The 72,089-nt window shown below is 41.3% G+C and overlaps 1 protein-coding gene across 2 annotated transcripts; it reads left to right on the forward strand.

The window, feature by feature from the left end:
• The first annotated feature begins 18,131 nt into the window (after window positions 1–18,131).
• sdc4 (syndecan 4) lies at window positions 18,132–30,003 on the forward strand. Of its 2 annotated transcripts, none has more exons than XM_014165901.2 (5): window positions 18,132–18,429; window positions 27,050–27,230; window positions 27,321–27,361; window positions 27,460–27,658; window positions 27,864–30,003. In XM_014165901.2, exons 1-5 carry the CDS (start codon window positions 18,376–18,378, stop codon window positions 28,013–28,015), a joined length of 627 nt encoding a protein of 208 aa, XP_014021376.1. In that variant the 5' UTR covers window positions 18,132–18,375; the 3' UTR covers window positions 28,016–30,003. The 2 variants fall into 2 exon arrangements, with proteins under 2 accessions (XP_014021376.1, XP_045561104.1); XM_045705148.1 differs by having other exon boundaries at window positions 18,177–18,429; window positions 27,047–27,230.
• Window positions 30,004–72,089: the final 42,086 nt, after the last annotated feature.

Consider the following 72,089-nt stretch of genomic DNA (forward strand, 5'->3'; position numbering starts at 1 on the left):
AACTAACTAGCTAATTTTACCTCGGAAGAACAGAAGTTATACCTGAGTACCTGAGACTTGGGCGGAGTCCAAAGGACCTTTATGCAAATGTGATCACCAGTGACAAAATCTTTGACTCATAACATACGTATCGGTGAATCGTTGTGACATATGAAATACGAGTGAGAGTGTAATCAATGTGTAATAACTACGTACAAAATTAATTAACGTGTTAAATTATTATGTAACGTGGAGTCATATTCAGGTCCTGATTGGTAAAGTGTATCTTTTTGACACGCAAAGACCCAAACGGCGTTCCATAGTTGACCGGGGTAGGGGTAGCCAGGTGGAAAGCATGGCCAGCCGTAGAAAAATGCTTATTGAAATTCTCAGTTATCGTGGATTTATCGGTGGTGACAGTGTTTCCTAGCCTCAGTGTACTGGGCAGCTGGGAGGAGAGGAGGTGCTCTTAATCTCCATGGACTTTTTGGAGTTTGTGCTACAGGATGCAAATTTCTGTTTGAAAAAGCTAACCTTTGCTTTCCTAACTGCCTGTGTAAGTGTGGAAGAGGTGAAAAAATGATTATTGTTTACTAACAATGACAAGCCACCTGAGTCTGACATCTTGGATGGAAAATTACTGAGGATAACAGTGGACAATATTGCCATTCCTATTTGCCATATCTTCAGTTAAGCCTACTAGAAAGTGTGTGCCCTCAGGTCTGGAGGGAAGCAAAAGTAATTCCATTGCAGACTGCATTGTATAAACCATTGGTTATGTGAAACATTATTGACTGCAAAGTCAGGGATCAGATTGCTACAACATGCAATGTGGTTAGTTGATTTGTTCAACACCTACCCAAGACCTGGCAGCAAAATAAAAAAAAGTGAGCCATCCCCTTACTGACCTGCTAAGAAACCAGCTAGGAAAGGAGGAATGGGAGCTATCAATGAAAATTAGGAAAGCTAAGAAGGAAATAGAGATTTCCCATGTAGGGATTCAACACGGCCAGTAGATGGAAATAGTATTGGTCAAAAGAACGTGTCAAATGTTCAACGGAGGGAGGGCTGAGTGTCTGCGGGTTTTCGCTCCACCTGTACTTGATTGATGATTTAAGGTCACTAATTAGTAAGGAACTCCCCTCACCTGTTTGTCTAGGTCTTAATTGAAAGGAAAAAACAAAAACCCGCAGACACTCTGCCCTCCGTGGAACGAGTTTGACACCCCTGGACTCTAAAGGGAGCGAGGAAAGGAAAGGAGGAAAATAAAATATGTAAGGAAAGGAGGAAAGGAAAGGAAGCTAGGAAAGGAAATTAGATATGTGAGATAGGAAAGCAGAAAAGGAAGCCAGGAAATGAAAGGGATTAGGAAATGAAAGGATGAAAAGGGAATATGAAGAAAGGAAAGGAAAGGAGAAAGGGAAGCCAGACACGTTAGGCATTTATTTGTTTTTACTTTTAGCAGGTTTTGTTACCTCTTTAATAATCATATTTGGTCATCCACAAAAACAGGAACATCTACGTGAAAACAGACATAACAGCCAGCATCTCTCTCTTTTGAAAACACCTGGCTGCAATATCATTATTTGAACAGTATGAGGCATCAGATCATGGAAATAGCAAGTATCACCCATTCATTCTCAACATACTGCTGTCTGAATCCAACACCTTTATTACACATGTAAATGAGAAATCCATTTCTCCAATAGTTCCTCCATCCCAAGGAAATTATTTCCTCCTTTTTGTTTCAGTCATTATGACCGCTATCAGCCTCCTATGCAAATATGATGACGGTGACTCTGTTTCTGGACGTCATAGATGGGTCCAGTCTAGTACTCAACATGTACTTCCTCCACATTTCATATTCACCTCCAGCATCTCTTTGGTTCCTTATTCCATCCCTGTGGGCGAAACTGCAAATAACCCAGAGGAACTTTCTAAATGTCAAAGTGTATCGGACTGCCCCAGTTTTACCTTAACAAAAAGGGGAATTCACCCGTCATTTACTTCACTTCCCTTTCTATAAACTCTGGAGTTATCATTCACTGAACGTGAATAGATTTTTGGAAATCCCCTTCCCCAAAGTAATGTTTCACACAACTGTTCATATCTTGCTTTCTAAGTGTAGATATTATACATGTTGTTTACCCAGGTATGACAGGGTCATTTTCCTGACATTTCCCTGACAAATCATAGGAGGCAAATTCTCTAGACTTATACAGTTGACCATATCCATTCATGACGAGTATTTGTTATCTTGTCATTATTCTACACATTAGAACAACATTCAGTTGCATAGCATTTAGACAATTCTGAGAACTGTTATTGGTCAATAATGTCAAAAATGTCTGTCTCTGTTATATCTCATTCATTTGTTGATCCAAACAAATCTTACATATTGTAGGCAACTGTAGCCTATTCAAAATGATAAATGTCATTTTATAATGCCATTTACAGTGCCTTCAGAAAGTTTTCATATTCTACATTTTGTTGTGTTACAATCTGAATTCAAAATTGATTAAATATATATTTTTCAAACCCAAAATACTCCTTAATAACAAAGTGAAAACATGTTTTTAGAAATTGTCAAAACATTTATTGAAAATGAAATACAAAAATTTCATTTACATAAGCATTCACACCACTGAGTCAATACCTTGTAGAAGCACCTTTGGTGGTTTTATTAAAAAATATATATATATTTCACCTTTATTTAACCAGGTAGGCAAGTTGAGAACAAGTTCTCATTTGCAACTGCGACCTGGCCAAGATGAAGCAAAGCAGTTCGACACATACAACAACACAGAGTTACACATGGAATTGTCACGCCTTGACCTGAGAGAGAGGGTTTGTTTCTCTATGTGGTTAGGTCAGGGTGTGGGGTGGGCATTCTATGTTTTGTATTTCTTTGTGTTGGGCTGAGTATGGTTCCTAACCAGAGGCAGCTGTCTATCATTGTTTCTGATTAGGAACCATACTTAGGCAGCCTTTTTTCCACCTATGTTTGTGGGATCTTATTTTTTGTATTGCTTTGTGTGCCTACAGAATGTGACGGTCATATTTTCTTTGTTCATTACTTTTTATTGTGTTCTGAATAAATAAATCACAAGATGAACATATTCCACGCTGCACCTTGGTCGAATAAACAAACATACAGTCAATAATAAAGTAGAAAAAGTCTATATACAGTATGTGCAAATAAAGTAGGATAAGGGAGATAAGGCAATAAATAGGCCAATGGCCAAGGCCATTACAATATAGCAATTAAACACTGGAGTGGTAGATGTGCAGAATATATATAAATATATGTATGTATATAAATGAATGTGCAAGTAGAGATACTGGGGTGCAAAGGAGCAAGATTAATAAATAAAAACAGTATGGGGATGAGGTAGTTGGATGGGCTATTTTCAGATGGGCTATGTACAGGTGCAGTGATCTGTAAGCTGCTCTGACAGCTGGTGCTTAAAGCTTGTGAGGGAGATATGAGTCTCCAGCTTCAGTGATTTTTGCAGTTCGTACCAGTCATTGGCAGCAGAGAACTGTAAGGAAAGGCGGGCAAAGAAAGAATTGGCTTTGGGGGTGACCAGTGAGATATAACTGCTGGAGCGCGTGCTACAGGTGGGTGCTGCTATGGTGACCAGTGAGCTGAGATAAGGTGGGGCTTTACCTAGCAGAGACTTGTAGATGACCTGGAGCCAGTGGATTTGGCATTGAGTATGAAGCGAGGGCCAGCCAACGAGATCATACAAGTCGCAGTGGTGTATATGGGGCTTTGGTGACAAAACGGATGGCACTGTGATAGACTGCATCCAATTTGTTGAGTAGAGTGTTGAAGGCAATTTTGTAAATGACGTCGCCGAAGTTGAGGATTGGTAGGATGGTCAGTTTTACGAGGGTATGTTTGGCAGCATGAGTGAAGGATGCTTTGTTGCGAAATAGGAAGCCGATTCTAGATTTAATTTTGGATTGGAGATGCTTAATGTGAGTCTGGAAGGAGAGTTTACAGTCTAACCATACACCTAGGTATTTGTAGTTGTCCACGTATTCTAAGTCAGAACCATCCAGAGTAGTGATGCTGGACGGGCGGGCGGGTGCGGTCAGCGATCGGTTGAAGAGCATGCATTTAGTTTTACTTGTATTTAAGAGCAGTTGGAAGCCACGGAAGGAGAGTTGTATGGCATTGAAGATCGTCTGGAGGTTAGTTAACACAGTGTCCAAAGAAGGGCCAGAGGTATACAGAATGGTGTTGTATGCGTAGAGGTGGATCAGAGAATCACCAGCAGCAAGAACTACATCATTGATGTATACAGAGAAGAGAGTCGGCCCGAGAATTGAACCCTGTGGCATCCCCATAGAGACTACCAGAGGTCCGGACAACAGGCCCTCCGATTTGACACACTGAACTCTATCAGAGAAGTAGTTGGTGAATCAGGCAAGGCAATCATTTGAGAAACCAAGGCTGTTGAGTCTGCCGATAAGAATGTGGTGATTGACAGAGTCGAAAGTCTTGGCCAGGTTGATGAATACGGCTGCACAGTAATGTCTCTTATCGATGGCGGTTATGATATCGTTATATCGTGGTGAGCTGTGAGTTACAGCTTTGTCTTTTTGGATAAATCTCTAAGAGCTTTGCACCGCTGGATTACACAATATTTGCCAACTATTATTTTTTTGAATTCTTCACGCTCTGTCAAGTTGATTGTTGATCATTGCTAGACAGACGTTTTGAAGTATTGCCATAGATTTTCAAGCTAATTTAAGTCAAAACTATAACTAGGCCACTCAAGAACATTCAATGTCGTCTTGGTAAGCAATTCCAGTGTAGATTTGGCCTTGTGTTTTAGGTTATTATAGTGCTTAAAGGTGAATTCATCTCCAGTGTCTATTGGAAAGCACACTGAACCAGATTTTCCTCTTGGAATTTGCCTGTGCCTATAGCTGTATTCCGTTTCTTTTTATCCTGAAAAACTTCCTAGTCCTTGCCGATAAAAAGCATACCCATAACATGATGCAGCCGCCACAATGCTTGGACATATGAAGAGTGGTAGTCAGTGATGTGTTGTGTTGGATTTGCCACAAACTTAACGCTTTGTATTCAGGACAAAAAGTAAAAAAATTGCCACAATTTTTGCAGTATTAATTAAGTGCCTTGTTGAAAATAGGATGCATATGTTGTAATATTTTTTTTCTGTACAGGCTTCCTTCTTTTCACTCTGTCATTTAGGTTAGTATTATGGAGTAACTACAATGTTGTTGCTCCATCCTCAGTATTCTTACATCACAACCATTAAACTCTGTCTCTTCTGAGTATCACAAAATTGTACCAAGCGGATCAGTTCGTAGCTGGATTCTTCACCAATCTTCCATACCTTCTCCAGAACACACATGTCGCTCGGTTCTCCAATTCTATGAGTTGGAAGAATTTCCTTTGTCTCTCTATGAAACATGTGGTAGGAGATTCTCCTCTTAGGGTTTTTACAACCCTTTCACACAGGGCCTGGGTTGGGGGGAAGGTAGGTTGGGTGGTGGTACAAAGGGGAGGGGGTCAACTGTCCTTCCTGTACCCAAAGAGGCCAACGTCATGACACCGTGTAAAACGGCTAAATTGAGAACGGTCAAACCAGATAATTAAACAAATCTGAAGTTGTTGCCTCCAAACTAGTTTTATGATGTAAATAAATTATGCTGATGATGAGATGAAAGAACTCATGCAGCAGCCAGGGAAATATTTTATTTAATATAAGTAGGCAGGCATGTAGTTAACTCATGATCATTTCACCAAATCAGTTCGATTTAAAGCTGCAAGCAGTGTTTCGGGGTCCTAGAACAAGGCCATAGCCCAACAATCTTCAGTTAACAGTCCTGCATAGCACTGCAAAAGACGACTGTTCATATTTACATCATGTATACCAAATTGCATGACTCTAAGTTCAACAGATCAAAAGTTATAGGCCCAAGTGTGCTATAGTGCCATCAATTGGTCTGGTGTGGCTAAAAACTCCAAACTTGATTTGTGTCTTCAGAGTTGGTGTCATCGAACCCTATGACAAGTTGAAAGTTGAAAGAACAAATTAGCAAGGATGCGTTTCAATGGGAAAACAGTTTCACATTTATTGATTGGCTTCGCAAATTCATTAGAGACATATACCATAAGCATACATACCAAGTTTTGAGTCAATCGGATTTACAGTTCATAAGAAGAAGATTTTAGGTTTTAATTTTTAGCGAAAAATACAAGACAGCAGAAAATCCATAATGGCAGACTTTCTGGATTCTTTAGTCAAATATTTTCCTGTGATGAGAGAGGTCTATATACCGAATCTTGTAACTCTACGTCAGATGAGGCACCAATGAGATTTTTTGGAATGTGTGACTTTGACCATTAACTGTAGCTCCACATATGAGTAAATCACTGCCAATGTTTGAATGCTTGGTGGGTTCTACAATACTGCAATGTTTCATCAAATTTGACCAATCAGCAATGTCCGTCATATCCCTAAGCGTGCAAAAGCGCCATCCACTATCCTGGAGCGGCCATCTTGGTATGAAACAACTATTCCTTAGCAAACTGTCTAGAGGCTAGGGTAGAGACCAGTGGAGGCTCCTCAGAGAAGGAAGGGGAGAACCATCCTCCTCTGTGAAATTTCAAAAAAATTAAAATAGTGGAACATGAAAAAAGTTAAAACTGTATTAAATATATTCATATGTCACCAAATCATTTATTAAAATACACTGTTTTGCAATGAAGGTCTACAGTAACTTCAACAGTACTGTCTGGGATAGCACCATGTTGTAGCCGTAGGACAGCTAGCTTCCGTCCTCCTCTGGCTATATTGACAAAACCTAGGATGCTCGTTGGCCTCACCCCCTTCCATAGACATACATGGTTATTATGACCACTTCCAGAGGATGTACTTTTGCAGTATGAACTGACATGTTGTCCATCCAATCATAGAATTAGGATCAGAAAATGAACCTAGTGAGTTGTATTGGGATTGTGCCAAAGAGCATTATGGGGGTTCTACGAATGTGTTGAGAAGCTTGGTGACATTGTTGGATAGAGATTAAGAGTGAAATGTGATAGTTGAGCATTTTTTTTATATTTTTCAATTCAAATTCGTTTTTTCAATTTACAGGAGACGGAGGAAGTATATTGTAAATTATTTTCTTGGTTTTAGAACTTCATTTTTGGTTCCAGTTAGTGCAATTTATTAAAATGTTCCTTGCTGACTTCAGTAGCTAGCTCGCTACCTGCGTGAATGTGCAGTTTTCTCCGCCAGAATGGTAGAATGGCCAACGCTGCTGAAAATGTTGTGGACTTTTTGTTGAAGGACCCCTTTCATTCTCTTGGTTACACGGTGCGAATTGAAAGTGAGGGTCAACCTCTGCCTGATATCAGTTTCATGAAGAAGGATGAAAAGGTGAGGGCGTTCAATACCATCTGATATCAAAAGTATAGCTAGTTAACAAGGAGCTTTTCATCAAGCCGTCTGTATTGCTGGCCTTGCCTGCTTTTTGGAAAGTCAGCCTTGGTCTAAAGGTGACCCGAAGAACATCTCGTTCAGCAGGCAGCATATAAATTCCCACATCAGATTCAAGCTTCTGGGAAAAAGCTGCATCAATCATGACGAAGGTCTGCGTATTCAAACTAAGCGACACAACGAGAAAGTTAGAAGAAACAGGGGTGCTCTCAAACGGCTTATCAACACCACTGCGTTTTTGGACATACAAGAATTTGCTTTTAGAGGACACTACGAGAGAATAAGTTCCACCGACAAGGGAAACTACAATGAGCTTGCAGAGGTAATTGCGCGTAACAATGCTTTACTTGCTGAATATATCAAACTTTCATTTAGGAAGTGGTGGCAGGTCGTAGTGATCCGTGGGTTATATGGGTCATTAAATATTGTTTGGATATCGGGCCGGTGGGTGGCGGGTGGATTGAGTAAAGATAAAACCAACAGGCCTACCTTAACTAAATCCATAAATGGATCATTCTTGTGCAATTTACAGTGCATTCGGAAAGTATTCAGACCCCTTGACTTTTTCAACATTTTGATATGTTACAGCCATATTTAAAAATTGATTAAATTGTTTTCCCCCATCAATCTGCACACAATAACCCATAATGACAAAGTAAAAACTGTTTTTTGGGGGTTTTTTTGCAAATGGATTAAAAGTTAAAAACTGAAATATCACATTTACATAAGTATTTAGACCCTTTACTCAGTACTTTGTTGAAGCACCTTTGGTAGCGAGTAGAGTCTTCTTGGGTATGATGCTACAAGCTTGGCACACCTGTATTTTGGTATTTTCTCCCATTCTTCTCTGCAGATTCTCTCAAGCTCTGTCAGGTTGGGTGGGGAGTGTCGCTGCACAGCAATTTTCAGGTCTCTCCAGAGATGTTCGATCGGGTTCAAGTCCGGACTCTGGCTTGGCCACCCAAGGACAATCAGAGACTTGTCCAGGAGCAACTCCTGCGTTGTCTTGCTGTGTGCTTAGGGTCATTGTCCTGTTGGAAGGTGAACCTTCGCCACAATCTGAGGTCCTGAGGGCTCTGGAGTAGGTTTTCATCAAGGATCTCTCTGTACTTTGTTCCGTTCATCTTTACCCTCGATCCTGAATAGTCTCCCAGTCCCTGCTGCTGAAAAGCATCCCCACAGCGTGATGCTGCCACCACCATGCTTCACCTTAGGGATGGTGCCAGGTTATTCAGGCCAAAGAGATACATCTTTGTTTCATCAGCCCAGAGAATCTTGTTTCTCATGGTCTGGGAGTCTTTAGGTGCCTTTTGGCAAACTGCAAGCTGCCTGTCATGTGCCTTTTACTGAGTAGTGGCTTCCGTCTAGCCCCTCTTCCATGAAGGCCTGATTGATGGAGTGCTGCAGAGAGGGTTGTCCTTCTGGAAGTTTCTCCCTTCTCCACAGAGGAACTCTGAAGCTTTGTCAGAGTGACCATTGGGTTCTTGGTCACATCCCTGACCAAAACCCATCTCCCCCGGTTGCTCAGTTTGGCCGGGCGGCCAGCTCTAGGAAGAGTCTTGGTGGTTCCAAACGTCTTCCATTTAAGAATGATGGAGGTCACTGTGTTCTTGGGGACCTTCAATGCTGCAGAACGTTTTTGGTACCCTTCCCCAGATCTGTGTCTTGACACAGTCCTGTCTCAGAGCTCTGCAGACAATTCCTTCGACCTCATGGCTTGGTTTTTCCTCTGACATGCACTGTCAACTGTGGGACCTTATATTGACAGGTGTGTGCCTTTACAAATCATCTCCAATCAATTGAATTTACCACAGGTGGACTCCAGTCAAGTTGTAGAACATCTCAAGAATGACCAATGGAAACAGGATGGACCTGAGCTCAATTTCGAGTCTCACATCATCCGAATACTAAATTCAAATAAATAAGGTATTTCTGTTTTTATTTATAATGCATTTGCTAAAATGTCTAAAACCTGTTTTCACTTTGTAATTATAGGGTATTGTGTGTAGATTGATGATTTCATATATATTTTTAATCCGTTTTAGAATAAGGGTGCAACATAACAAAATGTGGAAAAATAATTGGGTTCTGAATACATTCCAAATGCATTGTATATCTATAGGCTACATTGATTAGATTTATTTAGGTGTCGCCCATTATCCCCGGTGCATTTAGTCCTGCGTTCTCTGTTTGTCTGTTGCCAGTTTGTCTTGTCAGGTTTTACCAGCGTGCTTTCCCGTCTTCCCTTTTCTCAAGTTCTGTTTCCTGGTTTTCCCGGTTCTGACTATTCCGCCTGCCCTGACCCGAGCCTGCCTGCCATCCTGTATATGCCTGACTCTGACCTAATTACAAACCTCTACCTGCTCTGACCCCAAGCCTGCCTGGTGTCCTGTACCCGCCTGACTCTGATCACGAACCCCTGCCTGTCCTCTACCTGTCCTTTGCCTGCCCTGTGTATACAATAAATTGTCTGAGAACTGTATTATCCACCTCCTGTGTCTGCATCTGGGTCATATCCTGAGTCGTGATAGTACGAACTGGCCATGACTGACTCAGCAGATTCAGACCAGCTCCACAATGCTGTTTCCCAGCAAGGAGCTACCATTGGAAGACACGAGGAGTTACTGCAATGCCTTATGGAGGGGCTCCATACCCTGGCAGAACACAATGACCATGCGTTCGAGACATTGCTGGAGCAATTCCGCAATGATTCCCTACTAGGCAGAGGGCCACACCAGTAATCCCCCAGACTCTCAGCAACCGCCACCAACGGCGTTTCTTCCCAGCCTACCCCAGTGTCCCGAGAATCCCGCTTACCTCCTCCGAAGTGCTAAGCTGGAGATACTGGAAACTGCCGGGCCTTTCTCTCCCTGTGCTCCCTCATCTTCGAGCTGCAGCCTTCTTCGTTCCCATCAGACCGCTCAAAGATAGCGTACCTCATAATGCTGATGTCCGGGAGGGCACCCGCCTGGGCTACGACGGTGTGGGAATTACAGTCCGCCTCAGTCTGGAGGAGTTTGTGGCAGAAGTACGGAAGGTGTTTGATTCTCTGTTGTCTGGGACAGAGGCTGCTCGTAAGCTGGTCCAGCTACGTCAAGACTCCCGTAGTGTGAAGACTCTACATGTCCGAGTGAACCCGATGTCACCTGAGTTCTCTCGGGAATCACAGAAGGCTGCCGACTCGCCTCCTTCGGAGCCCATGCAACTGGGCATGGCTAGATTGTCTCTGGCTGAGCGCTTACGCAGGACTTAACACACAGAGCTGTCTATATTGTGGAGCTACAGAACATTTCTTAGCTACCTGCCCATTAAAAACCCATGCTCATCAAGTAGGTACGAGAGCGCTGGTGAGTCGTACGGGGAGTTTCCCATCCTCCAATGCCCGTACCCCTCTCCATGCTACCCTGTTGTTTGGTGACCGTTCCAAATCTGTTTTGTGTAACACTTTTTTGGTTGCTACATGATTCCATATGTATTATATCATATTTTTGATGTCTTAACTATTATTCTACAATGTAGAAAATAGTCAAAATAAAGAAAAACCCTTGAATGAGTAGGTGTGTCCAAACTTTTGACTGGTACTGTATCTAACTATAGACACTTGACTAACAAATAGCCTCACAAATTATTAGCAGAAGCATTTTCTATATTAGCGGGTTAAGGTCGGACGATGGCCTCAGATTATCACATGTAGTCAGGCAGTTGCAGATGTGTTATTAGCAATTGCGGGCAGGTGCACAAACAGCTGACAAACTTGCACCACTAGCAGGTAGCCTAGCGGTTAAGAGCGTTGGTCCTGTAACAAAAAGGTTGCTGGTTTGAATCCCTGAGCCAACTAGGTGAAAAATCTGTCTATGTGCCCTTGAGCAAGGCACTTAACTCTAATTACTCCTTTAACCTCCATGGGCAAGGTGGGACGTTTGTCATAATTTCATGGAGTCTGTGAAGGAAGAAATCACATAGAAATAGTGGTAAGCAAGTTAAGTTAAAAAAATTAAACCCTAAACATTTATTGTGTCATAGGTTTCATGATGCTTTGACCTAAAACAAAGTAGATTGCTTTATACATCAGTTGGGATCTCTATAAGCTACAATACGAGGTCCTAAACCTAGAATGAAAGGGCACCCTTGTAGCTGTGTGGGCTAATATAGTCAAAATGTTTGACGTGACGTAAATTGAGCCAATTTCCATGGGGTATGTTCAGCCAATGGTCACCATACCCCATGCAAATTATAATTATATTTAGTCCGTTTTATGCATAATATGCATAGTATTTTTGCAATGTGTCATGCAAATGAACTCAAGGTAGTGCATTTGTATTGCTAGGGAGCAGACATCATCATGCCCTGTGTATTTAAACAATCAGGGGTCTAGCACCCCTTGAGGTTCTTGAGAAAGCAGCAAAGGAAGTGAAAGAAAGGAAGAAGACCATTCGAGCAGCAGCAAGAGATGAAAAAAATAGACTGAAGGACACTGAAGAGGTACATTGACAAAAAATAACCAGTGCGAAAGAGGCTATAGTAGAGTAGCAGAGGCACACAATATCTGATGACATGGAGTCTGAGCTTGCTAAACATATAAAGAATCTCGTGGACCAGTTTCATGGGCATAGTATCCTCAAATCCCAGACAACTGGTCAAGACATAGAATGATAAGTGATATTGAACAGAGAGATTTATATCTGAATGTGGACATACATTTAAGATATACAATATACCACACCCCCATTCAATGAATTACGTTTTGACTAACCAACACCATTATCCACTGTCACAGGACACCATCATCCACTAGCCCCAAGGCGGCTCAACTTACCCCATACCCGGTGACCATCTTGGAACAGTGACGATCTTGGAGAGCAACAACTATTCCTTCACAAACGGTCTTTAGACTAGTACAAAGACTATACAGTCGTGGCCAAAAGGTTTGAGAATGACACAAGTATTAATTTTCTGCTGCCTCAGTTTGTATGATGGCAATTTGTATATACTCCAGAATGCTATGAAGAGTGATCAGATGAATTGCAATTAATTGCAAAGTCCCTCTTTGCCATGCAAATGAACTGAATCCCCCAAAAAAATTTCCACTGCATTTCAGCTCTGCCACAAAAGGACCAGCTGACATCATGTCAGTGATTCTCTCGTTAACACAGGTGTGAGTGTTGACGAGGACAAGGCTGGGGATCACTCTGTCATGCTGATTGAGTTCGAATAACAGACTGGAAGCTTCAAAAGGAGGGTGGTGCTTGGAATCATTGTTCTTCCTCTGTCAGCTATGGTTACCTGCAAGGAAACACATGCCATCATCATTGCTTTGCACAAAAAGGGCTTCACAGGCAAGGATATTGCTGCCAGTAAGATTGCACCTAAATCAACCATTCATCGGATCATCAACAACTTCAACGAGAGCGGTTCAATTGTTGTGAAGAAGGCTTCAGGGCGCCCAAGAAAGTCCAGCAAGCTCCAAGACCATCTCCTAAAGTTGATTCAGTTGCGGTATCGGGGCACCACCAGCACAGAGCTTGCTCAGGAATGGCAGCAGGCAGGTGTGAGTGCATCTGCACGCACAGTGAGGCGAAGACTTTTGGAGAATGGCCTGGTGTCAAGAAGGGCAGCAAAGAAGCCACTTCTCTCCAGGAAAAACATCAGGGACAGACTGATATTCTGCAAAAAGTACAGGGATTGGACTGCTGAGGACTGGGGTAAAGTCATTTTCGCTGATGAATCCCCTTTGCGATTGTTTGGGGCATCCGGAAAAAAGCTTGTCCAGAGAAGACAAGTTGAGCGTTACCATCAGTCCTGTGTCATGCCAACAGTAAAGCATCTTGAGACCATTCATGTGTGGGGTTGCTTCTCAGCCAAGGGGAGTGGGCTCACTCACAATTTTGCCTAAGAACACAGCATGAATAAAGAATGGTACCAACACATCCTCCGAGAGCAACTTCTCCCAACCATCTAGGAACAGTTTGGTGACAAACAATGCCTTTTCCAGCATGATGGAGCACCTTGCCATAAGGCAAAAGTGATAACTAAGTGAACAAAACATTGATATTTTGGGTCCATGGCCAGGAAACTCCCCAGACCTTAATCCCATTGAGAACTTGTGGTCAATCCTCAAGATGCGGGTGGACAAACAAAAACCCACAAATTCTGACAAACTCCAAGCATTGATTATGCAAGAATGGGCTGCCATCAGTCAGGATGTGGCCCAGAAGTTAATTGACAGCATGCCAGGGCAGATTGCAGAGGTCTTCAAAAAGAAGGGTCAACACTGCAAATATTGACTCTTTGCATCAACTTCATGTAATTGTCAATAAAAGCCTTTGACACTTATGAAATGCTTGTAATTATACTTCAGTATTCCATAGTAACATCTGACAAAACTATCTAAAGACAATGAAGCAGAAAACTTTGTGGAAATTAATATTTGTGTCATTCTCAAAACTTTTGGCCACGACTGTACACGTTATATCAAATCTGAAGTGAATCTGAGTTGCGGTTATGAGATAGCATTAGCATAATGCTAGCAATTTCGATGCCCTCTTGCATCAGGTTTTTTTTAGATATCAACAGAAAACTTGTTAACTGCCTGTCAAAGACCCCATGCGTTTCATTTTTTTGGTAAGAATGTATTTTTATTTTTACAATACCCAACATACACAAACATCCACAACATGACCCCTGTCCAGACCCACCTGCTCACATCCCCATCTCAAGCACCGACATCACTCTCCGCCACATGTCCTCAAACTGCACCATTGTGTTTCTCTCAATCATTCATGCACTTTCAACATTTATATAATCATTAATTTGACCTTTCCATTGTGTTAACATTGGAGGATTGTTGATTTCCAGCTTTTAAGTATACGTTTTTGTCAAGAAGATTCATGACAAAAATATCGTCCAACCTCATACTGTATGCCATGTCTTGAAATATGAAAACAGACGGATTAAAAGTAAATTTACATGCTAATACTTCTGACAGCCAACTTTATAACTCTGCCCATAACTTTGGGATTTTATAGCATTCCCAGAATATATGGACTATTGAGTTATTGTTAGTTTTACACTTAAGACATGACTGCCTTCATGCTGTAGAGTTTGTGAATTTTGTCTTGTGTAATAAATTCTATACATTAGTTTATAGTGGATTAAGCGTACATTTTTGTTAACTGTAATTTCATTAGTTATCTTCCAAAATTCCCTCCATCTTGTGCCAATATCAGTTATTTTTAAGTCTTGGCTCCAATGGTTTATATTTTTTTTCTATGAGATTGTCATTTGGATAGGCTCTCTGCAAGGTTTTGTATATCTTACCTATCATATGAATATCCTTTTCTGACTCAAATAGGATTCCCTCAAGATTGCTCTGATGTCCAAAATATTTCAAATCAACATTTACAGTTGTAGTCGGAAGTTTACATATACCTTAGCCAATTACATTTAAACTCAGTTTTTCACAATTCCTGACATTTAATCCTAGTAAAAACTTTATTTTAAGGTGAAATGTCAGAATAAAGGTAGAGAGAATTATTTATTTCAGCTATTATTTCTTTCATCACATTCCCAGTGGGTCAGAAGTTTAAATACACTCAATTAGTATTTGGTAGCATTGCCTTTAAATTGTTTAACTTGGGTCAAATGTTTCCACAAGCTTTCCACAATAACTTGGGTGAGTTTTGGCCCTTCCTCCTGACAGAGCTTGTGCAACTGAGTCCGGTTTGTAGGCCTCCTTGCTCGCACACGCTTTTTCAGTTCTGCCCACACATTTTCTATGGGATTTAGGTCAGGGCTTTGTGATGGCCACTCCAATACCTTGACTCTGTTGTCCTTAAGCCATTTTGCCACAACTTTGGAAGTATGCTTGGGGTCATTGTCCATTTGGAAGACCCATTGCGACCAAGCTTTAACTTCCTGACTGATGTCTTGAGATGTTGCTTCAATATATCAACATCATTTTCCTCCCTCATTACGCCATCTATTTTGTGAAGTGCACCAGTCCCTCATGCAGCAAAGCATCCTCACAACATGATGCTCCCACCCCCGTGCTTCACAGTTGGGATGGTGATCTTCGGCTTGCAAGCCTCCCCCTTTTTCCTCCAAACATAGCGATGGTCATTATGGCCAAACAGTTATATTGTTGTTTCATCAGACCAGAGGACATTTCTCCAAAAAGCACAATCTTTGTCCCCATATGCAGTTGCAAACCGTAGTCTGGCTTTTTTATGGTGGGTTTGGAGCAGTGGCTTCTTCCTTGCTGAGCGGCCTTTCAGGTTATGTCGAAATAGGACTCGTTTTACTGTGGGTATAGATACTTTTGTACCTGTTTCCTCCAGCATCTTCACAAGGTCCTTTGCTGTTGTTCTGGGATTGATTTGTGCTTTTCGCACCAAAGTACATTCATCTCTAGGAGACAGAACGCGTCTCTTTCCTGAGCGGTATGACGGCTGCGTGGTCCCTTGGTGTTTATACTTGGGTACTATTGTTTGTACAGATGGACGTGGTATGTGAAAAACTAGTTTTAATGACTCCAACTTAAGTGTATGTAAACTTCCGACTTCAACTGTACATGATGAGTCGTAAAAGTTAGCGCAAAAAGACCCAATGCAAATAGTTAAGGTAGCTATTTGGTTAAAGCTACAATATGTAACTTTTTGGGCGACCTGACCAAATGCACATAGAAATGTGAGTTCTAGATCTGTCATTCACATTGAAAGCAAATCTAAGAAGTAGTAGATCTGTTCTATGTGTGCTATATCTATGCTTCCCATTTTGAAGGTTTGTTTTTGCATTTTTTACTTTCGGTTTTGTACACCAATTTCAAACAGCTGAAAATACAATATTATATTTCACAGTGATTCTCTACACTATACATTGCTTGTTTTGTCACATAAACTGTAATTAGCCAAACTATTAGAATTTTTGCAACCAGGAAATGACAGAGAGATTTCTGCATATTGCTCCTTTCACTATTTAGCAGTCTTATGGCTTGGGGGTAGAAGCTGTTCAGGGTTCTGTTGGTTTCAGACTTGGTGCATCGGCACCACTTGCCGTGCGGTAGCAGAGAGAACAGTCTATGACTTGGGTGGCTGGAATCTTTAACAATTTTTAGGGCTTTCCTCTGATATCACCTGGTATAGAGGTCCTGGATGGCATGGAGCTCGGACCTATAGTGATGTTCTGGGCCCCATTTCATAAAAGCATCTTAAAGCTAAGTTCATCATTAAGACTTTGGAAGTGGCATCGTTAAATCTCTGAGCGGTTTCCCAAAACCATCGTTACTAAAGTTGTTCTTAAAAACACTTGTTATTTAACGACTGCTTCAGACCACTCGGAGAACAGTTAAGTGCAACGTTAGATGCTTTTTTGCCCATCCGCCTCCCTTTATACAAAGAAGATCTCCGAAAAACATAAAATCCAGATGTTTATCTGTCTTTCTATGACCTCCAATAACTTCACAACGAATGTGTTTCAACAAATACAAAGTTGCCAATTTCTTTGCAATTGTTACTAACAAGCAAAGGATAAACATATGCTGAAATGAAAACTGAGATAACTGTATTAGAAATATGAATACAGTATAGGCTACAATTATATTAAAATATATTTCATGTTATGCTGAACAAATATATAAACGCAACAGATAAAGTATTGGTCCCATGTTCCATGAGCTAAGATCCCAGTAAAAGCTTATATCTCTCAAATTTTGTGAGCAAATTTGTTACATCCCTGTTAGTAAGCATTTCTCATTTGCCAAGACAATTTTTTTTTAACGAATTTTAATTTAAAAATATATATACTTTTTTAGAAGGCCCTCAGGGTTCCCCACTGGATGGCAGTCACAGACTTAATGCAACTCATAAATGTAATTCAAGTGACAAATATGTAAAATGCTGGTTACAATTGTAATCTGTGGAGTCACAAATGTTGTCACATTCACAAAAACATATTTGACCACATTTGGTTGCATTGTATATTTGCACAACAACACATATTTTGTTTGTGACTAGCTACTTATATATTTTAAACATGTTGATGGAAATCTGACCCCATACTGTTACCACTGGATAGGTCAACAATCCTGCAAAGTTTCATCAAACTCCTACAATAACAATTGAGTCGATATGATAACTTAAGAACTGTTGTGGTGGACATGAAATGTTAATAGGTCTACGGGTTTCCGTTTCTACACAAACATTTATGACGCGCGAGGGGAGGGTTTACCGGAAGATTACGTAAGTAAAAAAAATCCTTGAACGGACTTTCCATGAGGAGTGGCACATATATTACAGTAAATCAAAGATACTGGCTTCGTCTCTTCCTCTCTAAATAAATGTAATTTGTGTTTTCTTTATGTCATCATGGAGATAAACAAGTGAGGGGACGATAGGTAAAACAATGCATGACAATTTCAATTGAGTATCGAGTCTAAAGTGCCACAAATTAATAATGATAATATTATAGCAATTCTCGCTATGAGCCACATTACAATTCCCACCAAGAACACGAATGATATTGTAGCTACAATATTCTACATTCAAGAAGTTTGCTAATCGACTACTTAATAAGTAAAGATGTTCTAATAAATAACGTGTTGCGTCTAGGGAGGGGTTCTGAGCACGAGTTTACGGTAAATTATGACGAAGGGAGAGTAGGACCTTTGCGTAGCTCTTATTGGTTGCTGTTACAGGGGGTGGAGTGTAAAGTGCGATACAAAATATATCAATCTGAAGTAGCTTGTAAATTGAATCAGTGACTGAATTGGAAGATACAAGTTGTTCAATAGCAAGGCGATAAAGTTGGCAACGTGAACTTTCGATTGTTTATAGGACTTTTAAAAAAAAACATTATTTCATTCCACGCTTTTCCCAAGTTTACAACACTTTTTGTTGAAGAAACGGCCAAGAGAAACATGCACAAAGTGTTCCTCGTGTTGTTTTTATTTGCCTCCGTCTACTCTGAGTCGGTAAGTAATGTTCGCTAGCTAACAGAACACCGGGTAACGTTAACTCAGCTACCGATAGCTATAGCTAGTTTAACGTTACTCACTTTTACATTATTTTGTGTTCGTTTCAGTTTACTTAGGCGAACTAACTTTACCACATTTGTTTTAGTGTAGCTAACCTTACTACTTCATCTGGCTAAAGCCAAGACAATGCTAACGTTAGCGACTGTAGCTGTTATTGCTGCTAATCGGCTAGTTAGCTATCTACTTAATTTGCTAAGTTAACGTTAGCCATCAACACAATCTTTTTCATGGTTATTTTAGTGTTTTCGACCAGGTTAATGTAATGGTAATTAAGGTAACTACTGTTTTAGTTAGCTGTTAAACTTTGTTTACACCATTTACAGATTGTTTACCAAAACACAGCAGTCTAACTTTAACTAGCTAATTGTGCTTAGTCAGCTAGCTGGATAACTAGCTACAGTACAGCTACCTAGCAGAGTCAGCTAAATGGCCAAAATAATCTAAAGTGTAAGGCATATGGTTTGTGGCCCCTGGCCTCTCCATCATAAGAGAAAGCAGTGGTGTTTCAATTGTGGTAGATCTAGCTAGCCAGACAAACGTAGCTAAATTCATTTGTCTGGTGTGTGAGTGAGGTGGAATGATAATCATGCAAGTGACTATCCATCACATGTAGCTCAGAAAGAGGGTAAGCTAGGTTTAAGCAATAAGGCCCGGGGGGGTGTGGTATATAGCCAATATACCTTGGCTAATGGCTGTTCTTCTGCGCAACGTGGAGTGCCTGGATACAGCCCTTAGCCGTGGTATATTGGCCATATACCACAACCCCCCGAGGTGCCTTATTGCTGTTATAAACTGGTTACCAACGTAATTAGCGCAGTAAAAATAAATTGTCATACACGTGGTATACGGTCTGATATACCACGCTCTCAGCCAATCAGCATTCACCCATATTTAGCTGGGCTCTTGTAATTTGAACATTACTGTTGACCTATTTCCATTTCACTATATTAAATTACAGCACTGACTAAATGTTTAATTGCTGACCAGTTGCCAAATAAAAACTGCAATAATTTATCAAATTAAACACTTCATGTAACGTGGCTCAACACTATCATTGTTAAGTCCTCTGGATAAGAGCGTCTGCTAAATGACAAATGTAATTGTTTAGACTCAATTCAGTATGCCTGATGCAGTGTGGTTTTCATTTTTGGACAGTTGGTTTGATAGCTTTTGGAAGTGGATTATTATTTGTTTCAACCTTTATTTTAACTAGGCAAGTCAGTTAAGAACAAAGTCTTATTTACAATGACTGCCTACCCCGGGCAAACCCTAACCCGGAGACGCTGGGCCAATAATGCGCTGCCCTATGGGACTCCCAATCACGGGCAGTTGTAATGCAGCCTGGAATCAAACCAGGGTCTGTAGTGACTCCTCTAGCACTGAGATGCAGTGCCTTAGACCGCTGCGCCACTTGGGAGCCCAAATTAAGCAATCGTGCACATACCAGGATGTAGGTGTACTTCCTTGTTCTGTTTTATGTAATCTGACAAAACATCAGAGAGTTGAGTGACGGCGTCCAGTCCTGTCGGCTTAATTGGAAAGAATTGCCATTGTCAGATGTCGGGAAGGGGGCTAAAACAGAATGGTTATAGGCTAACTAGACACCATCCAGTGAGACTGACTGGGCTACACGGGGGCAATATGCTAATGCAGCCCTAAGGATAGGTGCTTATTGTCGATCCTAGTCTTCTGAATACATAGATACAGAACTGTAAAGGGCTAATGTGATTCTCCATTACCCTTTACAGGATAGGTACTGTTTGGGGTAAGCAAAAATAATCCTGGACCAGTCTTAACTTGGCAATAATATATTCATTCTCGATTCAGTCGAATATGTCTTCAAAAATGTCCAGTTGCAGGTGATTCATTTACATTTTTGGAAATGCTGCACTATTAAAATAAATATTTTTCTCCATGAAGTAATCCCGACATGTGTACGCCACCATTTTGTCTATTTAAAATCTTCTCTCATTGATTGACACAGGAGGGTCCACCCCAAAGTACTGCATGTCATGAAGTTACATTTATAAATGAATATATGACTGTTTTTTTTTTTTTTTTAATTTTTTATTATACTTAATGGGTCTTAGGTGTTGGGCGTTGCAGTGGGTGTAGCCAATGGCAAGGTTGTTGACCAACATTTTGAAAGGCCCTCCTGTTGGCGGGAGTGACAGCATTTAGCAGTTCAAGCTAATTTCCTGCAATTCTACACATTTTGCCTATGCTGTCTGAGTGACTCAAACGGAAGTTAGCCACAATAGTGGACTTTGCGGTTAGCCTTCAAAATAAAAGTATGGCATAATTCTACTATTTGTATTAATTTGCATTACTGTCAAATGACACTTATTTTGAAGGCAAACTGCAAATTCCACTATTGTGGATAACTTCCATTTGAGTCACTCAGACAGCATAGGCAAAATGTGTACAAATACCACTATTGTGGCTAGCCTCACAACACATAACCCAGTACGGTCGAGCCTCACTAGCCAGAGGAAGCTAGCTGGCTGCTTATAATGTTAGCTTTGGGCAACAGGGTTAAGTTGCTGACCAGCTATTTTCATGAACTGAAGTTCAATTTCAACAGGCGAACAAGTGGCAACCTAGCTAATACTTACTCACAAGGATTCCTAAATCATTGCTAAGAATAATGAAAATGACTGCAGGTTCTACTGGTCATTGTTTTCAGGCTGGTTGTATTGGTGCTAGCTAGGTACCAAGCTAAAGCTAGCTACCGCAGAAGTTGCGGTCGTACCAATGATGCTTTATTAACAGTGTGGTATTGTAAACGCATCGTTCATGGCCGGTGTTTGCAGACTTTGTACAGCTCTGACAGTGCTACTGTATCTTTTTTGACACGCAAAGACCCAAATGGCGTTCCATAGTATGTATGTCGTGAAGCTAATAGCAGTGACACTATTACTGTGTAAATCCGGTAGGGCAACATCTGAAAAATAGCGCACTTGGTAGTGTACCGGTGCTCGGCCAGTCAGCGAAAGCCAACATCACCCGCGACAGAGAACGGTTGATTGTCAAGGGCAATGAATAAAATGTATCTTGGCTTTAATGGATTTTGCGTTGTCTCACTGGAATTTTGTTACTCTTTCAAATGACTGCTCGACTCATTGACTGCTAGATCCACACAGCAGACATTGTGGGCTAGTTTAAGAGTGCTGTGTTGCACATATAGCGCAACATTTTACGTGGGGCCATTACGTCATGTGCCTATGTTATATAGGTATGTACGTCAGTTTTGACATCAGTTTTGCACATCGGGGCGTTAAACTAGACATCGGCTGATATTGGCATTTTTAGCTAATATCGGCTGACTCCGATATGTTCACCGAATTTTTTTATATTTTTTATATCGTGCGTCCCTAATTATTAAAGATGTGAATGATCTGATGGGTGAAAATATGATCACTTGATAGGACAGCCTGAGACAAGGATCAGTGCAAGCTTTTTTTGTTGTTGCTACATGCAGCCCATATGTTTTGATTTAAGACATTCTAAGGTTTGTTTCATTCACAACTAAAGTTGTCAAATAACTCTACATCTAGAATATGGGACCTGTTTCAAATGATCACTTTTACACTTAATTTCATAATCGCACTCGCTTCGTAATGCAAAACATTTCCTTTCTATTTTATTCAGTTATATTTTTCGTACTATAAAATAATGGCTTATAAGGATATCTTGTCAGCTAAATGAACAAGCCTACAGCCTATGACATGGAGCATAGCCAGATAACTAACAGAGTAGACCAACTCATTCTGTTCTTCTGAAATACATTTTCCCCAAGGACTGCCCATACCTGACTTAAGTCATGTACTTCAGGTAGAGATACCTCAAGACGCAACTACTCCATCGCACTTCTCTGTCTGCCCCACACAGATCGGACAAATAGACAGGCAGTGGATTATGGTCATTATAGTTAATTACCAGGTTTTCTACCCTAGACTGTAGAATATTGGACTGTTAGAAACTACAATTCCCTACTACAACGCACAGTTTTGGCTTGATCTGATTTATCTCTAGAAAAACTGCACATTGAGCTCACAGGGGGAAAAACAGAATGAAATGGAAATGATTGAACCTTTTTGTTTAAAAAAGCGAAGAATAACTGAAACATTGGTTATTTGCACAGCACCATTGAAGCGTAATGGAGAACAAAACAGTAAAAGCCCCCTCTATTGACATGTGCCTTTTTGTTAAGTAAATTGGGTGTTAAATGAGGTGAAAAGGAGCCTGAAGGAGGATTAAGGCTGCATTTTAATAAATAATTTTCCAGTTTAACAACAACAGGGCTCTGTTACAAGTTTTTCCAGTTGGGCCATTGTTTTGATAGCCTAGCCTACCCCTCTGGGGAGATGTTTCTAAATGTGGTAGCACACATTAAACAAGCTGGTCTCCACAATGAGGTTCCTAGCAGACTTGTGCAGCCTAAGTTGAATCTGTTACATTCCTCAAAACCATGCAGAGGCTGCCCCTCTCATTTTCCCTTTTGTGTTTTCCTGTGGAATTTGACCTCTGTGGACCTTGAACGGCCCTCTTCAGGATTTGGACAGATCTAAATGGCCAGGGTACTTTCATTAGCCAAGCTTCCCAGCTAGTGGACCAGAAGCTTGCTTCTGCTTTCTCACCAAAAAAGTCCTCTGATCACTTGTGTGCCTGCCTTTTTGTTATTACTTTGATGGCTACTAAGCCTAACTATGTCAAGCCTCATTCCTTTCATCCATCTTAAGTTTATGGGCGAATGTCTGTTTTTAGTCTTAAGCTCATCAGGACTTCGAGCCGAAGAATAGAACAATGGGCCTATACCATTATGCACAGTACTTTGATGCATTTTCATTGTGTATTTTAATCAGTGCCATGTGTCATACCAATTGACCTCTATTTACATCAGTCTTTTCTTGTCAGATTAATGAGCATTCTGTAGTTAGCCTACCATATTGTTTTTCTAAGACACTAAAATTACTCTCTGGAGCTGACTTAGACGAAACGTCTTATTTTACATTTGTAAAATGTGTTATGTGAGTACAAACGTCAACAATGTTCTGTTTCTTGTTATCCATTCTGACTTGGGCCTACACACTGTATTTTCAGGCCTTTATCTGCTATCAAAATTATTCCTTTTGGCATTATTGGGCACATGGCTATTTTTGTTGGAATGCATGTTTTTAATTAAGCATGAGATCATTTTCACTAGAAGGAGCCTTTTTTTCTTTCTTGGTGGGCTGAATTGAGTGCCCAGTGAAAGGCTGTGGCGAGAACATAATACTTTCACCAGGATGTAGGCTAATAATGGTTTCTGCATTGCTGTCCATTGGGCTATAAAATCCCTTTAGAGGATGGAATGTTGGAACTGAAAGAAGGGGTTTTGTCTAGTGCTTGTGTGTGAAATTCCCCCTCTATCCCAACTCTGGCAGTTGAATGTCATTTAGCATACGTTGGGCTCAAGTAGTGCATTTCTGGGTTGTTCTACTTGGGAAAATCTGGCGGTTTGTGGTCAAATACTGTATATAAATTAGGTATTCACCAAACAACATTGAATTTGAACCATGTTTTGGTTTCTTTGGGAAATGTACCATATAAGCCTCAGGGATTGCTTTTGAACCAAACAACGAATTTGAACCATGTTTTGTTTCCATTGGGAAATGCACCAGGATCCGACGAAGCTTCACTTGCGTAGCTCTCTACGTAGTTCTATGTACGGCCAGATTTTTTTAACATGGCCCAAAACGGAGCTCCATTTGCGTAGACTGAGAGGTCACAATGGAGAGTCCTTTAGTCTTTTTCCTAAATGGACCACTTGTGGTTTAATCAGTTCGAGTGGTCACATCTGAGAACGAGAACACCAACAGGGCTGGGACAGTTTTAATCCCAAATGTGATGCAGTATGAAATGGGGGGGGGATTGCCTGGTGAATGTGTATGACTAGAGGCTTGCCCTGATGTGCCAGTGAGATTAATTTGATTTGAAACGCAATGAGGAAGTGAAGAAAAATAGGCTCCTTTTGAGATCTGGAGTCTAAATCAGTCCCTGTAGCCATGTGGAGACCCATGTGAGTTTAAAGGGGCAATCAGAAGGTGCTACATTTTGTTTTTACTTATAAATGAATGATATGTACCCATTAATTCTTGAGGAATAGCCTATTACTTAATGCCTCAGGGTACGACAGTTGAACTAAGCTATCAGAACCAAAAATATAAGCTTGTTTTACTGTTTGTAAACAAAGTAAATGTAAACACTAGCCTAAAACATGGTTCAAACTATAATTTTGATATCATGGATGGTCAGTCCTTGCATCCATAGCTTTGTCTGAATGAGTGGTTACATTTCACCAGTCCCATTCCTCAGCTTTTTACCAAAACAGGGAGAGCACTTTGTTGTTTCAATTTTTGATTGCCACTTTAAATGGTGATGCATCGGACTTAGTTAAAATTCTGAGCATAGAGGGCCTTTGTCACAAAAGTGCTGAGGACATGAGTGCAAGCCCTACCTCAGTGCAAACACAAGGAGAAAATGGCTGCTTGTTTGAAGATTCTGACGGCAACAATGGCATTCCCTGGTCTCCCTCAAATGTAATTTAGAGGGGATTAACTTCAAACCACACTATTTGAAACAGAATTTCAGAGCACGGTTAAACTGCTGCCCCCCCCCGCACCATGGTCAGTGAATTACCGTAGAAGCAACGCTTAAAATTAACTCTTTCAAATGTGCCCAAGTTGCTTTCTTTGTTCAATGGAATGCTGTAACATGTAATAAAAATGCTTAATTTGATTTTAGCCTTTTTTATGCATGTTTTTTGGGGGGGGATAGAGAAAGGAACCACCTGGCTAAAAGAGGAACAAGGCTTCCAGTATCCCAGGCAGCCCTGAGCAGCCATCCAGAACAGTTAAAAAAAAAAAAATAGACCTCCTGCTCCTTTGCCTCTGAACAATGAATAATGCATGACTGTTTCATTAATCATAGATGGGTCATATATTTGCCGAGCCAGGTGTTATCCAACCGGCTGCATTTTTCTGGTGTCTCGTTCAGCAATCAGTGCTAACCCAACTTAGCGTGATGACATCTGACAAGGTCCGGTGTGCAAGGGGCCAAAGACTTCAACCCCAAACACGTTCTGCCTAAATGTACTTTAGGAATCTTTTGCACCTTGGCCCTGTTGCTTGTGTTTTAATTGGATCTGGCCATTCAATTGCTCTGCTGTTTAATCGCATTCACAGTGCTTACTCGGCAAACGGGCAATGAAGTTAAGTGTGCTAATGTGATTAGCAAAAGTTGTCTTTCAATTATGTTAAATCAAATCAAGCCCATCATGATTAGCTTAATTTTGGGATAGTTCAGGCATAATGTATATTTGGTCAAAATACCCTTACCTTGTTGTTTGAAGGCCCATGGTGACAATCCACAATAATCCATTATTTACTTCTGGCTACAGCATTGTCCAGATTCTTTCATGTAAATGGCCAAACTAATGTTAGCAATGATGCACTGCAAGCCCAAAGTTCCTCACACTTCAAACTAAGTTCGGGAGTTGGTCGAGTTTAAAGGGATTGTTTCCGCGCAAAATGCTGAAATCATTCGTCACTGGAACTTCGTCACTCAACTGGAACTATTTCCTCATGTAGTCTCAGCTGTTTCTGTTCGCTGTAACGTGGACAATAAAGTTGTATTTTATTTCATTGGGCACCCAGAAGCAGATTGATTTACCAGAGCTGTGAAAAACTTTGGTTGCTTCAATACTTTTAACATGTTTTGGGGGAAGTTTCTGCTTGTAGTGCAGCTTTGCTATTATCTGTTTTGGCTGTTTTGGTCCTGAATTCTAACAATGTTAACTAAATAATGGATTATTGTGGATTCTGTCACATGGCTATTCAGACACAACTCAAGGGAAGGGTAACTTGACCCAAATATACATTTTGCCTGACCTATCCCTTTTAAGAGCATTTGGTGGTTAAGGGAATTAAGGGGGAACTTGAGGTTTGAATGTCGAAGACGTGTGGTTCTTGTGGACCCTGTCACTGGTGACTGGTTCTGTGTCTGTTTTGAAAGGCCAACTTTAAGTGTAGGGTTAAATGGGAAAATTAGTGATGACTTCTTTACTTTAGTTGGTCACATCCTGTCTTACCTTTCCTGTCAAAAAGATTAGTCAGAGGCCCACTCACTTCCTGTTAACACTTGTGAAAGTTTTTACAAAGGTTAAGCGGAAGATTTAGGGGAACTTGCTGTACAAAGTTTTCAGTGTCACTGGCACAGCTCAGGTAGGGAAAGGTGTACTGCAACTGCAGGAGTTTATTTTATTATACACAGTGTATTAGTGTATGAGAATTAACCATTGTAGGTGACAGTAATTATTTAAGCAGATTTAATGTGTAAAATAGATTTCTGATTCACTCTATACCGCGGTTGTTGGAATATAGGCTACAAGATGTAGGCTTAGACTTTCTCCACAGTTGAAAAGTGGTTTTGGAAATGTAGCCTTATGCCAGCTAGGATCTGTGTTTTTCTACTTGCTGTGGTCTTCTGCCTCTAAGTGCTGTGTTTTGGCCAGCAGGTGCGGGAGACTGAGACATGGATGCCCACGAAGATGACCCAAGCTGTGTCGCATGACGAGCTTGTTGCGTCTGGTGACGCCCCCAACGGCTCCGACTTTGGCTTCCCTGATGAGGAGCACGACACATTTGACAATGAGGATGAAATGGACGATGAAGACTTCTCTGGCTCTGGAGATGGAGGTTGGTGTTTGCAAAGATCTGCTAATTTGCTTTAACAAGCTGATTTAGAATATAATGAAATATTGTTAACTTGTTTTCTTCTCTCTTCAGCAACTACTATTACAATCAAAAATGACAATACCATGACAAAGGTAAGGTTTGTCATAATTAGCTATCATGTACCAAATGAGAGCCACGTTTCCTCTTTTTATAGTTCAAGTAGGTATAATTCTGTTTTTTTTGCTCATAGCCTGACATGAACGACAACAAGATTCCAGACCTGGACAGACCCCTGAGGTCCAAACCCACACCGAATGAGGTTGAACTGGTCCAGAAGAACAATGAAGTGTCAGTGCGGGGTGCTCCCAAACCCGAGGAGTACCCATCAAACGTACTGATGGCCCATGCAGGGGAGGAAAGCGTCTTCAGCAAAACAGAGGTCCTAGCAGGTGGGGCAACAGCACACTAAACTTTATTTGGACTAGTGAAATTGTTATTGAACTTTGAGAAGGGTTAAATTATTTCAAAGCGATCAACTAAAGCATTTGTGGCAGTTCAATTTCACTGTCAGAAATGTACAGTTTCATTTGAAGCTTGTCCAAGTTATTTGCCAGAATACGGGGCTAATTGTAATTCCACTGAGTTTTCTTTCAGCTCTGATTGCTGGTGGAGCAGTGGGGTTGGTCTTTGCCGTCTTCCTCATCCTTCTGCTCGTCTATCGCATGAAGAAGAAGGACGAAGGCAGCTACGACCTGGGAAAGAAGCCCATTTACAAAAAGGCTCCGACAACAGAGATCTACGCCTAAAGCCCAACTTCGCCGGGCCACCTGCCTGCTCTCCAGTGCCTCTCGAAAGCAAACCTCTCTTCTTGCCTGCTTACTGTAAAACCAGGAAGTCCCAGAGGGAGAAACCATCAAACAAAAACTGCTTTTCCTACTCCACCACAAGTTCTAAAGTGGTTCATTTTGAAATGGAATCATCATTTTAACTGTCAGTTTTCCTTTTTTTTTTTGTTCTTTCCCCTACAGGAAAGATATTGGGAGAGGACCATTTCAGCTGCCAAACAATGCAGTACAACATTTATTTGTTTCATAAAAAAAGATCAATACTGCAGCGAAATCTTGACTTTTCTCTCCCACCCTCTGTTTTATGACACTAACAAGGTGCAATGACAACTTCACTCAGTGAGGTCACATGGTACAGATATTTATTTTCCTCCCCCCTACTCTGAATCTTGGTACTCATACTGGTGCTACAGAAGTCTGTTACTGTAGCATTTTCTTTTACATTATTTTTTTAAATAATCCCTGTGTAGGGAAATCATGAAAGGTTCTGTTTAGATTCAAATGTATTTTGTCAAACAGATTAAGTCTGAAGTGAATTCCAGATTGATGAAAATAACTTGATACATGCTACCCTATCAATATAGCAGGGGCCAAGCTTGATTCTCCAGGCTGTGTTTTGTTTGGACAGTACAGAAATCAACATGCTTTTATTCCTAGGACAAATCGCTGTGTGAATACACCCACTCCATCCACAAGACCACAAAATTATTTGTAAAAACGAGCAACACAGCGACACATGCATACATGCATGTTACATACATACATGTTTTTTAATAAAACAATTTTTATGTCAGACTTCATCTCAGTGATTACAATGCTTGTCAACTAAGCTATTTGAACAGCTTATGGTTTATCGCTGTTGACATAAAACAATTTTCACTGCACATGGACTGTACGCTTCAAGGGATCTGTACATAGCCATTTTAATAAAATTCTGAACTTAGCCATTTCTTGGCAGATGTTTATTTACCAAATATTTTATACTTTGTCTAACATTACTGTAAATGCTTGGAATAATCGGTTTCTTCATACCTAAGAAGTAGGGATGTAATGATTCACTGATACAGATTGGCCCTGGTTCAAATGTTTGACAACCGTTCCAAATGTACAGTAGTATGCATGCATCAGTCAGAAAATCACTAAATTGACAAAAAGCTATCGAGGGCGGCAATGTCCACCCGATAGCCGGGTGGGAGATGCCCAGTTTTCCTTATGGCTCGGTTCTGGTGCCTACATACACTAGACTTATACGATTTACACACACGTCAGCTCAGAAACCCAGCTCATGAGCTCTATCGGCAGCAGATTTGAATTTAGAATGGGAAATGAATGTGTTTATGTAACAAATGTTAGTGAACCGAATCGCATCGATTTGTTCCTCTAATCAAACTGAATCGTACCGACTCGTTTCAAACTAAAACACATCATTCCTGTATCATATCGGAGCCCAACTATCTGGATGCGTATTGAATCGTTCTGAAAGGGAAAGATCCACATCCCTACTAAGAAGCCTATAGTGGGAAACACGTTTAACTACCAATGCTAGTACTAACTTTTTCTGTCCAATGTTTTAGAATACTTGTTCAATTTAACTATCAAATTGTATTGTCTTTGAGGTTGGGGCTTTTCCCCCTCTTAGCTGTTGTATTTGATTTTAATGTTTTATATACACTAGTTCAAGAAGCAAATAGTTTTAAATTGTGTTTTATTTTGTACCTTTTTTTTTTTTTTGACATTTTTACGCCGTATATATTTATGTTTTGTAGAAGGATTGCTATGTAATTGTTCAGGGGAACTGAATTGAGCCATGTCATTTGCATGGGGAAAAATCTGCTGCTTTTGTCACAAGATATGTGAATCACCAATTGAGTGGAGAAGTCAATGAATCATTGATTTCTGCAAGCATGTTCTGATTTATTTGGAAATAAAGCTATTTTTATGCACATTAACTAAAAGAAAATGGTTGGATCAGTCTTTTCAGTATTCTGGTGACATTTACTATCTACACAAAGGTCAGCATGAGGTGTAAAGTCTGCCAGCTCAGTCTTTGTCATAGAACTCTATGCATTGTTATTGTCCTGTATACATTACTCTTATTGTTGCCAGTGCAGTTTAACCTGATTATCAACCCAACAATGTAATGGGATTTATATTACACCAGAGCTTGCTTGTGTAGCACAGCCTGTACCCTGACAAGACAACTTAAACATCATGATACTTCCCTGTATCTGTTGTCATATCTTTGAGTATATGAACAGGATGGGTGTATTGTAGAACACTAGCTGTTTTGAATTTTATTGACGAATGCGCTCACCCCAAACTGGTGCATGCTCTTCCCAGCAGCATAGTCTGTATCTTGAGACCTCACCATCCTGATATTTAACTTTAGTGTCACATTTTTTTAGTACAGGACCGGTGTAGACACTGATGTCCTTCCACCACAGGACACTAGTTGTTCTGAAGTTGGTCTATACGTCATAGGGTGGACTTTAGCTCTTCTATGAGTTGTATTATCATGGATCTTGGAATTCTCTCACAAATTATTGATCTTAATTGCAAGTGTGTGCTGTGACTTGGCAATTTGCTGTGCTTAATCGTATGAACTTTTTTTTAACCACCCTTCTGTAATTGGAGCATCCCCTAACTCTGCTCTCTGCCTCTTTTTATAGCCTGTGGTTCGAGTCACTGGAGTATAAGATGGAAGTTGTCGGTCCAAACTACAAAGGTCTGACCTGCAGAGCTCTGGTTGGAGCAAGCACGTTGTGGTGTCCATCCTAAACACAGTTTGCCCTGCGTTCAGGGTTGTCGGCTATCGTTTGTAGGTCTTGCTCAGTGTCACTCCCCGTGCTTCCCCATGTTTGTGACGATGGTTGCTTTACCAGGTAGATTTGTCATATGGTGTGCATGTAATTTAATGCTCTTAAAGTGACAGTACATGATTTGAAGTCCTAGGTATTTGTCTGAGCCGTGCTCAAGTCACCATCCGGGTGTTTAATGAACATTGCTATTCGTGTTTCTGAAGTTTAAACAAAATTGCCTGTTGGTTTAAAATATTGTAACTGAAAAGATCTTTGTAATAATTTGTTTTATTTTTATAAAGCGTTACCTGCTCCATTGCATTGCTCATGACCTAATCCAATATGTGGCCTGTCACGAACCCGTCTTCTACTGGTTGAGGTGCTCCTCATTAAACAGGAGCTGGCGTAGTCTGGTAGTTGAGCCATTTTAGGTAACCCTAGTCGGCAGGTTTTGGAACTAGATAAGACAACCCCAAACTGACCCATGTTCTTTCCTTGCTGCTGGATGGTTTTGTATGGCACTCCTAGCACAGTGAATTGTGAGTAGCTGTGCTGACACCCAGACAGAATGTGTGGCACACCTGTTCCTGCTTCTGTGTGCTGCTGAAAAAAACAAAAGCTAGTGATGTCAAAAAGTGCAGAACTTTCATGTACTCACCCTTTCAAATAGTAAAACCATTTAATATAAAGTTTAATACATGATTATATTGATTTGTAGAGGGAGAAGGTTGCATTAAACCCCCCATTAAAAACGTGCTAAATTGTTATGGGAATTTCCAAAGGCCATACTGCAAGTCACATTGCGATCAAATCAATCAGTCTTAATCACTGAACCATTATATTATAATAAATATACAGGTAACTGACTAAAGGAAACACTTGAGTAAATGAGGGATAGAAAGTATATTGAAAGTATGTACTTCCACACAGGTGTGGTTACTGAGTTAATTTAGCAATTAACATCCCGTCATGTACATCGCTTCGGAAAGTATTCAGACCCCTTGACCTTTTCCACATTTTGTTACGTTACAGCCTTAATCTAAAATGGATTTTAAAAAATCCTCAACAATACCCCATAAACATATTTACGTAAGTATTCAGACCCTTCGCTATGAGACTCGAAATTGAGCTCAGGTGCATCCTGTTTCCATTGATCATCCTTGAGATGTTTCTATAACTTGATTGGAGTCAACCTGTGGTAAATTCAATTGATTGGACATGATTTGGAAAGGCACACACCTGTCTATATAAGGTCCCACAGTTGACAGTGCATGTCAGAGCAAAAACCAAGCCATGAGGTCGAAGGAATTGTCCGTAGAGCTCCGAGACAGAATTGTATCGAGGCACAGATCTGGGGAAGGGTACCAAAACATTTCTTCAGCATTGATGGCACCCAAGAACACAGTGGCCTCCATAATTCTTAAATCGAAGTTTGGAACCACCAAGACTTTTCCTAGAGCTGGCCAAACTGAGCAATTGAGGGAGAAGGGCCTTGGTCAGGGAGGTGACCAAGAACCCGATGGTCACTCTGACAGAGCTCCATAGTTCCTTGTAGCGTCATACCCAAGAAGACTTGAGGCTCTAATCACTGCCAAAGGTGTTTCGACAAAGTACTGAGCAAAGGGTCAGAAAAAAAAAAACGACATTCCTGGTTTTGCTTTGTCACTATGGGGTATTGTGTGTAGATTGGTGAGGGGAAAAAACAAGTGAATCCATTTCAGAATAAGGCTGTAACGTATCAAAATGTGGATAAACTCAAGGGTCTGAATACTTTCCAAATGCACTGTATAAAAATGCCTAGTTGCCCATTATTTTGGTTACCATGGCAAGGAGAGATCTCAGTGACTTGAAAGAGGGGTCTCAAATGAGCAGTTTTTTCACTAATTTGAATTTTGACCAATCAGATCATCTCTGAAAAATATCTGATTTGAAAAGATCTGATGTGATCGGTCAAAAGAACAATCAGTGGAAAGAAATATCAGAATTGGGCTGCCTGTGTAAATACAGTCACCAGATCTCAACACAATTGAACGCTTATTTGAGATTCTGGAGATGTGCCACCATCAACAAAACACCAAATGATGGAATTTCTGGTGGAAGAAGGGCGTTGCATCCCTCCAATAGAGTTCCAGACACTTCTAGGATCTATGCTAAGGTGCATTAAAGCTGTTCTGGCTAGTGCAGGCCAAACGCCCTATTAAGATGCTTAATGTTAGTGTTTCCTTTATTTTGGCAGTTACCTGTAATCGCATAAGAGTGTTTCAACATCTTTACCAAAGATTTGAACAGGTTTTAACTTGTTGAAGTAGACAGGTTTTAACTTGTCATGACTAAAGATCAGCTCTACCGATATCAAATCATTTGAACCTGACCGAATTTGATGCCACAATCAAGTTCCTTGTATTTCTTTAATTTATCATTTCCTCAAAGTCAGTGACATCTGTATCCTTGTACATTTAAATTTTTTTTAAGGAAGATGTGGTGACATGGAAGGATTTTAAATAGGCACTATTATGTACAGGTACTTGTACTACATATCATTATATCAATGTTTAGAATAACATTTAGCTTATTTGCCTCCTAAAATGAAATACAGTTAGAATTATAAACTACTCTGACATAACATAACACCCTGGTCTCATTTATGTTTTTTGTTATCATTACGTTTCACCAGCTGTTTTAAAACAAATTGTCACCCAGGCCATCATTTGTCCTGAAAGCTGGTGCTGTCTGATATATACACAGGAAGTCAGTGATAAAGGATGATATGAAAGGCTTCCCTTCACACACCAGGGTCAAAGGGCAAATGAAGATGGATTCGGGAATTACACCGAAATTGGAGCGCTTTGTGGGGGTTTGATTCTCAACTGAAATTATATTAATCAAGGGTTGCCACAATCTCTCATTGAACTACACATGATTACATCATTTCAATCTAGTCACTCACTGAATGCATTATCTGTCTATAGTGAGCTCATGCCAGCGGTATCAGAGCGTACAGTTAGAGTTTATTTTCTTTCTTGTGGTTCGCCTCCACTGCCCACATGATAGTAGAGCCATTTTGGATCGAGGGTGATGTAGTTTCCATGGCAACAACCAACTGGAGTGGGGCCAAGGGGATGATACACCTTTTGTTTTACTAGAGGGAGAAATTGGGCAGTGCGTCAGCTGGTCTAATGGAAATTAAACAAATGAGATCCACATGGCCGAAATTAGTGAGCTAGCTAGCCTTTCCTCCCAGTGTAGGAGCAGGTTGCCTGGGTGCAGTTCTCCCACAGTCATAGGCAGCCTTTTGTCTCCATGCATAAACAAATTCCACACAACCTCTGACACAGTCAGAGACACATTCCTTTCCCACACAACAATGAGGGCTTTTGTGTGCAGGCCGCCCTGTGTTTTCTTTTCATTTTTATTGCTTTGGAACTTTTTGCATGGAAAATTGTATAATCTCTCGGGTGGTTTTGCTCCATTTGATCGCAGCTGTACTAGTGTGTCTTCCCCCAGAAGTCAAGGACAAAAGAACAAAATGCTTTGAGGCATGTGATGTTATCTTTTGTTGAAGTCCTATCATTATTTGTTTAATGCCTGGGGGTTGTTGATGGTGAAAATATGAAAAGACTCAAGAATTTCCCAAAGGGTAAGCTATACAGAAGCCCCAATGAAGCCACTATTTCAGCTACTATTTGGACTCTTGATGTGTGTTCTAAATAGAGCAGACAAGAAATACATCTTAGATAGAATGAATATGAAGGAACCCTGCTTACAATGAGAGAACAAATAAAGAATATGACAATGGGGGGGGGGGGGGGGGCTTTGATGCACCTGTTCTGTCTCTGTCTTCTATCTAGGTAGCGGGGTGAACAAGCCGCAGGTCGGGTGACTGAGGTCCTTGATGATCTTTTTGTCCTTCCTGTGATACCGGGTGCTGGGATGCTCACGGTGATGTGTTGGGCTGACCGCACCGCCCTCTGCCAACATAGTGGCACAGTCAGTTCCCAAGGTGGTGCAGCACCCCTTTTACATTCTTTGGGGAGGACCCTGCTCCTCCTTCTCACTAATTATTTATGCCTTTTAATTGATCAAGTTGATGTGTTTACAGCACAAATACTTACAACCACACAATTAATGTCACAAAAAAACAGCAAATGAAATTAAGGGATCTATTCAATCCCTATTGTGAAAATTCTGCATTATAGCGTGATTCAAATTTAAAGGCAATGTTCCAACCTTAGCGGAGACCACATTCACAGCAAGCTCAGCATATGTTGGCTCAATTGGAAATTACCTTTACATTTCTAGCGCGCAATAAAATCGATTCAAATTTTATTTTGTCACATACACATGGTTAGCAGATGTTAATGTGAGTGTAGCGAAATGCTTGCGCTTCTAGTTTCGACAGTGCTGTAATAACAAGTAAACTAACAATTCCACAACAACTACCTAATACACACAAATCTAAAGGGATGGAATAAGAATATGTACATATAAATTTATGGATGAGCCTGTCCTTGACCGAGCGGCATAGGCAAGATGCAATAGATGGTATAAGGTACAGTATATACATATGAGATGAGTAATGTAAGATATGTAAACATTATTAAAGTGTCACTATTTAAAGTGACTAGTGATCCATTTATTAAAGTTGCCAATGATTTGAGTCTGTATGTTGGCAGCAGCCTCTCTGTGTTAGCCTTGAGATAGAAGCTGTTTTTCAGTCTCTCGGTCCCAGCTTTGATGCACCTCTACTGACCTCACCTTCTGGATGGTAGCGGGGTGAACAGGTAGTGGCTGTTGTACTTGATGATCTTTTTGGCCTTCCTGTGACATCGGGTGCTGTAGTTGTCCTGGAGGGCAAGTAGTTTTCCCCCGGTGATACACTGTGCAGACCGCACCACACTCTGGAGAGCCTTGCGGTTGAGGGTGGTGCAGTTGCCATACCAGGCGGTGATACAACCCTACAGGATACTCTCAATTGTGCATCTGTAAAAGGTTGTGAGGGTTTTAGGTGACAAGCCACATTTCTTCAGCCTCCTGAGGTTGAAGAGGAGCTGTTGCGCCTTCTTCACCACACTGTCCGTGTGGGTGGACCATTTCAGTTTGTCCGTGACGTACACGCCAAGGAACTTAAAACTTTACACCTTCTACACCACTGCCCCATCGATGTGGATAGAGGGGTGCTCCTTCTGCTGTTTTCTGAAGTCCACGATGGGGGGGGGGCTGAGTATGCAGCCTTGTGGGGCCCCAGTGTTGAGGATCAGCGAAGTGGAGATGTTGTTTCCTACCTTCACCACCTGGGGGCAGCCCGTCAGAAAGTTCATGACCCAGTTGCACAGGGCGGGGTTGAGACCCAGGTGAGCAAATGAGGAGCTTGGAGGGTACTGTGGTGTTAAATGCTGAGCTGTAGTCAATGAACAGCATTCTTACATAGGTATTCCTCTTGTACAGATGGGATAGGGCAGTGTACAGTGTGATGGCGATTGCATTGTCTGTGGGCCTGTTGTGGCGGTATGCAAACTGAAGGGGGTCTAGGGTGGCAGGTAAGGTGGAGGTGATATGATCCTTGACTAGTCTCTCAAAGCACTTCATGATGACAGAAGTGAGTGCTACAGGGAGATAGTCATTTTGTTCAGTTATCTTTGCCTTCTTGGGTACAGGAACAATGGTGGCCATCTTGAAGCATGTGGGGACAGCAGACTGGGATAGGGAGCGATTGAATATGTCCGTTAACACACCAGCCTGCTGGTCTGCACATGCTCTGAGGACGTGACTAAGGATGCCGTCTGGGCCAGCAGCCTTGTGAGGGTTAACACGTTTTAATGTCTTACTCACGTCGGCCACGGAGACGGAGAGGGGGGCCTGCAGTCCTTGGTAGCGGGCCGCGCCGGTGGCACTGTATTATCCTCAAAATGGGCAAAGAAGTTGTTTAGTTTGTCTGGAAGCAAGACATCGGTGTCCATGTCGTGGCTGGTTTTCTTTTTGTAGTCCGTAATTGGCTGTAGACCCTGCCACATACGTCTCGTGTCCGAGCCGTTGAATTGCGACTCCACTTTGTCCATATATCGACATTTCACTTGTTTGATTGCCTTGCAGAGGGAATAACTACACTGTTTATATTCGGCCATATTCCCAGGCATCTTTCCATGGTTAAATGTGGTGGTTCGCACTTTCAGTTTTGAGCGAATACCGCCATCTATCCACGGTTTATGGTTAGGGTAGCTTCAGCGATACAGATTGAATAGAGCTCAAAGGCCGAGATTCAATCCGATCACACTTTTTGTCTTATATGCACCTTTTAAAGGCAATGTTCCCACATTCGCCAAAACCACGTTCACGGTAAACACTGCATATGTCGGCTCAATCCGAAGTTACCTTAAACAAACAATAACAAAGCGGGCACCCCACCATTGATTTGGTAAATAACTAAGGGATGGGGCTGGAGAAACGTAACTACTCTCAAATTCATAGACAGAGCTATGGATGCATCCATGAGTTCAAAAATTATAGTTTTAATCATATTTTCAGGCTATACGGTGTTTGTTTACAATTATATTGTTTACAAACAAAGGAGTAAAACAATTACAGTACATTCGGGAAAGTATTCAGACACTTGGACTTTTTCCACATTGTGTTACGTTACAGCCTTATTCTAAGTGGATTTAAATGTTGTTTTTCCTCATCAATCTACACACAATACCCCTTAATGACAAAGGAAAAACAATTTTTTTATGATTTTGGGCAAATTTATTAAGAACATAAAACAGGCTTGGAGTTTGCCAAAAGGCACCTAAAGGATTCTCAGACCATGAGAAACAAGATTCTCTGGTCTGAAGAAACAATTGAACTCTTTGGCCTGAATGCCAAGGCTTACATCTGGAGGATATATGGCACCATCCCTACGGTGAAGAATGGTGGTGGCAGCATCAGGCTGTGGGGATGTTTTTCAGCGGCAGGGACTGGGAAACTAGTCAGGATCGAGGGAAAGACGAACGGCGCAAAGAACAGAGAGATTCTTTATGAGAAACCTGCTCCACAACGCTCAGGACATCAGACTGGGGCGAACGTTCACCTTCCAACAGGACAACAACCTTAAGTACACAGCCAATACAACGCAGGAGTGGCTTTGGGACAAGTCTCTGAATGTCCTTGAGTGGACAAGCCAGAGCCCGGATTGAACCTGATCGAACATCTCTGGAGAGACCTGAAAATTACTGTAGCGACGCTCCCCATCCAACCTGACAGAGCTTGAGAGGATCTGCAGAGAAGAATGGGAGAAACTCCCCAAATACATGTGTGCCAAGGTGTGTCAAACTTGTAGCGTCATGCCCAAGAAGACTCGAGGCTGTAATTGCTACCATAGGTGCTTCAACAAAGTACTGAGTAAAGGGTCTGAATACTTATGTAAATGTGATATTTCAGTTGTTTATAATACATTTACAAAAATGTCTAAATACCTGTTTTTGCTTTGTCATTATGGGGTATTGAGTGTAGATTGATGAGGCGGAAAAAACAAGTTAATCCATTTCAGAATAAGGCTGTAACAAAACATAATGTGAAAAGAAACAAAGGGTGTGAATACTTTTCGAATGCACTGTATATATTTAAAGCAAGGATATATATATGTACTGTATATTTTTGGGGGGTTCTGATGGGGTCATACAATTGAACTCAACTCATGAGGCATATATGTTATTTTCTTAATGAATCAATGGGTATATACTGTTTATCTTGATTTTAAAAGTCCCAAAATGGATGTAGCAATTGCAGATTGCCCCTTTAAATGTCATGCATGCTATTACCTAGATGAATCTAGGCCTAAAAACAGTGCTTGATTACACGTGCCCTGGGGCCCCGACCTCCAAAATGTGTAGAATTGCAGGAAATTTGCTTTAAAACCCTAACATTTTCTCTCAGCATGACATGTGTAGAATAGCATGAGATTAGCTATAAAACTGCACATTTTTCCTCACTGCCCCATGGCAAAATGTGTAGAATTGCAGGAAGTTAACTGTCCCTCCCCACCTTAACCAATCCCACCTTAGCCAAACTATCTTGAACTTTAAAGACAGAGAGATGCTTACCCTGGATTAAGAGGCCATTGTAATTGGTATGTCTCATTTCAAGAGGGGACTGGACTGTGTTTGGTGGCAGTTTCAATAGCACAGCTAGGGAGTGGTACTCACGTAGCCTCTCATTGAAATCTGATGGAGGGAATGAGTTGTCTCTGAAGCCAGACTGAAACAATACTACTACTCAACTACTACACCTGTTTGACTCATCCTCTCGCTATGTCATTCTTTCTCTCTGTCTCTTCAGCTCTCCTTTCCATATGACTCGCTCTCCCAATTTTTTTCTGTCTACGGCAATGCCATTTTATCATTCCCCACACTGAGTCATACACCAGTATGAAACAGTTCCACCCACCTGAACTTTGGACGTGCTCACCCATTCACTGACACACTGAATAAACACATATATCAGGACATAGCTCAAACTTTATGCTGAGATCACACAGCAGGGTCACAATACAGAGGAAATCCTAAATGGCTGGTCCTGGGTTGTATTCATTAGGCACAAAATGGAAGAAAACTGACTGAAACAGAGGGACTACCAAAACTTACCCCCCAAAAAACACATTTTTGTTTCTGTTACAGAACATTTTTCTACAGTGTGCCCCAATGTATACAACTCAGGGCTCCTTAGTATGAGTTACAACAAAATCTCTCATGAGGTCATTCAGAGTTAAATGACTAGAATGGCCAATGGTCTTGTCGGTACAGAATGTGGCTGTATGCTCGAGTATTTCCATGATTTCCTGTGAAGCAGGGCTCAGGGGGAAGTGTTGACGGGATGGAGAGTGGGAATTGACAGATACTGCAGAGGTTTTTGTTCAAGGACCATCCTAGGGGAGAGGAGACAGGTAACACTGAATGACAACTGGAGAGAAAAAAGGAATGATGAGGAAATGACTGAGGAATGACTGGAATTTCCTGAACAGTCACTGTAGAAGGCACTCGCTACACTGTCTAATGTAGAGGGGGGCCAGCTTTGATTGTAAATCAATAAATCACTCATGTCAATTGATGGTGTGCTGTGGCTGAAACATTGATGTGATCAAATCAATGTAAAAAGAGTTTGAAATGGCTGTTCTTTTAACATTGTTATTGTTTTGGACAAGCTGATGCCAGTATTACTTTTGCTCCTATTTTTTTACGGTTTAGAATTGTTTGAGTGATTACAAAATAACCAATAGGGAGTGAAGATCCTACTTGTTTTGAAAAGTCAATAATACTTTTAGTAATACTGAATGGATAACCAGAATGCATGTATGAGGGAATTACTCAGATTGTGGAGTGAGCCTTTAAGCTCTTATCTTTTATTGGCCGGGGCTGAGGGAGTCTTGTGTTCAATGAGGTGTAACCTTTTCAAGCACAATTGATGCTCTCACTATATAGAGCACAAGCATTCAAATGTGGGCCAAATGCAAAACAAATGGCTGTTGTACCTTCAAATGCTAAAGTCAAGGTTTACTTGGTATAAATAGGCTAGCCTAGGTGAGAGAAGGTCAATGAGGGAATGATTTCTCAGAAGATGGCTGTTTAACAGTCTGATGGCCTTGAGATAGAAGCTGTTTTTTAGTCTCTTGGTCCCAGCTTTGATGCACCTGTACTGACCTCGCCTTCTGGATGGTAGCGGGGTGAACAGGCAGTGGCTCGGGTGATTGTTGTTCTTGATGATCTTTTTGGCTTTCCTGTGACATCGGGTGCTGTAGGTGTCCTGGAGGGCAGGTCGTTTGTCCCCGGTGATGTGCTGTGCAGACCGCACCACCCTCTGGAGAGCCTTGCGGTTGAGGGCGGTGCAGTTGTTGTACCATGCGGTGATACAGCCCGACAGGATGCTCTCAATTCAGCATCTGTAAAAGTTTCTGAGGGTTTCAGGTGACAAGCCAAATTCCCTTGATCCTGACTAGTCTCCCAGTCCCTGCCGCTGAAAAACATCCCCACAGCACGATGCTGCCACCACCGTGCTTCACCGTAGGGATGGTGCAAGGTTTCCTCCAGACGTGACGCTTGGCATTCAGGCTGAAAAGTTCAATCTAGTTATCATCAGTCCAGAGAACCTTGTTTCTCATTGTCTGAGACTCCTTTAGGTGCCTTTTGGCAAACTCTAAGTGGGCTGTCATGTGCCTTTTATTGAGTGTCTTCCATCTGGCCACTCTACCTGGCCTGATTGGTAAGGTGCTGCATAGACGGTTGACCTTCTGGAAGGTTCTCCCATGTCCACAGAGGAACTCTGGAGCTCTGTCATGGTCACCTCTCTGACCAAGGCCGTTCTCCCCTGATTACTCAGTTTGGCCAGGCGGCCAGCTCTAGGAAGAGTCTTGGTGGTTCCAAACTTCTTCCATTTAAGAATGATGGAGGCCACTGTGTTCTTGGGGACCTTCAATGCTGTTGAATCTTTTGTTAATCTTTTGGTACCCTTCCCCAGATCTGTGCCTCGACACAATCCTGTCTCGGAGCTCTACGGACAATTCCTTCGACCTCATGGCTTGGTTTTTGCTCTAACATGCACTGTCAACTGTGGGATCTTTTATAGACAGGTGTGTGCCTTTCCAAATCATGTCCAATCAATTGAATTTACCACAGGTGGACTCCAATCAAGTTGTAGAAACATCTCAAGGATGATCAATGGAAACAGGATGCACCTGAGCTCAATTTCGATTCTCATAGCAAAGGGTCTGAATACTTATGTAATTAAGGTATTTCAGTTTTTTATTTTGTATACATTTGAATGTACATTTCGGATATATTTCCAACAGATAAGATCTAAATCAGGCAAGAATTTATCCACTTAGAACAATTAGGATTTCCAATCTCTCCAAAACAATCTGGTGATTGATGGTGTCAAAGAGGCACTAAGGTCTAAGAGCACAAGGACAGACGCAGAGCCATTGTCTGACGCCATTTAAAAGTACTCTAACACCTTCACAAGTGTAGTCTCAGTAGTATGATGGTGTCTAAAAGCAGACTTGAGCGTTTTGTATACATTATTTGTCTTCAGGAAGGCAGTGAGTTGCTGAGCAACAGCTTTTTCCCCAAAAATTGAGAGGAATGAGAGATTTTATATAGGCCGATAGTTTTAAAACATTTCTGGCTCACGGTTTGGCTTTTCCCGGCTTTATTACTGCCACTCTTAGTGAGTTTCGTACACATCCAGAGGATAGGGAGCCATTTATTATGTTCAATATAGGAAGGCCAAGCACAGGAAGTAGCTCGTTTGATATATTAATTGGAATAGGGTCCAGTAATGAATGTGTTGAGATACAGGATTAAAAAACTTGATCCAAGTTCCTGGCATTTCTGCGCAAACTCAGGACAAGTGAGTTTTGGAGAAATATGCATATTCGAAGAGAGGTCCGAAATTTGCTTTATAATGATCATTTTTTTGTCTATGAAGTTCATGAATTCATCACTGCTGAAGTGAAAGCCATCCTCACTTGGGGAATGCTGCTTTTTAGTTAGCTTTGCAACAACAAATATTTTTGGGGGGAGGATTGTTGAAAAAGTAGGCAATCAGGTTGAAAAAGTAGGCTGATTGAGCAGCAGTGAGGGCTTTTCGATATTGCACGGTACTATTCCACGGGACAAAACTAGATCCAGGGTATGATTGTGGCAATAATGGCATTCCTGCCATTATTGAAAGAGACCGTGATACCTCACATCTCAAAATAGGGCTACTTAATGTTAGATCCCTCACTTCAAAGGCAGTTATAGTCAATGAACTAATCACTGATCATAATCTTGATGTGATTGGCCTGACTGAAACATGGCTTAAGCCTGATGAATTTACTGTGTTAAATGAGGCCTCACCTCCTGGTTACACTAGTGACCATATCCCCGTGCATCCCGCAAAGGCGGAGGTGTTGCTAACATTTACGATAGCAAATTTCAAGTTACAAAAAAAACAAAAAAACGTTTTCGTCTTTTGAGCTTCTAGTCATGAAATCTATGCAGCCTACCCAATCACGTTTTATTGTTCCCAAGGATGTCAGAGGACAAAAATCAGTTAACCACCTAACCGAGGAACTCAATTTAACCTTGCGCAATACCCTAGATGCAGTTGCACCCCTAAAAACTAAAAACATTTGTCATAAGAAACTAGCTCCCTGGTATACAGAAAATACCCGAGCTCTGAAGCAAGCTTCCAGAAAATTGGAACGGAAATGGCGCCACACCAAACTGGAAGTCTTCCGACTAGCTTGGAAAGACAGTACCGTGCAGTATCGAAGAGCCCTCACTGCTGCTCGATCATCCTATTTTTCCAACTTAATTGAGGAAAATAAGAACAATCCGAAATTTCTTTTTGATACTGTCGCAAAGCTAACTAAAAACCAGCATTCCCCAAGAGAGGATGGCTTTCACTTCAGCAGTAATAAATTCATGAACTTCTTTGAGGAAAAGACCATGATCATTAGAAAGAAAATTACGGACTCCTCTTTAAATCTGCGTATTTCTCCAAAGCTCAGTTGTCCGGAGTCTGCACAACTCTGCCAGGACCTAGGATCAAGGGAGACACTCAAGTGTTTTAGTACTATATCTCTTGACATAATGATGAAAATAATCATGGCCTCTAAACCTTCAAGCTGCATACTGGACCCTATTCCAACTAAACTACTGAAAGAGCTGCTTCCTGTGCTTCGCCCTCCTATGTTGAACATAATAAACGGCTCTCTATCCACCGGATGTGTACTAAACTCACTAAAAGTGGCATTAATAAAGCCTCTCTTGAAAAAGCCAAACCTTGACAAAGAAAATATAAAAAACTATCGGCCTATATTGAATCTTCCATTCCTCTCAATTTTTTTTTGAAAAACCTGTTGCGCAGCAACTCATTGCCTTCCTGAAGACAAACAATGTATACGAAATGCTTCAGTCTGGTTTTAGACCCCATCATAGCACTGAGACTGCACTTGTGAAGGTGGTAAATTACCCTTTAACCTCTTACGACACCAATCGCATAGGGGGCAGTATTGTCACTTTCGGAAAAAATACATGCCCATATTAAACTGCCTCCTACTCAAACTCAGAAGCTAGGATATGCATATTATTAGTAGATTTGGATAGAAAACACTCTGAAGTTTCTAAAACTGTTTGAATGATGTCTGTGAGTATAACAGAACTCATATGGCAGGCATAAACCTGACGAAAAATCCTACCAGGAAGTGGAGTTATGACACGTGGGCTCTTTTCAAGTCATTGCCTATCGAACACACAGTGACGTAATAATAATTGTGCACTTCCTAAGGCTTCCACTAGATGTCAACAGTCTTTAGAAAGTTGTTTGAGGTGTCTACGATGAACAGAGACCGAATGAGAAGGCTGGGAAGTTGTAAACCCTGGGAAGGACATCAGTTCATTGGCGCGCATTCACGTGAGGAGGTAGCTGTGTTCCAAAACGTTTTTCAAGACACTGGAAACGTCCGGTTGGAATATTACAGAATTTTCACGTTCTAAAGGCCCTAAAGATTGATGCTTTACAACGTTTGACATGTTTGAACGAACGTAAATAGATTTTTTTAAAAACTTTTCGTCGTGAAATTATCCGCGTGCTTCCTACATTTGGAGTAGCTGAACTGAACGTGCGAACAACAAGGAGGTATATGGAAATAAATTATGGAGTTTATCGAACAAAACAACATTTATTGTGGACCTGGGATTCCTGGAAGTGCCTTCTGATGAAGATTATTAAAGGTAAGTGAATATTTCTAACACTATTTAATATTTTAGATCACTCCAAAATGGCGGCTATCTGTATTGCCTAGTGTATTTTTCTGAGCGCAGTACTAAGATTATTGCAAAGTGTGCTTTCCCAGTAAAGTTATTTTGAAATCTGTCAATGCGGTTGCATAAAGGAGATGTTCATCTATAATTCTTTGAATGACAGTTTAATATTTTATCAACGTTTATGACGAGTATTTTTGTAAATTGTAGTGCTGATTCACCGGCAGTATTTGAGGGAAAATATTTTCTGAACGTCATGCGCCAATGTAAAATGCTGTTTTTAGATATAAATATGAACTTTATCGAACAAAAAATGCATGTATTGTGTAACATGATGTCCTAGGAGTGTCATCTGATGAAGATCATCAATGGTTAGTGCTTCATTTAGCTGTGTTTTGGGTATTTGTGATGCATGCTAGTTGCTTGGAAATGGCTGTGTGGTTATTTGTGTCTATGTACTCTCCTAACATAATCTAATGTTTTGCTTTCGTTGTAAAGCCCTTTTCAAATCAGACAATGTGGTTCAATTCAGGAGAAGTGTATCTATAAAATGGTGTAAAATAGTCCTATGTTTGAGAAATTGAAATTATTAGATTTGTGGTTTTGAATCTGGCGCTCTGATTTTTCACTGGCAGTTGTCAAACTCAGTCCCGGTTACGGGATCGTTGATGGCGTCAGACCGAGTGTCACGTCCTGACAAGTATAAGGGTTATTTGTTATTGTAGTTTGGTCAGGACGTGGCAGAGGTTATTTGTTTTATGTGGTTCGGGGTGGTGTTTTTTGTAGAAGGGTATTTGATTTAGGTATTCCGGGGTTTTTGGGCACTGTTCCTTGTTAATGTATTTCTATGTTTAGTCTAGTTAGTTGTCTTTCTATGTTTAGGTTAATGGGGGGTTGGACTCTCAATTGGAGGCAGGTGCTTTCTCGTCGCCTCTGATTGAGAGTCCTATATATGGGTATGTGTTTGGTTTAGTGTTTGTGGGAGATTGTCTCTTGTTTTGCGTGTGTGAGCCTAACAAGACTGTTTGGTTGTTTGTGCGTTTTCCCGTGTTTATTATTTTGGTGTTCACTTTATTTTATAATTAAATATCAAGATGAGCATCCACATCCCTGCTGCGTTTTGGTCCTCCTTTCCCGACGACAACCGTGACACCAAGGCTCTGCATCTGTCCTCGTGCTCCTAGACCTTAGTGCTGCTTTTGATACCATCGATCACCACATTCTTTTGGAGAGATTGGAAACCCAAATTAGTCTACATGGACAAGTTCTGGCCTGGTTTAGATCTTATCTGTCGGAAAGATATCAATTTGTTTCTGTGAATGGTTTGTCCTCTGACAAATCAATTGTAAATGTTGGTGTTTCTCAAGGTTCCGTTTTAGGATCACTATTGTTTTCACTATATATTTTACCTCTTGGGGATGTCATTCGAAAACATAATGTTAAATTTCACTGCTATGCGGATGACACACAGCTGTACATTTCAATGAAACATGGTGAAGCCCCAAAATTGCCCTCGCTAGAAGCCTGTGTTTCAGACATAAGGAAGTGGATGGCTGCAAACGTTTAACTTTTAAACTCGGACAAAACAGAGATGCTTGTTCTAGGTCCCAAGAAACAAAGAGATCTTCTGTTGAATCTGACAATTAATCTTGATGGTTGTACAGTCGTCTCAAATAAAACTGTGAAGGACCTCGGCGTTACTCTGGACCCTGATCTCTCTTTTGACAAACATATCAAGACTGTTTCAAGGACTGCTTTTTCCATCAACGTAACATTGCAAAAATCTGATACTTTCTGTCTAGAAATGATGCAGAAAAATGAATCCATGCTTTTGTCACTTATAGGTCAGACTACTGCAATGCTCTACTTTCCGGCTACCCGGATAAAGCACTAAATAAACTTCAGTTAGTGCTAAATACGGCTGCTAGAATCCTGGTCTTTGGGTTGTCTGAGAATTTATGGTGCTGCTTTTGATAATCCTTGGTTGGGGTCTGAGTGAATTACTTGTGATTACGAACCTAATAAGATGGTGGTCCAACTATGAGGATAAACATTCCTCATATTCCATGGGACAAAACTAGATCCAGGGTATGATAACGGCACTGCTTAGGTCCCGAGACATTTTGGACAAAACCCACTGAGTCGATGATGGCTCCGAAAGCCTCTTGGAGTGGGTCTGTGGACTTCTCCATGTGAATATTGAATTCACCAAAAATAAGAGTAAACTCAGCAAAAAAAAGAAACGTTCCTTTCTCAGGACCCTGTCTTTCAAAGATAATTCGTAAAAATCCAAATAACTTCACAGATCTTAATTGAAAAGGGTTTAAACACTGATCCCATGCTTGTTCAATGAACCATGAACAATTAATGAACATGCAGCTGTGGAACGGTCGTTAAGACACTAACAGCGTATAGACAGTAGGCAAATAAGGTCACAGTTATGAAAACTTAGGACACTAAAGAGGCCTTTCTACTGACTCTGAAAAACATCAAAAGAAAGATGCACAGGGTCCCTGCTCATCTGCGTGAACGTGCCTTTGGCATGCTGCAAGGAGGCATAAGGACTGCAGATGTGGCCAGGGCAATAAATTGCAATGGCTGTACTGTGAGATGCCTAAGACAGCGCAGTGCCACAGGCAGACAGGACGGACTGTTGATTGTCCTCGCAGTTGCAGACCACGTGTAACAACACCTGCACAGGATCGGTACATCCGAACATCACACCTGCGGGACAGGTACAGGATGGCAACAACAACTGCCCGAGTTACACCAGGAACGCACAATCCCTCCATCAGTGCTCAGACTTTCTGCAATAGGCTGAGAGAGGCTGGACTGAGGGCTTGTAGGCCTGTTGTAAGGCAGGTCCTCACCAGACATCACTGGCAACAATGTCGCCTATGGGCACAAACCCACCGTTGCTGGACCAGACAGGACTGGCAAAAATTATTCTTCACTGACGAGTCGCAGTTTTGTCTCACCAGGGGTGATGGTCGGTTTCGCGTTTATCGTTGAAAGAATGAGCGTTACACTGGGGCCTGTACTCTGGAGCTGGATCGATTTGGAGGTGGAGGGTCCTTCATGGTCTGGGGCGGTGTGTCACTGCATAATCGGACTGAGCTTGTTGTCATTGCAGGTAATCTCAACGTTACAGGGAAGACATCCTCCTCCCTCATGTGGTACCTTTCCTGCAGGCTCATCCTGACATGACCCTCCAGCATGACAATGCCACCAGCCATACTGCTTGTTCTGTGCGTGATTTCCGGCAAGACAGGAATGTCAGTGTTCTGCCATGGCCAGCGAGGAGCCCGGATCTTAATCTCATTGAGCACGTCTGGGACCTGTTGGATCGGAGGGTGAGGGCTAGGGCCATTCCCCCTAGAAATGTCCGGGAACTTGCAGGTGCCTTGGCGGAAGAGTGGGGTAACATCTCACAGCAAGAACTGGCAAATCTGGTGCAGTCCATGAGGAGGAGATGCACTGCAGTACTTAATGCAGCTGGTGGCCACACCAGATACTGACTGTTGCTTTTGATTTTGACCCCCCCTTTGTTCAGGGACACATTATTCCATTTCTGTTAGTCACATGTCTGTGGGACTTGTTCAGTTTATGTCTCAGTTGTTGAATCTTGTTATGTTCATACAAATATTTACACATGTTAAGTTTGCTGAAAATAAACGCAGTTGACAGTGAGGACCTTTCTTTTTTTGCTGAGTTTATTATCTAACATAACTACGAGGTCTGACGGGAACTCAGTGAGGATCGCTGTGTAAGGCCTAGAAGGCCTGTAAACAGTTGCTATAAAAACGGATTGAGTAGGCTGCACAGATGGCATGACTAAAAGCTCAAAATATGAAAACGTAGGATTTTTCTTAATGGGAAATTCAAATTTACTGTCATAAATGTTAGCAACACCTCCGCCTTTGCGGAATGTTTGGGGGTTTGGTCAATAGTGTAACCAGAAGGAGATGCCTCATTTAACACAGTACATTCATCAGGCTTGAGCCATGTTTCAGTCAGGCCAATCACATCAAGTTTATTATCAGTGATTTGTTCATTGACTATGACTGCCTTGGAAGTGAGAGATCTAACATTAAGTGGTCCTATTTTGAGATGTGAGGTATTATCACAATTTCTTTCAATAATGACATGAATGGAGGAGGTCTTTATTCCAGGGATTTTGTTAAGGCGAACACCACCATGTTTAGTTTTGCCCCACCTAGATTTTGGCACAGAAACATTCTCAATGGAGAAAACTGAGCTGACTACATTGACTGTGCTAGGGGCAGACTCCCCTAATCTGGCAGACTGGCTGGCTAACAGCCTGCTGCCTGGCCTGCACCCTATCTTATTGTGGAGCAAGAGGAGTTAGAGCCCTGTCTATGTTGATAGATAAGATTTCAGCTAGGATGGAGTCCGTCACTCCTCAGCAGGACAGGCCTGGTCCTGTTTGTGGGTGAGTCCCAGAAAGAGGGACAAATTCTATATTTTGGAAGGGACAGAAAACAATTTTCAACCAGCGATTGAGTTGTGTGAATGTGCTGTAAAGCTAATTACTCCCCCTAACTGGGAGGGGGACAGAGACAATTACTCAATGCCAACACATCTTTCTATCGAAGTTACACGCTGAAGCGATGTTGCACTTGGTGATCTTTGACTGTTTCATCCTAACATTGTCGGTGCCAACGTGGATAACAATATCCTAATACCATCTGCTCTCGCCAGTTTTAGCTTCAGCCAGCGCCACCTTCAGATTAGCCCTCCCCCTGTTAAACAATGTATGATCGCTGGATGATTATTTTTAAATCTAATATTGCGGATGAGGAAGTTGCCAATGACTAGGGTTTTCCATTTGTCAGAGCTAATGGTGGGAGGCGGCAGCGGCTCAGACCCCATAATGTGTGGAGGAGAGACCTGGGAAGGCTCGGGCTCTGACTCCGACTCGTTGCTTATTGGAGAAAACTGGTTAAAAGTTTCTATCAGCTGAATGAGCATGTCGATAGTGTTTCTTTCCAGAAGCTGTGAGAACATTGTCCGGCTGCGGGGACTGTGCAGGGGGGATTAACACTACTACCTGTATTTACTGATGGCACACTTAAATTGCCCTTGCCTAACGATTGCATCTGAAGCCAGGCTTGCAACTCGGCTATCCTCACGTTAAGGCGATAGTTCTCCTGTATTTAGGGGTGGCAGGTAGCCTAGTGGTTAGCGCGTTGGGCCAGTAACCAAAAGGTTGCTAGATCATATCCCTGAGCTGACGAGGTAAAAATCTGTCTGTCATTCTGTCCCTGAACAAGGCAATTAACCCATTGTTCCTAGGCTGTCTCTGACTCTCTCCTAGACACTAACAAAAGACCCATCATATCTGACCCTCTGCCCTCTCTGAATCATGGCATTGAATGCTTTAGCAGGATCCATTCTCTTCACTTGGCTACGTGATTATTGCAGCTATTGTTGACAATTTTGATGCCTTTTGGAAACAAAACATGTTTTATAAGGAGGATGGGAACCACCCAAATAATTTGCGTTCCTGGATCCTTTCACAGCATTATAAGGCTGCAATGAGACAATAACTTATCAATGACTCAAGCCCAGCTCAGTTAATCCCTACCATTGTGTCGCTGAGTCATCATAATGCTTTAGCAAATGTACATTATACCAGGGGCATTGGTAGACACAATGTAAGTAACCTAATGCATGTCCCTCTAACTGCCCTAAATGCCTCTGCTGATCCTACAGCTATTGTATGCAGCAATCATGTGCCTATGAACCAGATATATGCTGTCAGCACTGAGTCGGTGTTCCCTAGTAGAAAGTCCACTGTTTACAGCTCACTCTGCACTAACATAAATAACATGAGTATATCTACTTCTGCTAAGCTTCCTCGTAAAACAATGAAAACAAGCAAGCATCCCAGAAAAGTGCTCAAAATAACCTACGTTAACATATGTAGCTTAAGAAACAAGGTTCATGAAATTAATAACTTGCTAGTAACAGATGACATTCATATTCTGACTATCTCTGAAACTCAGTTAGACAATAGCTTTGATGATACAGTGGTAGCAATACAAGGTTGTAACATTTACAGAAAATACAGAAATCCCAGTGGTGGAGGTGTTGCTGTTTATATTCAGAACCACATTTCCGTAAATATTAGAGAGGATCTCATGTCAAATACTGTTGAAGTAATATTGTTACAGGTTCAAATCAAATCAAATTTATTTATATAGTCCTTCGTACATCAGCTGATATCTCAAAGTGCTGTACAGAAACCCAGCCTAAAACCCCAAACAGCAAGCAATGCATGTGAAAGTAGCACGGTGGCTAGGAAAAACTCCCTAGGAAAAACTCCCTAGAAAGGCCAAAAACCTAGGAAGAAACCTAGAGAGGAACCAGGCTATGAGGGGTGGCCAGTCCTCTTCTGGTTTAGGTTCAGCTGCCTCACCTAAAGCCCATTCTTGTGGGAAGCTGCTATAGACCACGAAGTGCTAACAATCAGTATCTGGATGACATGGGAAAAATGCTTGATAATGTATGTGATATCAACAGAGAGGTATATTTCCTGGTTGATTTAAATATTCACTAGCTTTCGTCAGGCTGCCCACTCAAGAGAAAGCTTCAAACTGTAACTAGTGCCTGCAACCTGGTTCAGGTTATCCGTCAACCTACCAGGGTAGTTACAAACAGCACAGGAAGGAAATCATCTACATGTATTGATCACATCTTTACTAATGCTGCAGAAATTAGCTTGAAAGCAGTATCCAAATCCATCGGCTATAGTGATCACAATATAGTAGCCATATCTAGGAAAACCAAAGTTCCAATACATTTTGTAGTGATTGCTATGTTGTTGATGTAAAGAATATTTGTTGGTCCGTGGTGTGTAATGAGAAGCAACCAGATGCTGAACTTGACACATTTATGAAATTGCTTACCCCAGTTACTCTTAAGCATGCACCCATTAAGAAAATTACTGTAAAAACTGTTAAATCCCTGTGGATTGATGAGGAATTGAAAAATTGTATGGTTGAGAGGGATGAGGCAAAAGGAATGGCAAATAAGTCTGAATGCACAACCAATTGGCAAATGTACTGCAAATTGAAAAATCATGTGACTAAACTGAATACAAAGAAGAAGCTACACTATGAAACAAAGATAAATGACATAAAGAATGATAGTAAGGTGGAAAGCATGGCCTGCCATAGAAAAATGCTTATTGAAATTATCGATTATCGTAGATTTAAGAATGATAGTAAAAATCTTTGAGCACCTTAAATGAAATTTTGGCCAAAAAGGCAAACTCCGCTCCATCATTCATTGAATAAGATGGCTCATTCATCACAAAACCCACTGATATTCCCAGCTACTTTAATACATTTTTCATTGGCGAGATTGGCAAATTTAGGTATGACATGCCAGCAACAAACGCTGACACTAGACATCCAAGTATATCTGACCAAATTATGAAAGACAAGCATTGTAGTTTGGAATTTTGTAAAGTGAGTGTGGAAGAGGTAAAAAAAAGATTGTTCTCTATCAACAATGACAAGCCACCGGGTCTGACAACTTGGATGGAAAATTACTGAGGATAATGGCGGACGATATTGCCACTCCTATTTGACTTATCTTCAATTAAGCCTACTAGAAAGTGTGTTCCCTCAGGCCTGGAGGGAAGCAAAAGTCATTCCCTTACCTAAGAATAGTAAAGCACTCTTTCCTGGTTCAAATACCCGACCAATCAGCCTGTTACCAACCCTTAGTAAAGTTTTGGAAAAAATAGTGTTTGACCAGATACAATACTATTTTACAGTAATCAAATTGACAACAGATGTTCAGCACACTTATAGGGAAGGACATTCAACAAGCACAGCACTTACACAAATTACTGATGATTGGCTGAGAGAAATATGATAAAAGGATTGAGGGGGCTATTTTGTTAGACTTCAGTGGTGCTTTTGACATTATCGATCATAGTATGCTGCTGGAAAGAATTATGTGTTATGGCTGCCATCAAATAAAATAAATTAAAATGTATTTGTCACATAACATCTTCTAAACATGTGTATTGCATGTGTAGCGAAATGCTTGTGTTTCTAACACTATCAGTGCAGTAATATATAACAGTAATATCTAACAATTTCACAACAATACACACAAATCCAAAGTAAAGGAATGGAATTAAGAAGTTGTAAATATTTGGGGCGAGCAATGTCAGAGCGGCATAGACTAAGATACAGTAGAATGGAATATAATACAGTATATACATATGAGATGAGTAATGCCTAATGACTAGTGTTCCATTATTAAAGTGGCCAGTGATTCCAACTCTATGTATATAGGGCAGCAGCCTCTAATGTGCTAGTAATGGCTATTTAACAGTATCATTATCACATGTAAAGTGATTTCCCGAGCAATGAGGGAGCCTGGGAGTCCTGGAGTCAGCGGTTGAGAAGCAGGATGAGAGAGCTGAGAGGGCTAAAAACATGAGAGGGGCAGGATTAGGTACCTCTCTAAAGTCCACACCGTTGCAGCACCCAAACCCACCTCTTCAGAGACCCTCCTCAAGCTTTCGCAAATATTTTCCACCGCCTCGAAAATCCACCCAGACTAAAGGAAGTGGTTCAAGATTTTCATAACGTTTTGAATCGTCCTATTATTGCGCCACATTTTTTGAGATTGGGAAAAGGTGTCTCGTTTAGCCCAAAATAAATTTGGAGTGGCGCCATGCACTTTGTTTGCCCTTTCCCCTGCCTACGAATATCGGATGCTGTCACTTACAGGGACAAAATAGTATCACACATAGAAATCTCTGGTGAGAAAATAGAGGTAGTCCCAAACGTGGAACCTATATTCATTGTACAGTAATAGTCTGTTGTTGTAGTCGGCTGTTGGCACACGTTCTAATAATATTTGGCTATGCTGGTGGTAAGGATTAAATCATAACTGACCAGGACCTGTTTCCCAAAAGCATTTTAATGCTAAATTCATCGTTAGAAGTTTTGTAGGATTATTGTTAAATCTCTGAGTTGTTTCCCAAAACCATCGTTACTAAAGTTGCACTTGAAAACAATTGTTATTTACCGACTGCCTCAGATCTCCGCTAAACATATAATCTAGATGATTATCTGTCTGACTGAGATTAGCGATAACTTCAGATCAAAGTTGACTACAAAAAGTCTTTACACTTGTTACAAACAAGTGACGGATGAAAAGATGCTTCAAATAAAAAACCGAGATTCACTACACGTATGTGGACACCTGCTTATCGAACGTTTCATTCCAAAATCATGAGCATTAATATGGAGTTGGTCCCACCTTTACTGCTATAACAGCCTCCACTCTTCTGGAAAGGTTTTCCATTAGATGTTGGAACATTGCTGCGGGGACTTGCTTCCATTCAGCCACAAGAGCATTAGTGAGGTCGGGCACTGATGTTGGGCGATTAGTCCTGGCTTGTAGTCGGCGTTCCAATTCATCCCAAAGTCGTTCGATATGGTTGAGGTCAAGGCTCTGTGCAGGCCAGTGAAGTTCTTCCACACCGATCTCGACAAACCATTTCTGTATGGATCTCGCTTTGTGCACGGGGGCATTGTCATGCTGAAACAGGAAAGGGCCATCCCCAAACTATTGCCACAAAATTGGAAGCACAAAATCATAAAGAATGACATTGTATGCTGTAACGTTAAGATTTCCCCTCACTGGAACTAAAGGGCCTAGCCCGAACCATGAAAAACAGCCCCAAACCATTATTCCACATTGAAAGTCACTGAACGCTTCATTAAGGCCATTCTACTGCCAATGTTTGTCTACTGAGATTGCATGGCTGTGTGCTCGATTTTATACACCTGTCAGCAACGGTGTGGCTGAAATAGCCGAATTAACACATTTGAAGTGGTGTCCACATACTTTTGTATACAGTCGAAGTCGGAAGATTACCATCTTCTCTTTTCCTAATTATTTTCCTTTTCATCCCCCCTCCTAATGTCTTTTTACAGTGAAGGAAAAAAAGTATTTGATCCCCTGATGATTTTGTACGTTTGCCCACTGACAAAGAAATGCTCAGTCTATAATTTTAATGGTAGGTTTATCTGAACAGTGAGAGACAGAATAACAACAAACAAATCCAGAAAAACGCATGACAAAAATGTTATAAATTGATTTGCATTTTAATGAGGGAAATAAGTATTGAGGGAAATAAGTATTTGACCCCCTCTCAATCAGAAAGATTTCTGGCTCCCAGGTGTCTTTTATACAGGTAACGAGCTGAGATTGGGAGCACACTCTTAAAGGGAGTGCTCCTAATCTCAGCTTGTTACCTGTATAAAAGACACCTGTCCACAGAAGCAATGAATAAGTAATCCTTCTAACCCCCCCCAAAAAAAAAAAGATTCCACTGGATATCATAAATTTGTAAGTCGCTCTGGATAAGAGTGTCTGCTAAATGACGTAAATGTAAATGTAAATGTCAGGGACAAGATTGTAGACCTACACAAGGCTGGAATGGGCTACAAGGCCATCACCAAGCAGCTTGGTGAGAAGGTGACAACAGTTGGTGCGATTATTCGCAGATGGAAGAAACACAAAATTACTGTCAATCTCCTTCGGCCTGGGGCTCCATGCAAGATCTCACCTCGTGGAATTGCAATGATCATGAGAACGGTGAGGAATCAGCCCAGAACTACACGGGAGGATCTTGTCAATGATCTCAAGGCAGCTGGGACCATAGTCACCAAGAAAACAATTGGTAACACACTACGCCGTGAAGGACTGAAATCCTGCAGCGCCCGCAAGGTCCCCCTGCTCAAGAATACATATACAGGCCCGTCTGAAGTCTGCCAATGAACATCTGAATGACTCAGAGGACAACTGGTGAAAGTGTTGTGGTCAGATGAGACCAAAATGGAGCTCTTTGACATCAACTCAACTTGCCGTGTTTGGAGGAGGAATGCTGCCTCTGACCCCAAGAACACCATCTCCACCGTCAAACATGGAGGCGGAAACATGATGCTTTGGGGGTGTTTTTCTGCTAAGGGAACAGGACAACTTCACCGCATCAAAGGGACGATGGACGGGGCCATGTACTGTCAAATCTTGGTTGAAAACCTTCTTCCCTCAGCCAGGGCATTGAAAATAGGTCGTGGATGGGTATTCCAGCATGACAATGACCCAAAACACACGGCCAAGGCAACAAAGGAGTGGCACATTAAGGTCCTGGAGTGGCCTAGCCAGTCTCCAGACCTTAATCCCATAGAAAATCTGTGGAGGGAGCTGAAGGTTCGAGTTGCCAAACGTCAGCCTCGAATCCTTAATGACTTGGAGAAGATCTGCAAAGAGGAGTGGGACAAAATCCCTCCTGAGATGTGTGCAAACCTGATGGCCAACTACAAGAAACCTCTGTGATTGCCAACAAGGGTTTTGCCACCAAGTACTAAGTCACGTTTTGCAGAGGGGTCAAATACTTATTTCCCTTATTAAAATGCAGATCAATTTATAACATTTTTGACATGAGTTTTTCTGGACTTTTTTGTTGTTATTCTGTCTCTCACTGTTCAAATAAACCTACCATTAAAATTATAGACTTGTAATTACTTTGTCAATGGGCAAACGTACAAAATCAGCAGGGGATAAAATACTTTCTTCCCTCACTGTAGGTTGGAATCATTAAAACTTGTTTTTCAACCATTCCACAAAATTCTTGTTAACAAACTATAGTTTTGTCAAGTTGGTTAGGACATCTACTTTGTGCATGACACAAGTCATTTTTCCAACAATTGTTTACAGGCAGATTACTTCACTTATAATTCACTGTATCACAATTCCAGTGGGTCAGAGGTTTACATACACTAAGTTGACTGTGCCTTTAAACAGCTTGGAAAATTCCAGAAAATGATGTCATGGCTTTAGAATCTTCTGATAGGCTAATTGATAGCATTTGAGTCAATTGGAGATGTACCTGTGGATGTATTTCAAGGCCTGCCTTCAAACTCAGTGCCTCTTTACTTGACATCATGGGAAAATCAAAAGAAATCAGCCAAGACCTCAGAAAAAAATTGTAGACCTCCACAAGTCTGGTTGATCCTTGAGAGCAATTTCCAAATTCCTGAAGGTACCACGTTCATCTGTACAAACAATAGTACACAAGTATAAACACCATGGGACCACGTAGCCGTCATACCACTCAGGAAGGAGACACGTTCTGTCTCCTAGAAATGAACATACTTTGGTGCGAAAAGTGCAAATCCATCCCAGAACAACAGCAAAGGACCTTGTGAAGATGCTGGAGGAAACAGGTACAAAAGTATCTATATCCACAGTAAAACAAGACCTATATCGACATATCCTGAAAGGCCGCTCAGCAAGGAAGAAGCCAGTGCTCCAAAACTGCACATGGGGACAAAGATCGTACTTTTTGGAGAAATGTCCTCTGGTCTAATGAAACAAAAATAGAACTGTTTGGCCATAATGACCATTGTTATGTTTGGAGGAAAAAGGGGGAGGCTTGCAAGCCAAAGAACACCATCCCAACCGTGAAGCACGGGTTGGCAGCATCATGTTGTGGGGTGCTTTGCTGCAGGAGGGACTGGTGCACTTCACAAAATAGATGGCATCATGAGGAGGGGAAAATGATGTGAATATATTGAAGCAATATCTCAAGATATCAGTCAGGAAGTTAAAGCTTGGTTGCAAATGGGTCTTCCAAATGGACAATGACCATTTGGAGTCCTACAAACCTGACTCAGTTACACCAGCTCTGTCAGGAGGAATTCACCCAACTTATTGTGGGAAGCTTGTGGAAGGCTACCTGACAGGTTTGACCCAAGTTAAACAATTTAAAGGCAATGCTACCAAATATTAATTGAGTGTATGTAAACTTCTGACCCACTGGGAATGTGATGAAAGAAATGAAAGCTGATAATAATAAATAAAAAATAATAAATCATTCTCTCTACAATTATTCTGACATTTCACATTCTTAAAATATATTGGTGATCCTAACTGACCTAAAACAGGGATTTTTTACGAGGATTAAATGTCAGGAATTGTGAAAACGAGTTTAAATGTATTTGGCTAAGGTGTATGTAAACTTCTGACTTCAACTGTACATGTATATAGCACATTTCAATCATATTTAATTCAATTTCATGTTCATTCAATTAGTCCTAATTTGTTAATAGGCTATAGATTGTGCCCAATCTGTGATTTTGTGCATCATTGTTGGGTAGTCTAAGCATTATAAGCCACATCCATATTTGCAGCAATAGGTGGTAATATCTCTCTAGGAGCTGATCCGTCATCAGTATTATGGAGTAATTCTAATGGTAAGGTAAGATTTGAATGGAGAAAGCTGATCCAAGAGCAGCACTGGTTTTCTTTCGATCCTATCAGTTTCGACACTATGCCTCAACGACACACTTAGCAAACGTTCTCACTGCATGGTGTTTTGGGAAACGCATGTTACATCTTCGGCCGTTGTAAGAACGATGTATCATTAAAACACTCCTAAGCCTAAGTTCCATCACTATATGGAAACTGAACTATGCATGACGGACAAACAAACAACATCATGCATGATGTACAAACATAGAGCACCGATATCAGCACCATTATAACTATTTAAAAGGTTTACTTTTCTACTCGTAAATGCTTTGCCTGTTTGGATTTGTTACTGTGACTAAGACTTAGAGTTAGGCTGTACCCTGAAGAGTGATAAAAACATATCAAATAAAATAAAATACAATTTTATTGGTCACATACACATATTTAGCAGATATTATTGCGGGTGTAGCGAAGGCTTGTGCTCCTAGCTCCAACATTGCAATATTACAACTAAGTATCTAACAATTCACAACAATACACAAATCTAAAAGTAAAATCTAATAAAGAAATATATAAATATTACGACGAGCAATGTTGGATTGGCATTGACTAAAATACAATAGAATAGAACACAGTATATACATATGAGATGAGTAAAGCATTATGTAAACATGATTAAAGTGACTAGTGTTTCATTATTAAAGTGGCCAGTGATTCCAAATCTATGTATATAGGGCAGCAGCCCCTAAGGTGTAGGGTTGAGTAGCCGGGCGGTAGCCGGCTAGTGATGGCTATTTAACAGTCGGATGGCCTTGAGATAAAAGCTGTTTTTCAGTCTCTCGGTCCCAGCTTTGATGCACCTCGCCTTCTTGATGATAGCGGGGTGGACAGGCAGTAGCTCGGGTGGTTGTTGTCCTTGATGATCTTTTTGGCCTTCCTGTAGATGTCCTGGAGGGCAGGTAGTGTTCTCCCGGTGATGCGTTGGGCAGACCGTACCACCCTCTGGAGAGCCCTCTTGTTGCGGGCGGTGCAGTTTCCGTACCAGCCGGTGATACAGCTCGACAGGATGTTCTCAATTGTGCATCTGCAAAAGTTTCTGAGGGTCTTAGGGGCCAAGCCGAATTTCTTCAGCCTCCTGAGGTTGAAGAGGCTCTGTTGCGCCTTCTTCACCACACTGTGATGTGTACACCGAGGAACTTGAAGCTTTCCACCTTCTCTACTGCGGTTTCGTCGATGTGGATAGAGGCGTGTTCCCTCTGCTGTTTCCTGAAGTCCACGATCAGCTCATTTGTTTTGTTGACGTTGAGGGAGAGGTTTTTTCCTGGCCCCACTCCGCCAGGGCCCTCACCTCCTCCCTGTAGGCTGTCTCGTCATTGTTGGTAATCAGGCCTATACCAGGTGCAATATCTGTGAGTAGCTGTAAATCATAATCATTATTTTTTTATATATTTTTTTTATTTCACCTTTATTTAACCAGGTAGGCTAGTTGAGAACAAGTTGTCATTTACAACTGCGACCTGGCCAAGATAAAGCAAAGCAGTGCGACACAAACAACAACACAGAGTTACACATGGAATAAACAAGGGTACAATCAATAACACAATAGAAAAAAAAGAAAGTCTATATACAGTGTGTGCAAATGGCGTGAGGAGGCAAGGCAATAAATAGGCCATTGTAGCAAGTAATTGTAATTTATCAAATTAACACTGGAGTGATAGATGTGCAGATGATGATGTGCAAGTAGAAATACTGGTGTGCAAAAGAGCAGAAAGCTAAATAAAAACAATATGGGGATGAAGTAGGTAGATTGGATGGGCTATTTACAGATGGGCTATGTGCAGTTGCAGCGATCGGTTAGCTGCTTGGATAGCTGATGTTTAAAGTTATTGAGGGAAATATAAGTCTCCAGCTTCAGTGATTTTTGCAATTTGTTCCAGTCATTGGCAGCAGAGAACTGGAAGGAAAGGCGGCCAAAGAAAGTGTTGGCTTTGGGGATGACCAGTGAGATATACCTGCTGGGGCGCGTGCTACGGGTGGGTGTTGTTATCTTGACCAGTGAGCTGAGATAAGGCGGAGCTTTACCTAGCAAAGACTTATAGATGACCTGGAGCCAGTGTGTGTGTGTGTGTGTGTGTGTGTGTGTGTGTGTGTGTGTGTGTGTGTGTGTGTGTGTGTGTGTGTGTGTGTGCGTGTGCGTGTGTGTGTGTGTGTGTGAGAGAGATTATATGTGCTCATCTAGGTGAGATGGTCCTGACACTCACACATTGGGCTCTAAGTGCTTTAGTAAACAAAATGTGATCCTCACAATGTCTGATTGACCAGAACCACTTCAAAATGACATGGCTTCTATACTGGACGCAGGGTTCACAGCCAAGAACACTTGATGAAGTGGCTTTCGTTTTTCATGCTGACTTCTCCCAGTGTAAAAACCTACTGCTTTCATGATGCCCCAGTGTAGCTCCGTTGTTACACTTTGGTGCAATCTCAAAGGGACATATAACTTGAGTACTAAGAACAGTTGGGCATGATAATCTAAGATAATCTACTCAACAGGGAATTACAGTGCCTTGCAAAAGTATTCATCCCCCTTGGCGTTTTTCCTATTTTGTTGCATTACAATCTGTAATTTAAATGGATTTTTATTTGGATTTCATGTAATAGACATACACAAAATTGTCCAAATTGGTGAAGTGAAATGAAAAAAATAACTTGTTTCGAAAAATTAAAAATAATTTAAAACGGAAAAGTGGTGTGTGCAAATGTATTCACCCCCTTTGCTATGAAGCCCCGAAATAAGATCTGGTGCAACCACTTACCTTCAGAAGTCACATAATTAGTTAAATAAAGTCCACCTATGTGCAATCTAAGTATCACATGATCTCAGTATATCTACACCTGTTCTAAAAGGCCCCAGAGTCTGCAATACCACTAAACAAGGGGCACCGCCAAGCAAGCGGCACCATGAAGACCAAGGAGCTCTCCAAACAGGTCAGGGACGAAGTTGTGGAGAAGTACAGATCAGTGTTGAGTTGTAAAAAAATATCTGAAACTTTGAACATCCCACGGAGCACCATTAAATCCATTATTAAAAAATGTAAAGAATATGGCACCACAACAAACATGCCAAGAGAAGGCAAGGAAGGTATTAATCAGTGAGGCAATTATTTCATATCATCTGAGGTTTTTGTGTTGTGCCCACCATTAGTTGAGACACAACATACTCTTGAATACAGGGTGCGTGTCATTTCAATCATAGAAATAGGATTCATAGAATGGACCTATCCCTTTAGACCACTGCAATTTAGCTGGTACTCCATTGACATTTTAATTGAATTGACATTTTAACTTCTAATTACTACCACAAAGATGACCGCCAGTCCACCCATTTTGAATGTCAACTTAAATGGTCATGTTTATTCTATCATCTATATTTCTATGATTTCAATACGTTTTCTATGAAGGATTGACAGTATAATTTACAACAGCAGATATTCCCATTCAAGTCAACATTCTCTGATGTGTGGATCTCCAACCAACATTGTGGTACCTTTGGTAAGTTGGCATTTCAATTTTATTCCCTTTTTAGTACACTTATCAGCCAAAACATGACCCCCACCCTGTATTCAAGAACGTGTTGTGTCTCAACCGATGGAGGGCACAACACAGCAACCTTAGGTGATGCAAAAGAGTGTTAAAGGTTAAAAATGTACAGAATCTTTTTTTAAATACTTTTTTTCCCCAGAAATTATGAAATAGTTTGACAACCTGTTAGTAAGCTTTTAAATTATATAAATTTCAACCGTTTATCTTTTCCAGTGATGAAGACATGGATGTCTAAAGGTATGGAGGGTTATGCAAAATGTGTTAACTTTGAGCACCTTTATCTCTTTAATGTTTTAGCATTCAGGTCCAAAAAGTACATTTCTGAGCACTACTACAATGGGCAAATATGTATGGAAGGTTTCTTTCAAATCAAAAGGGGCCCTGTCAAAAATGGGATGGAATTCAAATGTATTTACCCTATAGCTTTGGCAGTACTACAACCACCAATAAACATAAATAACCATACAACTTTCAAATATGCAAAATCATGTAAATACACTTCATATACAACACAGTAGGTTAGGGTGTTGCAAGACACACTTGCTCGGTAGTGATCTTACGGTCATTGTCTAAGCCCTCTCTCTCCCACAAGCTTGGTTCCCACAGTGTCATATTGAAGCACTTAAGCCATGTGGCCCCAAACAACCCTGTCGCCAGTCAGCCAAGAGCCACCCTCAGTGGGGCATGATCCCAGCTACGAGGGGACAAAGGTCACAGGGCTAAATATAGCCCCAATATAGCCCAGAGGGAGGAGGGAAGCAGCTGCAGGTGAGCCAAACGAGCCTGAAAAAGACCTGCCGGCTCACATTACAGGAAACAGTCGTTAGTTTGGGAGAGGACTTTCCAATTTAAACACCCACTAACTTTTTTTCATTGGCCTTAGAAAAATGCCCTTGTTACAAACAAGCAGATGATAATTGTGTATTTGTTTTGATCTGTGAAAACATGTGGTGAAATATAGAGTTGAGGGCTGGAGAGGAGAGCTACCTCACTTTAGACAACAAAGGTTGATTATTTTCTCTCAGAGATAGGTGAAAGGACTGCATTTAACTTCATGTTTTCATGAAAGGGACAGGTTCTGGCACCAAAGTTATTTAATATGAGCTAATGTAGATTATGATTATGTGCTGTGCACATAGCTAATGTGATCACTGTAAATGATTTAACGTGTCCAGAGTGAAATTGAAATACATGGGAGGTAATTTAAGGAGGTCTGCAATGGCTTTTTAGTGTTTGATGTGATGCGAAAGGAGATTAAGGAGAGCGGATTAAAATATAAAACAGTTGTGATCTATTTGAGAGTGGTTCTATAACCTGATTAGGTTGCAAAATGATTAGGTTGCTTAGATAATACAAGAGGAAAGATAAATAGAATAGACACATTTATGTAATGCTGTGTTTTAAATAACACTATCAATGAACTAGGAAAGCCTCTGGTTAGACAAAACCAGTTCGGATCTATTACGTTTTATTCACAAAACCACAAAGCCCACACAACAAAAGACCCTACATGTAGAAACTCAGCATATTTCTAAGGGTATATGGGATCGAGACAGGGCAAATAAAAGCAAACAGATCTGCTTTCATAACATAAAGATGTATTTTGCTTTAGTGTTTGCCTAATGCAGTTTAAATGGTCTAGAACTGGTTTGATTACTTTGGGCTTTCACTACATGTTATTTGGCAAATATGAGCGAGCTCTTTCTCCCTGAGTGCTACAGAGTGAGGCACACCCTTGTGAATCATTCTAGGTCATGCCAACCTAAAGAGTGAGGCACACCCTTGTGAATCATTCTAGGTTATGCTTTTGTCAACTTTAGAACCTTCAGTTAATTCCCAAGACATACAGTACACGTAGAGTAAGCTAGTCAAAGACAATAAAGATAGATGCTGCTCTCTAGTGGCTATTTTGTAGCTTGAACTCCACCTGGGTCATTCTTGAATTCGGGTGACATTTAAGTCCCTTGCCTTTTAAACCATGAAAACACTTTACAATGACAAATAAAACACATCATACATGTTTTTGATGATCAATGAAAAAACATAATGCAACATTAGTGCAAGCATATTGGGGTGTACCAGTTGTAATGAGTGGAGTTGTTGTGACATGTTTTCGGGGTTTAGAGATCTATCTTTCTATTAATTTGAATGCTAGAAAGTAAACAAAAGTATTTACTAAATTCTATAGATCAATAAAACAAAGAAGGCTATTGATATATCTATATTGTTTTGGTGTTAGCGCCTTGAACATCACTCAATACAAATATATACAGGGAACTTGACCATTCCCTTCAGAGGTCATTGTTATCGGGGGAGGGGTATATATTAAAGGTAATTATTTATTAGCTAATCACATACTTTAAGTATGTCATAAATTTGAGGATTCCATTGATAATCTGGTGTTTATAAATAAAAAGTGTATTTGCTGTTACTGAATTTAAATGAATGGAAATTTCATTGTGAGCAAAATTATTCATCATATCACTTTAGTAAATTATTTTTACATGGTCAATGACCTTAGATTGGAGCATCTGTGACCTCCATTTAATAAAATTGTTAATAAAAAATCTTAAAATGTGTCATTGATTTTACCATCATTGGTGTTACTGCTGGCAAATTGTTATCATAATGGTTGATTTGGATTAGGAAGATGTACCGAAATACGTAAAATGTACCCAAATACCCACATTTATGCCATGCCCAAATGTTACTGCAATTCAAGAATTACCCACTCCCAACCACAAGTACATGGTGGATTCTTGCAACAACAAATGAACTGCTTTTGAAGATAAGTTCTGAGCTAAGAAGACACAGGCTATGCTACTGTATGTCCTTACAAAGCTTTGCAATGGAACAATAGCATGATATTTAATATGTAACCAGCATCTCTCACTAAAAGCTCCAGACATAATGCTTGATCAGATAGACATAAAGTTTAATCAGACTGATGCGACCCACATTTTGGACTGCATTTGAATGACTTTCTGCATTTTGATGAAATGTGAATTTCCACTACAATGCCGGTGAAGTCTTCAATTTAGAAGTAACCCGAAATCCAATACATTTTCACACACAACATAGTTTTTCAAAGTAGAACATTTTGCAGGATAGCCAACAATTAGAACTTTTATTTACCCACAATCTGCATTCAGAATTACTGCCAGGGTTAGAAATCAATAAGACTACCTAAACCATATTAACTGGAACAACTATTTCAGTAATGGGTGCAATAAGTCAAACTAACAGATTGGATTTGTTTTGAAAAAATGTATGTTATTTATCTTTGTGTAACATAATTCATCAATCAATGTATTGATTGTATATATCAATGATGTCGCTCTTGCTGCAGGTGATTCTTTGATCCACCACCAGGCAGACGACACCATTCTGTACACATCGGGCCCTTCTTTGGACACTGTGTTATTAACAAACCTCCAAACGAGCTTCAAAGCCATGGACCACTCCTTCCGTGGCCTCCAACTGTTCTTAATTGCTAGAAAAACGAAATACATGCTCTTCAACCGATTGCTGCCCACACCCGCCCGCCCAACTAGCATCACTACTATGGATGGTTCTGACTTAGAATATGTGGACAACTACAAATACCAAAGTGTCTGGCTAGACTATAAACTCTCCTTCCAGATTCACATTTTTATTTATTTATGTATTTATTTCACCTTTATTTAGCTAGCTTCTGTTGTGGATTTCAGATTTGAGGTAAATAATACTTTTTTTTTAAATTGGTGAGGCGGGTTGCAGGAGAGTGTTTTGAGGTTGAGTTTTTAGAAAAAAATATATAAAAAGATATGCGAAGAAAATATGTAAATATATATACACGGGACACGACAAGAGGAGGACAACAGACGTCTGACTGCTATGCCATCTTGGACATTAAGCATCTCCAATCCAAAGTTAAATCTAGAATCGGCTTCCTATTTTGCAACAAAGCCTCCTTCGCTCATGCTGCCAAACATATCCTCGTAAAACTGACTATCCTACCGATCCTTGACTTCGGCGATGTCATTTACAAAATAGCCTCCAACACTCTACTCAGCATATTGGATGCAGTCTATCACAGTGCCATCCGTTTTGTCACCAAAGCCCCATATACTACCCACCACTGCGACCTGTTTGCTCTCGTTGGCTGGTTCTCGCTACATATTCGTCACCAAACCCACTGGCTCCAGGTCATCTATAAGTCTTTGCTAGGTAAATCTCAGCCAGCTCACTGGCCACCATAGCAACACCCACCCGTAGCATGCGCTCCAGCAGGTATATTTCACTGGTCATCCCCAAAGCCAACACCTCGTTTGGCTGCCTTTTCTTCCAGTTCTCTGTTGCCAATGACTGGAACAAATTGCAAAAATCACTGAAGTTGGAGACTTATATCTCCCTCACTAACTTTAAGCGTCAGCTGTCAGAGCAACTTACCGATCGCTGCAGCTGTACACAGCCCATTTGTAAATAGCCCATCCAAGCAACTACCTACCTCGACCCCATATTTGTTTTAGTTTTTCTGCTCTTTTGCACACCAGTATTTCTACTTGCACATCCTCATTTGCACATATATCACTCCAGTGTAAATTGCAAAACTGTAATTCCTTCGCCACTATTGGCCTATTTATTGCCTTACCTCCTTACTTCATTTGCACACACTGCATACAGATTTTTCTGTTGTGTTATTGACTGTACGTTTGTTTATCCCATGTGTAACTCTGTGTTGTTGTTTTTGTCGCACTGCTTTGCGTTATCTTGGCCAGGTCGCAGTTGTAAATGAGAACTTGTTCTCAACTGGCCTACCTGGTTAAATAAAGGTGAATATTTTTTACATGCAACAACACAGATATTGAAACAAACAATTCTACCAATGTAACTGCAATTGAGCATGCTGGGGAATATGATAAAGATGGGTGTGGTTTTGCAGACCAGCTTGACCCATGTACCACTCGCCACAAATATTTGTGTAAACTCAAAATAGTTATTTTCTGTGGGTGTCACTGAGTATGATGATACCCCATTTCATGGGTGCACAATCCATAGATTAGCCTGTACAGTGACGTTAATAATTGTGTAAATTCTTGAGAATTGTGTTCTGTGGGTGTCACTGCGTAGGCTGATACCCCATTTCATGGGTGCACAGTCTGTTCAGTGCAATTTGAATATTCGATATGCGCAATAGGCTGATTGGGAAGGTGATTTCCTACAGTCAGTCATGTTATAAGAGCTAAGATGCTAATATTTGTGTAAACTCTTGATAATTGTTTTCTGTGGGTGTCACTGAATAAGCAGATACCCCGTTTCATGGGTTCACAATCCATAGGTAAGGCTGTACAGTGCATATAAGTATTCTCCCAATGTGCTTATGTGGTCTACTACATCCACGGTGGGATTTCAACAGTTTTTATTGTTTATTGTCAAACCGATTAATTATTGTATTTCATTCTAAATGATGTAACAACATTCCAACCTTGTTTAGCATTATCTAGTCTACATATGGCATGATTCCTCTATTTGTATCCATTTGCATCACTTTCAATGAGGGACTTTTATTTTGAAGGCGAGTCACAAATTCTACAATTATGGTTAATAATTTTTGTGGCTAGCTTCACATAGGTAGGGACAAGTGGGTACCAGGGCCGGGTTCAACAGGAGGACAGACACAAAGTTGGCCAAATTTCAGATAGAAATGTAAACTATTATGTAGGACAAACAACCAACTAATTGAGGGAAAAAGTAATTCAAGAGGGAAAAAGTAAGGAACTTGTCTGTCTGCCCTGCATTAAAGACTGAAATTGGTTAATGAAAATTGTGATAAATAAAAAAATATACTAGTTTAATTTAAGGACCAATAAATTGACAGCAGTGCCATATAGATTGCAAAATAGTTGGGAAGAGATTTTTGATGTACCGATTCAATGGCACATGGTTTATGAACTGATACACAAAACGACGCCAGATTCAAAATGTATTGTTCAATATAAATCCTCTACAGGATCGGTGGGTCCCCCGCGGGACGGTCTTCATGAGTGCGGTGACGGAACTCTCGCAACTCATGAGGACTGTGTCATGACTGTCTACGAGAATCCAAATAGGTCTGATCAGGTTTGGAATTAATAACTTCAATCAGACCCCCTTTCACACGTAGTGGGGGAAGGAAATAACTAGTGGGGATAAACAACTCATGTCCTGTTGTAAATCAAGGGAGAAGATCCAGGCTTGCGCTCTCAAGATTCACCAAAGGAATGTTATTTGTCTCAACAGACTTTTTCCCGCTGAAAATCTTACACGTTCAAAAGCGAATATAGGAACAATATTTCTAATGTAGAATGTTGTATAGGACACTAAGGTCATTTTGTTTGTTATTTTGTGATGTCCTAAAAAAATGTATGAAGGAAGTACTGTAACTTGGAAAGTTTCTATACTATGCATACTAACCATTTTGAAAAGAAGGTTGACGACATTCGATCCTCGTTTGTTAAGTCAAACAACACCGCTGGTCCTGCTCACATTGCCCTACCCTATGCTTTGACCTCTTTCTCCCCTCTCTCCCCAGATGAAATCTTGCGACTTGTGATGGCCGGCCGCCCGACAACCTGCCCGCTTGACCCTATCCCCTCCTCTCTTCTCCAGACCATTTCCGGAGACCTTCTCCCCTACCTCACCTCGCTCATCAACTCATCCTTGACCGCTGGCTACGTCCCTTCCGTCTTCAAGAGAGCGAGAGTTGCACCCCTTCTCAAAAAACCTACACTCGATCCCTCCGATGTCAACAACTACAGACCAGTATCCCTTCTTTCTTTTCTCTCCAAAACTCTTGAGCGTGCCATCCTTGGCCAGCTCTCTTGCTATCTCTCTCAGAATTACCTTCTTGATCCAAATCAGTCAGGTTTCAAGACTGGCCATTCAACTGAGACCGCTCTTCTCTGTGTCACGGAGGCTCTCCGCACTGCTAAAGCTAATTCTCTCTCCTCTGCTCTCATCCTTCTAGACCTATCTGCTGCTTTTGATACTGTGAACCATCAGATCCTCCTCTCCACCCTCTCCGAGTTGGGCATCTCCGGCGCGGCTCGCTCTTGGATTGCGTCCTACCTGACAGGTCGCTCCTACCAGGTGGCATGGCGAGAATCCGTCTCCGCACCACGTGCTCTCACCACTGGTGTCCCCCAGGGCTCAGTTCTAGGCCCTCTCCTATTCTCGCTATACACCAAGTCACTTGGCTCTGTCATATCCTCACATGGTCTCTCCTATCATTGCTACACAGACGACACACAATTAATCTTCTCCTTTCCCCCTTCTGATAACCAGGTGGCGAATCACATCTCTGCATGTCTGGCAGACATATAAGTGTGGATGACGGATCACCACCTCAAGCTGAACCTCGGCAAGACGTAGCTGCTCTTCCTCCCGGGGAAGGACTGCCCGTTCCATGATCTCGCCATCACGGTTGACAACTCCATTGTGACCTCCTCCCAGAGTGCTAAGAGCCTTGGCGTGACCCTGGACAACACCCTGTCGTTCTCAGCTAACATCAAGGCGGTGACCCGATCCTGTAGGTTCATGCTCTACAACATTCGCAGAGTACGACCCTGCCTTACACAGGAAGCGGCGCAGGTCCTAATCCAGGCACTTGTCATCTCCCGTCTGGATTACTGCAACTCGCTGCTGGCGGGGCTCCCTGCCTGTGCCATTAAACCCTTACAACTCATCCAGAACGCCGCAGCCCATCTAGTGTTCAACCTTCCCAAGTTCTCGCACGTCACCCCCGCTCCTCCGCACACTCCACTGGCTTCCAGTTGAAGCTCAAATCTGCTACAAGACCATGGTGCTTGCCTACGGAGCTGTGAGGGGAACGACACCTCCGTACCTTCAGGCTCTGATCAGTCCCTACACCCAAAGAAGGGCACTGTGTTCCTCCACCTCTGGCCTGCTCGCCTCCCTACCTCTGCGGAAGCACAGTTCCCGCTCAGCCCAGTCAAAACTGTTCGCTGCTCTGGCACCCCAATGGTGGAACAAGCTCCCTCACGATGCCAGGACAGCGGAGTCAATCACCACCTTCCAGAGACACCTGAAACCCCACCTCTTTAAGGAATACCTGGGATAGGATAAAGTAATCCTTCTACCCACCCCCCCCCAAAAAAATATATATAGATGTACTATTGTAAAGTGGTTGTTCCACTGGATATCATAAGGTGAATACATCAATTTGTAAGTCGCTCTGGATAAGAGCGTCTGCTAAATGACGTAAATGTAAATGTATGAAACTGTTTTGTTAAGAGAGGGATGTGATTTGAGAAGCTATAAGAAATAATTGTTTTTCATAACTTTTCACAGTGACAAATCACCACCCCGGAGTAGGTCAGGGAGCGTGCCAGCCTGTAGACCCGCCCCTTTCGAGCAAAAGGTAGAAATGATGGATTAAGTAAAAAACACATCAGATCAGAAAAGCGTGAAGCTGCAGCTGCGCGTTTAAAGTGGTTTGGCAATAAATTCACCTGAATTATTCACATTTATTCACATATAAATTCACTTATTATTAAAAATAATAAATGATATGTCACATTTTCATGAGTATTCAGACCCTTTACTCAGTACTTTGTTGAAGCACCTTTGGCAGCGATTACAGCCTCAAGTCTTCTTGGGTATGACGCTACAAGGTTGGCACACCTGTATTTGGGGAGTATCTGCCATTCTTCTCTGCTTGTCCTCTCAAGCTCTTCCAGGCCTTCCCCAACGCAGCCATCTTCGTGCCGAAGATCAACTACTCGCCACACATGGTGCTACACGAGAGGATCAATCTGGACGCATATACAGTGCATTCGAAAGTATTCAGACCCCTTCCCTTTTTCAACATTTTGCAACGTTACAGCCTTATTTTAAAATGGATTAAAAAATATATAATTCTCATCAATCTACACACAACACCCCATAACGACGAAGCAAAAACAGGTTTTTACATCATTTTGCAAATGAATTAAAAATAAAAACCAGAAATATCACAACTATATAAATATTCAGACCCAGAGACTCGAGCTCAGGTGCATCCTGTTTCCATTGATAATCCTTGAGAAGTTTCTACAACTTGATTAGAGGCCACATGTGGTAAATTCAATTAATTGGACATGATTTGGGAAAGCACACGCCTGTCTATATAAGGTCCCACAATGCTAGTCAGAGCAAAAACCAATCCATGAGGTTGAAGGAATTGTCCATAGGATTGTGTTGAGGCATAGCTCTGGGGAAGGGTACCAAAACATTTCTGCAGCATTGAAGGCCCCCAAGAATACAGTGGCCTGCATCATTCTTAAATGGAAGAAGTTTGGAACCACCAAGACTCTTCCTAGAGCTGGCCGCCCAGCCAAACTGAGTAATTGGGGGAGAAGGGTCTTGATCAGGGAGATGACTAAGAACCCGATGGTCACTCTGACAGAGCTTCAGAGTTCCTCTGTGGAGATGGGAGAATCTTCCAGAAGGACAACCATCTCTGCAGCACTCCACCAATCAGGCCTTTGTGGTAGAGTGGCCAGACAGAAGCCAATCCTCAGTAAAAAGCACATGCCAGCCCACTTGGAGTTTGCCAAAAGGCAGCTAAAGGACTCTCAGACCATAAGATACAAGAGTCTCTGGTCTCATGAAACCAAGATTGAACTCTTTGGCCTGAATGCCAAGCGTCACGTCTGGAGGAAACCTGGCACCATCCCTAAGGTGAAGCATGGTGGTGGCAGCATCATATTGTGGGGATGTTTTTCAGCGGCAGGGACTGGGAGACTAGTCAGGATCGAGGGAAAGATGAACGGCACAAAGAACAGAGAGATCCTTGATGAAAACCTGCTCCAGAGCTCTCAGGACCTCAGACTGGGGGTGAAGGTTCACTTTCCAACAGGACAACGACCTTAAGCACACAGCCAAGACAACGCAGGAGTGGCTTTGGGACAAGTCTCTGAATGTCCTTTAGTGGCCCAGCCAGAGCCCGGACTTGAACCCGATCGAACATCTCTGGAGAGACCTGAAAATTGCTGTGCAGCGATGCTCCCCACTCAACCTGAAAGAGCTTGAGAGGACAAGCAGAGAAGAATGGCAGATACTCCCCAAATACAGGTGTGCCAACCTTGTAGCGTCATACCCAAGAAGACTTGAGGCTGTAATCGCTGCCAAAGGTGCTTCAACAAAGTACTGAGTAAAGGGTCTGAATACTCATGAAAATGTGACATTTCATTTATTATTTTTAATAAATGTGCAAACATTTCTAAAAACCAGTTTTTGCTTTGTCATTATGGGGTATTATGTGCAGATTGATGAGGGAAAGTCAAGGGTCTGAATACTTTCCGAAAGCAGTGTAAATACTTAGGAATTTGGATTGATATGGATTTGACGTATAACAAACATATAGACGAGCTCGTTAAGAAGATAAGATTTAAAGTTGGCTTTTTCTACAGAAACAGATTGCGTGTTTGTCTAGGAAGCAAATTATTCAGTCAATCTTTTTTTATCTGTTTTTGATTATGGTGAAATTATTAATCAAAGTGCAGCTGCTACTACTATTAA

This window comes from Salmo salar, chromosome ssa22, assembly GCF_905237065.1.
Source record: "Salmo salar chromosome ssa22, Ssal_v3.1, whole genome shotgun sequence".
Lineage (NCBI taxonomy): Eukaryota > Metazoa > Chordata > Actinopteri > Salmoniformes > Salmonidae > Salmo > Salmo salar.

What these genes read in the sequence shown, in the direction of transcription:
- sdc4 (XM_045705148.1), top strand. Translation starts at nt 18,376, where the DNA reads ATGCACAAAGTGTTCCTCGTGTTGTTTTTATTTGCCTCCGTCTACTCT. An exon ending in CCTCCGTCTACTCTGAGTCG is followed by an intron (nt 18,430 to 27,046) that starts GTAAGTAATGTT and finishes TGTTTTGGCCAG; the next exon opens with CAGGTGCGGGAGACTGAGAC. An exon ending in CAAAACAGAGGTCCTAGCAG is followed by an intron (nt 27,659 to 27,863) that starts GTGGGGCAACAG and finishes GTTTTCTTTCAG; the next exon opens with CTCTGATTGCTGGTGGAGCA.